This window comes from Macadamia integrifolia, unplaced genomic scaffold (assembly GCF_013358625.1).
Source record: "Macadamia integrifolia cultivar HAES 741 unplaced genomic scaffold, SCU_Mint_v3 scaffold1325, whole genome shotgun sequence".
In the NCBI taxonomy this organism is placed as follows: domain Eukaryota; kingdom Viridiplantae; phylum Streptophyta; class Magnoliopsida; order Proteales; family Proteaceae; genus Macadamia; species Macadamia integrifolia.
Window position 1 is genome coordinate 15,441 of NW_024868160.1, and position 72,089 is coordinate 87,529.

General features: G+C 37.1%; 3 protein-coding genes and 1 long non-coding RNA gene across 6 annotated transcripts in view; 1 reads left to right on the forward strand and 3 right to left on the reverse strand.

The window, feature by feature from the left end:
• Positions 1–6,463: 6,463 nt before the first annotated feature.
• LOC122063435 (probable RNA methyltransferase At5g51130) lies at positions 6,464–20,659 on the reverse strand. 3 transcript variants are annotated; one of them, XM_042627144.1, is made up of 9 exons: positions 20,340–20,659; positions 19,824–19,935; positions 16,998–17,045; positions 8,471–8,523; positions 8,250–8,341; positions 7,902–7,989; positions 7,720–7,785; positions 6,918–6,986; positions 6,464–6,809 (listed from the first exon to the last, which is right to left on the reverse strand). In XM_042627144.1, exons 1-9 carry the CDS (start codon positions 20,508–20,510, stop codon positions 6,720–6,722), a joined length of 789 nt encoding a protein of 262 aa, XP_042483078.1. In that variant the 5' UTR covers positions 20,511–20,659; the 3' UTR covers positions 6,464–6,719. The 3 variants fall into 3 exon arrangements, with proteins under 3 accessions (XP_042483078.1, XP_042483077.1, XP_042483076.1); XM_042627143.1 differs by having other exon boundaries at positions 8,426–8,523; XM_042627142.1 differs by having other exon boundaries at positions 8,250–8,523.
• Positions 20,660–34,396: 13,737 nt separating this feature from the next.
• Positions 34,397–36,654, forward strand: LOC122063441. Its single transcript, XR_006135333.1, has 3 exons — positions 34,397–34,644; positions 36,145–36,204; positions 36,317–36,654. It is a non-coding gene; the product is annotated as an uncharacterized LOC122063441 (long non-coding RNA).
• Positions 36,655–50,538: 13,884 nt separating this feature from the next.
• On the reverse strand, positions 50,539–54,369 carry LOC122063434 (uncharacterized protein At2g29880-like). Its single transcript, XM_042627141.1, has 3 exons — positions 54,174–54,369; positions 51,326–51,662; positions 50,539–51,236 (listed from the first exon to the last, which is right to left on the reverse strand). Exons 2-3 carry the CDS (start codon positions 51,656–51,658, stop codon positions 50,871–50,873), a joined length of 699 nt encoding a protein of 232 aa, XP_042483075.1. The 5' UTR covers positions 51,659–51,662; positions 54,174–54,369; the 3' UTR covers positions 50,539–50,870.
• Positions 54,370–65,870: 11,501 nt separating this feature from the next.
• The window catches only part of LOC122063440 (plant cysteine oxidase 3), a 19,695-nt gene continuing 13,476 nt past the window's right edge, over positions 65,871–72,089 (reverse strand). The window contains exons 4-5 of the mRNA XM_042627150.1: positions 66,248–66,448; positions 65,871–66,160 (exon numbers count right to left, since the gene is read on the reverse strand). Of these exons, the coding sequence (XP_042483084.1) occupies positions 66,033–66,160; positions 66,248–66,448 (329 nt within the window). The 3' untranslated portion in view covers positions 65,871–66,032. The remainder of the gene's footprint in view (positions 66,161–66,247; positions 66,449–72,089) is intronic.

Below are 72,089 nucleotides of genomic sequence, written 5' to 3' on the forward strand. Positions count from 1 at the left end.
CCATGTTGATCACCATAGATATCGATATTGATACAATACGATCGAGCTGGTAGAGCATAAATTCAGAATTGATAAATTTCTCCCAATTTGTTTCAGGCACTGTTAATACCAATACCATTATGTATCCGGCCAATTAATACGATACCGATACCTTGATCCATGCTACCTAGTAAGACTTGGGCAGAAATATATCATATCAATGGTAGGGTGAGTGTAATTTGAGGATATACTCTTAGTTTGATATTCTCTTTCTAGACTATTTGTTTCTTGGTTTCAAGGGAACTTAAAAGGTTAGCTGATTATCTTGTCTGCAACATACATGAAAGTTTAACTCATTTTCGATCCATGATCAATAGAATTTGGCAGCCATGATTGTTTCATGTCCCTTTGAATAACTTTATTTTTACAAAAATGGGTGAGCATAATAGAGTGTGAATTAGATTCTGATACAAGAATCATTCTTGTAAGGATTGATCCACACAGATGGAATCCACCACTTAGTTGATTGTTGGGTGGATTCCATCTATGTGGATCAACCCTATATGAGAATGATTCTAGTACGAGAACTTGGTCCGCTCTCAATGAAACATGTCATATTTTTATATATATTTTTATTTAAAAACCATTACTCAGATATGTGTGTGCGTGTGTGTGTGTGTGAGAGAGAGAGAGAGAGAGAGGAAATTGAAGAACAAGGTAGAAAAGAGAATATTCTACTAATGGAAAGGGGACAAATGTTTATGAAATTATTAGATAAACTACAGGAAGATAATAGCAGAATGGACCCTAAAGTAGTACTCCTGAACTGAACCCTTATAAAATAGACCCATAATCTATGATTTCCCAGCAATTCAATAGAAATTTCCATCTGTTGCACCACTAGTAGTGTCGCGCTCCAAGTCCTTCAAAACCCTAATTACTTCAGCCAAGACGACCTCTGGAGTGGCAAAGTGGTGGATCCCAACCATGGCAGCCAACACCTGAAGCTTCTTCTTCACCTCCTCATCATACAATATACTATCCACGTCGACGCAACCCTTATCATCATCAACTGAATCATAACAGTAGGAGTCACCGCCGCCCATAATGGTCATGGTATGGAGGAGAAGAGAGTTAGAGGTATCAGCCCTGCTGCCTTTCTCAATGGAATCAGCAACACCCAAGAGCTCTGGATTGTGGTGGAGATGGCTATTAAAAGCACAGAACGAATGATCGAAGACCACATAGCCGCCGTCTCCATCGATGAACAAGGGATCATTAGTAGTCGTGGGCTCCTTCACCACCACCACCACCTCCACCTGAACTTCCTCTTCACCCTTTGCGTCGTCCATTGGTTGTGTATGTATTGAACTGTGATGGAAACTGAAAGGCCCGGCTCTTTAAAGCTGGCCAAAGACACAGAATTAAGAACCTCACGACGACATAGTAAGGAAAGAGACAGAATTTATAGTATAGGGATAGAGAGAGAGAGAGGGTGCGGTAAGTAAGAGCTGTCAATTTTGTGTGGATGGATAATTACTTGGTCAATAACGTCTGTAATGATTAATTCACCCAAATTTACACAGGGTAATGAATTAGAGGTGAAAGTTTAGTCCTAATAACCCAAACCCACATTGATCTGCCCTGAGCTCAAATAGGGCTTGGATCAAGTTTTTTTTATCTTGAGGGTAGGTTAGTGTTGAAAAACCTCAACCCTGGATCGGGCTCCAATTGAGGCCTTAGCCCAATCCAACCTGACCAACACGACTCAAAATTTAATCCTAAATTTTTATATTAGAATTTAGGACTCTTATTGGTATTTTATTTTTTTTTATAATTTTTAATATATAAGATATGTGGTAAAAATAGGACAATAAGGTTAATCCAAATATTGTAGAATTCATGGTCAACTCAACTCAGACCAGCCCGACCCAACCTAGCCCTGATAGGGTCAATTAGGGCCAAGATGGGTTGGTATGAACTCAGTAAGATTAGGCCGAATATGAACCCAACATGATTGCATTGGGACTAAATTGAATTTTAAAGATAGAATATTCGGTTAGGGTTTTAAGAAACCCAACCCAACCCAACCCTCCCTTATTTCATCCCTAAATAATACTGGGGTTGGATGATAAGAAGAGAAATTACTACGGCTTGTACTATTTTATAGAAGGTAGTGGGGGTAGGATATGAACGGTTGAGCTATCAAAAAAGGAAATTACTACGGGTTCTGCCTTCTGAGTCCTGAATCCACGTACGGCGTCTATGGCCACGCGGTAAATAACTGAATGGGGGAAGAATGAATATTGGTAGAGAAAAGACGATTGAAGACGGTCCGACTCAGTCGTCCGCGTCGTCATAACTCATAAGGAAAGAGAGTGTTATCTGATGACCACTGATGACACCTTTTCACGTCAACAGTACTCTACTCACAGTCAGACGGTACCGAGAGACATAAACTCGAAGGGCAGGGCTGGCTCAGGCTGGGAATAACTTTTGCCGGCCATGTGTAGTTCGTGTTCTGGTGGGTGACAGCCCAATCTTCCCAATCCTGGGATTGGGACTGGATTGGAGGTATTAATGTTTTGTAAGGAGATCCATGCCTTAGCCTCATGTATGGTTATTATAGTATAGGGAGGGGCTTAGGTATGCCGTTGGCTATATTAAAGTTAGTGGGTCAACCAATGGAAAGATTGAGATGAAATAGGTGTATAAAGAATTTTTATAAGGGAGCTTTTTCCTTATAATATTATATATGAGAAGAAAAACACTACCTAATTGCGTGGTTCTAGAAGAAACATCTTGAAGTGCAAGATTGGAGTAATGATTCCACCTACATAGTCTATTGATTGCCAACTAAAACAATTAACTTATCCGTAATTGATATGAGATGATTTGTTTTACGTTACCATGTTGAGATAACCACAATTTGAGTCACGTGATAGGAGCTGGTTGCAATTTTGTACATTGCATAGGCATGTTCAGGCCTAAATTAGTGACGTATATATTAATTTCAAAACCTAATTCGTGAAATATCTTCTTATGTATTGACATGTATTTTTGTATATTTTTATCAGTTAGTCTATGGATATAATGTACTTGTTTTCTTGTTGTAATCCTTGAGTTTGGATCAAGTCCTCGAACAAAAATGGTTCTTGTAAGGGGTTTGATCCACAAGAGATGATTGTTTGTCATGGGTGCAACGAGCATCGGAAGGCCAAGATGACATCGGCACGTGCCTCGATGTTGTTCCGGCCATCAGATGTTCGTCGCACCACCGCACCCACAGCAGAAGATGTTTTTACCTGATCCACACTTAGAGAATCCATTCATTGTAAAAACTTGTTGAAAGAATAGATAGATTGAGTAGATTCCTTGTGTGGATCAAGTACCGTACTAAAATCATACAAGTATGGTTCTCATATAAAGACCTGATCTGGGTAATCCCTAGATATTCAAATTTAATGCCAGATTGTAATGTCATTTTGTCACCAACTGGATCCCAAGGTATCTTACTCGTATGTAAAGTTTCATTCCAATCAAAGTTGGTGTATGAGAACTAAGGTGTGTATGTCAATGATATAATATAGGAATGGATCAACATATAGTAGAACATATTTGAGTTTAAAATTTAACAGGCCATTTCTACGCTATCTAATGTTAATATTTGCCATATCACTCTTCCATATGGCAAAAATAGATGATTCACTTGATAAATCCCTCTAATTAAGTTGGGAGAGACAAAAGAGACTAATTAAGAGACTCAGTAGTCCATCTCCATCGAACACGCAGCACAAGGAGACTAAAGGGACACTAAGTAGGACAGAAACGAAAAGGAGCTGAAACTCTTTCCTTTCATCGATAAACTATACTTCTCCATCTCCATCGAACATGGAGCAGCACAGAGCTACTAAATTAAGACAGACATGAAAAGGCATTCATCTCCATCGAACAAATAACTATCTTTTGAGGTCTTCTTTCTCTTCTTCTTTTGTCTGATCAGTAAGAGCATGCATGAGAGGGACTCTCTCTCTGTCTCTCTCTCTGTCTCTCTCTCCTTGTTCCTTTGTACGAAGAAGCATCTTGTGTCTGTGTAAGTGATTGAATCATCCTGAGATGAGATGAGATGGGCCCAAATCTTAGCACTTGGCATCACATATTCAATTGCCCCCGATATTTCATCGCCCTCTCTGCTCCACCCACAACGTAAGATTCTTTTGGATTAACCATTTATCCACACATCATACCTCTCTTGTCAGGAGCTGTGTCAGCTACCCAGCCAGCCATAATGATCAAAATTAATGATTCTGAGAGGACCAAGGACCCCCACCCCTCTGCTCTGCTCTCTGTATACAAGAGTCTCTCGACCATGATCCTGAAAGTGGATTTAAGGGCACGAAGATATCACGGGAAGATGTATATATGTATGAATGTATGTGTACTAATCTCTTGGATCCAAATCCAAAGTCTTATTTTATTGAAACATAATTAATAGCTCCGACAAGAGAACACCTCTCCTGAGACCTGAGCCTGAGACTGGTGAGGAGTCCGAAAGATATCACAGAGGCTGAGAAAGACCCATGAAAGTGTGTAGGAAGAGAAAAAATACGATCGAGTTATATAAGCTTCCCTTCTTGAAAGCGCGCGTGCCTTAAAAAGTACGGATATAGTGAACCATCAGCAGATCGCACGCGTGAATCAAAGCAATTGTGCATGCACATGCCCCGAGGGAGGTGCACTGTGCACTGTGCACTGCACAGGAAGAACAATAACAACACTGGATTTACAGAACACCAGGAGTCAAAAGTGGATCAAGAGTATTCAGGAGAATCAGGACTAGGCTCTCTCTCTCTCTCTCTCTCTCTCTCTCTCTCTCTCTCTCTCTCTCTGTAGGAGGGGAGGAGGGGTTGTCGTTCAACTTTGAAGATTTTGAAGTCCAGTCTTCCTGATTTACCTGAGTCCACAGAGTCCAACTACTCCAGAGTCTACAGGGTTCCAGTCTCCAGTGGAGAGTGACTGACTGACCTGTGTTTTAATTATCGTATTGTAGGCGTGCATTGCGAGCTTCAATTCGGATTCACATCTGACCTGAGAGATGAGATGAGATGAGAGAGACTGAGAGAGAGAGAGAGTAGTATAGTAAATTAGTGATGAGTCAATTAGTACGACTTACTACTACTACTGCTGCTGCTGCTGCTCCTGCTGCTGCAACACAGATGCACAGGAATTCTGCATCATCTGTGATTGGATTCTGATGAGATATCCGGGGAAGGAGTGGGATTTAGGATGTTTTTCTTCCATTCATGATTAACAAATTCACCGAGGTCTCACATCAGTAGAAGTTTTCGTACTGATACGAATAAGATCGTTATTAAAACTGGTTCTGGAATCTGAATTCTGTGACAGAAAGATTCGTTCCCATTTCAACGTAAAACAAAGAAAAACAGTTTGTAGAGCAGGCGCGAGAGTGTGAAAAGTCTAACAATCCCATTTCAACGTAAAACCAAGAAAAATAGTTTGTAAAGCAGGCGCAAAAAGTGTGGAAAGTCTAAGAATCGACTCCTGTCACATGCATTCCCCCTTCCTCTTTTCTGTCATCCCCTCCGGTGTGCGTGAGTGAAATCCCCTTGGCCTGTTCCTCAGGATGTAAAAAAAAAATGACAATTTGTTGTCACCAACGGTGCTAAGGGCCCACCAACATCTCTCCCATCAATATTAAAACTGGGAAATTTTCAGTGTCTCCCCCTGTTCAGATGTTGGGAGATATATAGGCTTTAGGAGTTTAGGCCTTAAATTTTTCATAATACATTCTTGATCATCTCCACCTAATTATCTTGCGATTTTGTTTTAAACCACCAAATGATATTTCGTTAGCTACCTATCCCACTTTATTTAATATCAATTAGAATCATTAACTTATACTATCACTCTCAAGCAAAAAAAATCACAAATATTTTGACATATGATAGAATTACCATTGATATGTAAAAAAAGGAAAATATGTATGTATATTCTTAGGGGATTTTCTTATTGACACCTCTCCATGTGTCAATAATTTGTAACCCTGCTATCCCTATTATACAATTTTTTTCTAATGAGGGTAACTATAGTAATTTCACATATGCACTCAGAACTATGTATAAGATAATGACACATTTATATAAGCACATAATGATATGTCACTCTCAAATCATTTTTTTGAAACCCCTTCATACCCAAGGGGCAATTATTAAAAGGTGTCAAGATCTAAATACACCTATAATAGAATGTCCCCATTGAATAAAGGCTCTAAGTTACCATGTAACAAGTAAGCAAATTCTTTTACTTCCCGCAAGTTAATTACGAGGAAAAAAGAATGGAACAGGGATGTAAACCTCTCATTTAGCACAATATATAATTGTTATGTTACAGCAATGACAGATCTTGTTGCCTTTGTTCACTAGGCAGAACAGAATTCCAGGCTCAAACAGCCTTTCTTCATGCTCAAACAGCCTTTCTTCATGGTTATACAAAATTTCCAGAGGGGTGAAAGATCCACCGCATCGGTACTGCTTTCAGCATGATCATGCAACATCTGAAGTCCCATTCTCCATTAGGTTTCACACAACAGAAGCTTCACCGTAGGAATAGCAGCTGTAGCAACAATTAGCATCTACAGAGAATCGATCCAGCAATTCCTGCACCACTTCTGTTCTTAGGCCAGAAAGAGGTGCATCACCAGTGCCCCTCCAACAAATGAATCACTTGCAGAACACGAAAATGGGTCTGTTGAATCCTCCAGTACCACCTGGTAAACTGGCAGTTATGTTCTCCACTGTCCTAAATCCAATCTACAAGGACATCAAAGATCAGGCACTTGAACAAAATAAAAGTTTGAAGTGATAACTTTCTCCCAACAACTAATTTTGAATATAAACATCAGTAGTCAAAGAGATTACCTTGTCTAAAAGTATATCCTGAAAAACGGATGGAGGTAACAAAATGTTGTGAAAATTGAATGTCGCAATCTGCATATAGGCAAAGCCAAGGACTCAGGGCATCTATGTACAATAAAACCATAAATAATAGAAGGGAGATGGATAGGCACACCGCCTGTGTGCAGCAAGCTAGCAGGAAGCACCAATGGGGGAGCGGAACGGGCATCATAAACGGGAGGCAAGAGGTCATTTCAAAGGGGAGAGAGATAGAGCAGGTGCTAGCTTGCAGTACACAGGCAGTGTGCCCATCCTTTTCCCATAAGAAAATTTAAGAAACACATGTTTAAAACTGGAACCAGATAGGCAGATCTAAAGTAGTCTGAATCTCATAAAGAACCCTGACACAGCGTGTCTGTGACTCGCAATGGGATGCAGCATATGTGGCATGGCAGGGTGCTGTTCAGTGGAAGGAGGCACCAAAGAAGGTAGCTTCTTGCTAATGTGAGTCACCCCATTGGCCATTTTATGCTAACCTCTGTGAGCACACAACAACTAACATCCTTCACTGTGTTCTCAATTAATTGACATGGTACCAGCCAATAAACGAACTGATCATTGTTGCCGGGTACCATGGTATATACAAGAATCAACTCCAAACATCATTTCTTCCATAATTAATGTGAAAGATAACAAACAATTCCAATTCCAATTCCAATTCCAAGCACTCGTTATAATCTCAGCCCAAGTTTACAAGGACTTGCATAAATGTAAGACCGCAAAGATTAATGGCCAAGTAGAAAAAAGATTCATGAAAATTCAATACCTCAGATACCCGATAATTGCTTTTATATGATTTCCAATTCTGTGCTTCCAATAAAAGAATGCCACCCTACTCACAACAATGATAATGTATGAGCATGATGGTTCAGGAATATACCTTTTCCATAAACAAAATACAGCATGAAATCTATCTTCAATTCTTCATGGACGGTAAATAAAAGTTACCGGACGAAGAAGTCTCCAGATCTTTGCAAATAAAGTAATCAATCCATCATCGCCCCAGTTCAGATGAACCCATTTTGTCACACTTAAACTGCCGAATAGGGCCCAAATCCACTTTAACACACAACCAGTGACCAAAAAATAAACAAATAAAAAAATACAGTAAGGCAAAAACATTAAATGTCTTCAGTATTCAGACTGAAGGAAAAAATTACACTTAGGAGATGATCTAATTCTGCAAAAAGGTTTGAAATACCAATCTCCACAGTTAATTTTATTTAAACCATTTTAGTAGACAATTCAAATGCCATATTTTAAAGATGAAACAGGTGACTGTAAAAAGTAACTCACCAAAGAATTGTATCATATGCCTCTGAGCAGTTATGCCAGCTACTAACAAAATTTTCCTTCCGGAAAGAGACTACATCAAAAAGCTTTGGTTCCTGCGAAGGATTCAAGTATCTTACAAGATTCACTGTTTCCACATTTAAAGATTCAGTAATGCTATGCTCTAAACCATTCACTACCTCAGAAAGCTTGGATCTATTAGCTTTAGAAGATCCACAACTAACCTTGTCCATTTTGGCAATCCTTCTGAGGTTCCAATATGCACTCTCAACCAGATCTGGGAAAGCAAAAGGAGCATCTTATGACAGTTCAAACACAACCAGTCCACTAGAAACCATTTCAACTCAAAAAACTGTAAAACAACTTCAGTTCAAAAAGCACTCCATATGCATACTTACTGCTACAATCATAAATTTCAGGGAGTATTTGCACATCACAGATTAATAATGAGATCTGTAGCCATTTCATTTAGTCTCACAGTAAGATTGTAGAACACATACATAAAATAAACAAGTGCCATATAAATATAAAGCATTAGACGTCACATGAATAAAGAAATTACATACAGTAAACATTCATTTCATAACTAAGCAAAGGATTCCCCATAAACACTACACCAAGGACTGATGCTCCTGAGTTCAATGTCCAGAAACCATTTTTTTTTTTTTTTTTGGGGGGGTGGGGGTGGGGGAGATGCAATATCCACACACTATTAGAATCAACCTTACCAAACATCGCAAATTTGATGACTTCAATTCCAGAGAAAGACGAAGATAATAATGACAAATGCAGAAAACAACAGCAAGCATGAAATAAAGTTTTAAAACATGAATGTCGGCTAAATGTAATGCAAATAAACTACTCCATTCAGGACTTCTGATTCAAATTTAACTCTTAGACAAAATTGAAAAAACTCCTCTCGGATTTACAAAGAGATGCCGGCCTCCAAAACAAATCCACATGTTAAAGTGTATCATGAGTTATGCATGGTGTACTGTGCTACCAAGTGTGTGTTCCTTGGGTATGCTCACACTCAAAAAGGATTGGTGTTGTGATCCCGTTACACATTGGCATTTTGTTAGTGCAGATGTTACCTTTTTTGAAACTAAACCATATTTTTCTGTTGAGAATCATAAGTTGGATATTGATCTCCTTGATCCTCCGCCTATTCATGTACCCATTCCTCTTACTGAAAACACCACTACTACCAATGCTTCCCAACCTAAGCAATTGTAGGTATACAAGCATCGTTCACAGTAGACTTCAATAGTGCCAGCTGATCCTCCGTTACCGCCCTCTACTTCATCACACCCTTTGCATGGAGATCCTACTTCTATTGACCTGCCAGTCACTCTTCATAAAGGTATGAGAACTTGAACAGAAAAATAAAATATTGTCTATCCTATTCCTAAATTCGTTTCAATCTCTCACCTCCTACCTTTACTTTATTCATTTTCTCTATCTCTATCTACGCTTGTGCCTTCTATATACCAAGAAGCAGTGTTACATCTTGGATGAAAGAATGCTATGGATCTAGAGATGGATGCCTTGTTAGATCGTAAGGCATGGTCTCTTGTTGACTTGCCTCCAGGGAAAGAACTTGTGTAGTGTGATTTGGGTCTACACTATCAAGTATCTACCATACGGTTCTATTGAGCGACTGAAGGCTCACTTGGTAGCCAAACGATATCCTTAGACGTATGGAGTAGATTACTTTGAGACCACCTCTCCAGTAGCTCGTCGTATCAACTCTATTCGAGTCCGATAACCATAGTTGTCATGGGCCAAGGCGAACCAAAGCGTTGGAAGGCTGCCTAAGCGCTTAGACTCTCCAGCGCTGGTTCCTTCAGTTCAACGGAGACCAACGACTTGTGGTTTCCATCTCCAAGGAGACATCTTCCCCCTTTTTTGTCGGTGGCCCAAACCGCACCCACGAGCCTTTTTTTTCTCTCTTTAACTTTCTTCTAATTTTTCTGATTTGCCTACTTTGCCCTCTCTTTATATGTTATTCCCTTTATCCCTAGTTCTTCTTCTTTTTACACTTCACTTCCAAGTATACCCCTACACCCACACTGATATCCTTTGAGTAAAGTGAACTTTTAATATTTACAATTCTGCCACACTTGTAAAAAAAAAAAAAAGAGAGAGAGAGAGACCAATGGATCTAAATCTTTTATCGGATATCCGTCAACAAATGTAGTTGATAATAGAGAAGCTCGATGAGGCTCAATGACATTGCACGGAAATCAAATCCATAACACACTCTACCTTCAACTATGTGATCTCAGCCGTTGAACAACAGATAGATGAACCAGAAGATGAATCACCAGTGGTAAATGATGAAATGGCACCTTTGGAAGCTAATGATCAACTTGTGGAAAAATTTAAATTGGTTGATCTCCTCAGTGAAACGATCGATTTTATTTTCCCGAGTCACTACTTCACCAATGAACTTCACGTCATGGATTTCATAGCATTCGATCATGGTTTTGATGGTGACTTCATACACGCAAGGATGGATGTTGATCGATTGGTATTGATTCTCCCATTTTACAAAACTCGTGGACGAGTTTTTCTCAACATTGGGGGAGTTTATGTAGATGCACACCCATGGACCGAACCAAACCCATCTGGGTATCTAGACGGAGATGAGGCTGAGCCATATTTGGTAACTTGGTCTAGTAGGATTCATAGTTGTCACGGCGTCAAGGTGAACCAAGGCGTTGGAGGGTTGTCTAAGCGCTTAGGGGATAAGGTGTCCGCCTTAAGGCAAACAAAGCGACTAAGTGTTATTATTTATTTTCCATATTTTCTAACATTATTTAGTAAGTTATGTATACCTTGTATCATAAAAAATCAAGATTAAGCCACATCAAGTCATTAAAAATCAACATTTAGCCACATCAAACCATAAAAAATTAACATTAAGTCATATTAAGTTATAAAAAATCAACATTTAGAGAAATGCTCTTGTTCTATAATAAGTTTGATTGGTCAAATGATATTATTTTTACATGAGACATTTTGTATTAGTTATAATATAAAACTAGCTTTCCAACTAATCTACGATTATTTAAATCTGAGTTGTAATGACATAGTTATGCTCCGGTCAAACTTATTTTTAAGTGCGCGAATACTGTTAAAATCGCCTAAATGAAAATAATTTTATGGATATCAAAATAAATTATCGGACTTTTGGTTTTTAGCAATATTCTAACATAATAGAATTTATAAAATTTTCATAATTGAGAAAAACCCTAGCATTTAAAAGTTGAAAATTGCCCCTATAACCAAAATTCAGTTTTGGTTCTTGGACTGGGGGGTTGACTTTTTATCCTTTTGGAATTTGATTTTTAAACTATTTTTATTGGATTCAAATAGGGGGTATTTGCTTATTTATGAATAATATCTTAAGTAAATGAAATAACAAATATTAAAAACATTTACTTTGCCAAAACATAAGGCGGCATGTAGTGCAACAAGGCGACTGTCGCTTAGGCCCCAAGTAAACCGCCTGGATGCCTAGTCGTCGCTTATGACTAGGATTTTAGTAAATCTTATTTATTTGGGAATGTTATGTAATCTTTTATTTTAAGTAGGATAAGTAGGGAGATTTTAGTTTCTTAATTTATTTTAATTTATTAGATTGAGTTAGTTTCCAATTTAGAGTTGGTTTCCTAGTTTCATTTTGAACTAGTTTCCTTTTAGGATTTGTTTCCATGTTGGAGTCTTTTATTTTCCTATTTAATATGCTTGTAACTGATTGAGTAATGAGAGAAAAAAAGATGAATTGAGTTTTGAGTGCTAAGAGCCTGAGGGTTGTGATTCTTTCTCCCCCCCCTCCTTTGTGCGATTCCTACCCCTCCCCTGCAACTCTGAGCATTTCAGGGATTTTCCTCCCTACCCCTATCAAATCCCCATCAATTGGGGACTTATTTTATGGGCTCTGTAGATGTATCTAGTGAGTCTCAATATGCAGACATGTTATTTCAAATGCTTGATAGCAAAATTAAAGAAATTGGGGAGGATAATGTGGTACAAGTAGTTACAGACAATGCAATTAATTATGTTGCAGCTAGCAGAATGTTGATGCAATAACAGAGTAAGCTTTATTGACTCCTTCTGCAGCTCATTGTTTGGACCTCATGTTAGAGGATATTGACAAGTTGAAAACTTAAAAAAGAACAATAGAGTAGGCAAAAACAATGTCAAATTTTATTTACAGGCATTACAAACTTGTTGATGCTTTAAGGAAAAAAACAAATGAAATGGATCTGGTGAAGTTGGAATTACAAGATTTGCTACCTCATTCTTGACACTACAAAGTTTGTACAAGCACAGGGATGCCTTGAAGCAATTATTTATATATGATGATTGGAATAGTTCTAAGTTGTCCAAGACAGAGGCAAGCAAGAGATTACTTGATATAATACTTGCACAAACATTCTGGAACAGTTTACTAGATTGCCTAAGAGCATCCCAAACCAATTTTAGTTGTCTTGAAGTTAGTAGATGGTGATGAGAGCCCTGCATTGCATGAAGTTTATTTGGCAATGGAAATAGCAAAAAAAAAAAGGATAAAAGTAAATTTTGCCAACAAAGAACGGTCATGGAAGAAGGTGTTAGCAATTATTGATGATCGTTGGGAGGTCCAAATGGATCGACCTTTATATGATGTTGGCTTCTACCTAAATGCTAACAAATATTTTGGCTACATCAATGATGAGAGACTTCCGTTTGAAGAATCGTGTAAAATACAAGATGCATTCATGGCAGTGATTGAAAGAATTGGGCCCGACTTAGTTGTGCAAGACAAGATCACAATTGAGTCTCAAATATACACATACAGAAAATGTGAAGGTAGTTTTTCAAAGACTTTGGCTATTAAACAATGGACAGCCGCTGAAGGAGCATTGGATCCTAGTAAGTAATTTTCTTTTTTAAATTTTAATGAGTATTTAACAATAAGTGTATCTATTTTCTTATATATAGTCTCTTGGAAGAAAACATATGGATCTTTGGCCCCTACACTTCAACGATATGCAATACGCATATTAGGCCTTTGATGCTCCGCTTCCAGTTGTGAGCGCAATTGGAGCACATTTAATTTTGCAAGTATTTTTTTAATATTAGTTTCTAATTGTACTTTTTATATCTATTTCTTGAATTAAATAAAGGAGTATTTATGGATTCGGATTTATACTAAGAAGAGGAATAGACTAGAACATCAGCGCTTGAATGATCTGGTATATATCCAATATAATTGTCGGCTTCATTTAAGGTTCCAAGATAGAAGGGAAAATGGCAACAATTATGATCCACTAATTCTTGATGAAATGAATTGGAGTAATGAATGGATAACAGGGGAGCAAAAAAATGGAAATTTAGTCCATCCTGGAGACGATCTCACATGGAGAGATGTTGATAGAGCAATTGGTGCATCTACATTGGTTGGGGGCCGTAAACTACCTAGGAGGGCTCAAGGATCAACAAGTGCAGCCAATGTTTGCTACATACGTCGAGTTGAAGAAGAGGTCCATGAAGTTATGCATGCTAATGAAGATATTGATGAAGACTTTGTGATAGGCCAACTGATTCTATGGGGCAGCAACAACAGGAGGGAGAAGAAACAGATGTTGATTTGTTATCTTGATTATGGTTAAACAAAAACAAAGCTTAGCTTGATGGTCTATTTTGTTGTTTTAAAATTTAAACTTTAAACCTTACTAAAGTTTAGCATTTTGGTTTATTTTTATTTTTTTCAATTTTCATTAGGTGTTTTTAATTCTCCCCCAGGTAGGATTCGAACCCAAGACCTACCACCTATCATGATTCATGTATACTAAGGAACAACGGGATTGTTGTTTAGTGCCTTAGTGTCACTAACTGATACTATATGTATTCATGGTCTATGATGGACTTTGTGGAGCTCGTTTTGGGCATCAAATAGGTAAGTATATCTAACTACATACTTAAATAGTTAAATATTATATTCTTTACAATTTTGCATTAGGAATTATATGTTATTATGCCTTTTATTTTATTTATAGCTTTGTTCTTTTTTATAAATATTTTTTATTTTTTGTTGTGTATTCTCATGTTAGAAAATATATCACTTTGCAATTTGCATTGATATGAATTTCATGTTGAATGTTGATTCTTGTCTCTTGATGTTGCTTAAAGTGTGGATTTGTTTCCCATGATGTTGCTTAAAGTAGTGCTTCTTGTATTTTGATATAGCTTAAAGTGTTAATTTTTTATAAGCAATTTAAAATAATTATATCATTGTTATACTAGATATAATAGATATATTAAAAAAATATTAGCGTTTTTGGCGCCTTATTCGCCTTAAGGCGGGCTCCGTGTCACCTGAGCGCTTAGGCAGCCTTCCAACCCTTTGGTTCGCCGTGACAACTATGTTCACAAGACTATTTATGGTTCTAAACAGTCCCCTTGTGCTTGGTTTGACAATTTTAGCAAAGTCATTAGTAGTTATGGGTTCACACAGTGCTTCTCTAATCATTCTGTATTCGTTCATCGATGTGCATCTAAGGTGGTTATCTTGGTTGTGTATGTGGATGATACCATTATTTCTAGCGATGACTCCTCCAGAATTGAGGATGTCAAGGCAAATCTGCATCAACATTTTCAGAAAGATTTGGAGATGTTCAAATATTTCTTGGGTATTCAAGTACATAGTGGCTCGGTTGAGTGCAGAAGTTGAATAGAAAGTTATGTCACATATGACAACTGAAATGATGCTCATCAAGAGTTGGGGTTCTCAATTGCTAAACCTATAATATGTGTTGAGCTGATCAAGCTACGACTTATATTGGCAATAATCCGGTTTTCCATAAGAGGACTATAAGCATCTTGAGGTCAACTATCATAGGAATATGGTTCTATAGAAGCTAATTTCTACTCCAATTGCCAACTCATCCGATCAACTTGGAGATATGTTCACTAAGGGATTATTCAGGACTGTGTTTCTTAGTGGTTTTCCAAGCTGGGTATTGGGGATATATATACTCTAGCTTGAGGGGGAGTGTTAGTGTATTGTGAGTTATGTGTGGTGCACCATGGGACAATGTGTGTGGTGTACCACGGGATAGTGTTTGAGTTATAGCTATTTCAATTGTTTAGTTGTTATTTCCTTTTCTAGTTATCTCTATATTGTAATTAGACTTAGATCTTAGGAATCCTACTAAGAGTTGACTTCATATTATATAAGCCAGGGGCTAGACCAAGATAGGTTATTCTATTCCCATCATGTTCTAGCTCGCACTCTCTTTCTCTACACTCATAGGTTATTCTATTCCCATCATGTTCTAGCTCGCACTCTCTTTCCCTACACTCATGTTCTTCATCTTTTTCTTGTGGGTACTGGTTTGCAGGTTTTATATTGTCACACCTTATCATAGAAAAAAGAATAGTCTATCTTCTTACCTTTTTGGTTTTTCGGCACGGGGGGGGGGGGGGGGGGGGGGGCGGCGAGTGGTGGAAGGGGCCATGCTCACACCATTGCTTTGCTGACATATCAACTTCTTAGAGAAGTATTGCCTCCCCCCACCCACACCCCCCCCCCAAAAAAAAAAACCTAGTATTAACCAATACAAGTAAAAAAAAAATCCAAACTATTTTATGTAGTGCAAACGACCAATCCCTTTAATTTATTTTATGTAATGCAACTCTGTGTCAAAAAAAAAAAAAAAAAATCCCAAACACCTTATAAATAGACCCTTGTACACACACCTGTTGACTCATTGTTAGAGAAGATCCATATGGCCCTCATGTCTTTCTGATTTATTCAACCAAATGTAGCAAAACACACTACACAAGTCAAAACAGGCACTGAGGTGTATCAAATTTTTTTTATATATAAATTTGGACAAGATCTAAAAAAATGTCATAAAATGCTAAACAAACCCTAAAAATGATGCAAGGTCAGTTTGGACCTACACACCAAAGATCGATTGAAAAGAGGAACTCAGCACCACCCACCATGTAACTGTTGTTAATTGTCAATTAGGCAAATTTTAGGTTTGATGAATATTGGGAAAGAGACAAAATCCAATTTCATTTTTTCTGAGGGGAGGATGGGGGAAGAGAGAGAATGTGTAAAGCAGATATACCCATAGCCATATACATAGATTCACAGGTCAGCCCATCCAAATGGGAAGTTGAGTGGCTGAACCAGGGGGTTCAGACACCAAGCCAGGTCAACAACTGATCTGGGCTTAGTAACAATGGAAAATAACTTTCTAAATAAAAATAAAATTAAAATTACATTTCAAATTAAAAATACTATTAGTAATTTAAAATGTTATTCAAGAAAGGTGCAATTCAGGACAGCCAGCATACCATATCGTTGAACTCTAAATCATGCGTTTCTTCTAAGACGTTTAGCAGGAAGAAAAAAAATGCGTCTAGGAATATTATGCCAACCTAGTGTGGGTAAGCATAAATACAAAAAATACTTAAACATACCATTTCTGGCCATCAGGTGAGTCAACTATCTCCGTTACAAGATTCCTCTAGAGTAGAGTAAGTAACAAACACTAAATATTTATGTCCTTAACAATCTACCTCTTAAACATCCAAAAGCATCACTAGCACTCAAAAAACATGAAAATTCCATCTATGTGACTGCTCATCTTAACAACCAGAAGGACAGAACGAAATAAAACACTCACAAGGATACCACTTGTTTTCCTCAACATGACAAGGTATTATGAATCAGAAGAAACTTACGTGAATCAATGTCTATTCCACAGATGCTTTGGCAAAAAAACTTCTTGGCTGCAGATAGAGCAAGGAAAAGAAAAATATGTAAAGAATCAGGTCAAAGAGCATGGGAAGAAAGTGATAAACACAACAAAATTCACATAAGAACTCTAAATATGGAGCTCTGAAATTAGAGAGAAAATGAAGTTCAAACTTGTCATTTGTCAGCAAGAGATGAAACTAGCACGACAGAGACACTCCTTACAAATGGATACTAAAGGGAATAAAGGTTGCAAACTTTGAGAATATCTTGACTATACATTTCCAAGTACTAATATGACTGATTTAAGATACTTATTGAAATTGAGTTGTAGTAGTGGGAGCCTCGTGCATTGGGATACTCTTATTGAAATTGAGTTCTAGTAGGTAAATTTGAACAAATCAAGGAAAATCTTACAAGCACTGTCAATAGCAAAGAAATAATAAGGAAGTTGTCGTACTCGTGGCTACTCTCCCATATGCCAACACATTACACCTTGTGGAATTGTCTAGACCATGGTTCAAGATCTCGCCAAGATCTCGGAAATTTCATGATTTTTTTTTACCGAGACGAGATTTGCTACAAATTACAAAAAGGACATCATGTCGGTCGAAATTTCGGTATCTCGTCTGAAATTTCGGTACCGTTTCGGCAAGATACCAAAATGATACCAACCAAGGCTTTATAAATACAACATCTCGTGAGGGTCTCGGCGAAATTTCTGCTCCTTGCATTTGAACACTAAATCACCCCATTGTCCACTAATTAGCCACATCATCAAACTTGATCTCTTGCCTTGAAGAACACTCTAAGTTGAAGACCTACACATTTCAAGCTTTGGAAAGGTAAACCACTTTCCCCAAAACCTTTTTTTTTTTTTTTTTGAAATAGTAACATAAATACAAGTTAGATAGGATTAGATTTTTATATGTTAGACATTTGAGGCCGATCTATGACCTCACGGAGTCGAAATTTTTTCTTTTGTTCATAATTTTTTTCCTAGTTTAAAAAATACATTTTCCATCAACATAAATTGTATTTTTTTATGGTTAATATAGCTTTGATGGAACTCAATTATATATATGTTACTCCCCATTGGCTGATCTACGACTCTATCGGAGCGAGTTTTTTTCAGAGGAAAATGCATGTCGACTCCATCATACTGGGCGTGGAATCCAGCCAGGCCGTCATAGCTCTTTCCAATAGACAGTCATTATGATTAGTGTTGTATAACTAATATGTTTGGGACTTGGGAATTAGGGAGTTGCATAGTATATTACTCTAGTACTCTAAATATTAGTTAATTAATGTTGAGGTATGTTTTGATCACGGCTTAGATGCATTATTTAACTGTTTTCCTATCATATTATATCTTGTTCTAGTAATGAAGCAAGTAAAATCTCCAGAACAATTCAATGGTTGCTACCAAACAAGGATACAACTCTAAAACACTGTTGTGTTCTAATATTTTTGCAAATTTAAGTTCTAAGCATCTTTATTAAGCTTAAAACAAGCTACCCCATCAAGTTTCAAGTCATAATATGGCCGTTTGACCATCGAAATAGTCAACCGAATCAAAAAAATAAAATCATCCAACTCACTGAGATTTCAGTATTTCGGTGGTTTCAGAACCACCGAAACGAGACGAGATTTCGAACCTTGGTCTAGACAACCTAAGATACAGCTATTTATTGCTGAAGAATGATGTTTCTAATAGAATGAGAGGTAGGTGTATAAAACGGATGGTGATTCTAAGGTGTTGTGAGATTGACAAATCCCATATATTAACCTGAAAGGTAAATACTATAATAAGTCTATATTTTGGGCATGTGTGGGTGGGTGGGTGGATGGATGCAAGAGAGACAGAGAGAGAGAGAGAATGTCTCATGATTTGATGTTTTCATCATTGTAAAATCCATATTCAACTTGATAGAGGTTATGCAAAGGTGGATTTACATGAGTTTTTCTTTTGAGTTTTTAATCATTACGAGTTATCCATAACTATTTTGGTGGCATTTTGGAATATCAAACTAGTTTGTTTACTGTGATTTTGGAACCATTTGAACGCATATTCAGTTACCCATACAACTTGATCAAACCTCTCATGATTTCAGGCTCTTTTTGAAATGTTTCACCATTTTACTAGTGCCCTATAACAGGATTTTTATTCCAGCAAGTAGAAATTGATTAGGAAATTCAATTTAAATTCTTTTTTTTTTTTTTTTTTTTGGGTGGGGGGGGGTGCTCGAGTTAAGCACTGAAAACATGCGTAAATTGTAAAAGGGGTCCTAATAGTAGTCTAAACTTATTAAGGTATCAAACAAAGAGACAAGTGATAGTGGAAGAAGGAATTGTTGGTCATGTTCCTTCCCATTCTTCCAATTCAAAGCCCCTAAAGTGTCTATGGCTCCACATTTAAGTTATGCTGCCTAGGCATCTGATATTGCAATCTGATAACATTTTTTAATGAAATGCCCCAACACTTCCTCCAAACAAGTTCACAGATTGCAATGATACAATTCACCTGCAAATAGCTGAAGCCAGTTTCAATTTCAAATGTCATCCACAATCCATTTTGACCACAATGTTAACAACTGCAAAGACTATGAGAATGATAACGACGATTTTTTTTCCTTTTTTTTTTTTTTTTTTTTTTTTTTTTTTTTTTTTTTTTAATAGAGAGAAGGGTGTGGGAGATGGAATAGATAGGAGATCCATAAATATTTCAACCAACTTAATCAAAACTCAAAACTAGGCATAAAAATAATTGAAAGTTAAGATAACGAAGGAAAAAAAAAAAAAAAAAAAATTACCGATACTGATAGTTATCAGACCCTGATTGCAGCCAATGTCAAGGCAGTCCTTGCCTTCAAACCATTCCTTCTTTAGCAACATCAGTCTAGGATCTTCCTCCAAGTCCCTAGTCTGTGAAATCAATGATAGAACATTTCAAGCGAAGGGAAACAAATGACTAACTTAACAAATTATTTTCCCAACCAACACAAGAAGATTAAAACAAAATCCCAGACAACACAAAGCAGATTCTAAGATCATCAAGGAATACAAAACATACACAAGTGATAGAACATCGTCTAAAGAAGCTCAATCAAATGCTTGAGAAAAGTGCCAAAAAACCAGTGGCACTCCATTTTGTACTAAATATTCGAAAAAGGGAACTAAATTTTGAAATAAGAAAAAAAAAATTCCTAAAAGAGAAATTAACATAACATACACAATCTCATCCCAGTATCTAAAAGATATTAAAAGAAAATACAAAGAGAAGAGCAACTGAGGGAGTGTATAAATAAACAGAGATCAAAATAACATACGCGGTAGCCATAGTAGTTTCTGTAATTTCCGAAAATAGCGATCGCTTTACGTTTGCGCTTTTTCGTTTTGGTCTGTGTTTCATTAACCTTTTCATTGTTGTCCTCCTCCATCACCTCCTCCTCCTCCTCCGCCTCCATGTCGCCTGGATTTCTTTCCTCTTCGGCTTTCATAGAACGAAACAATAACAAAGGTTATTAGGGTTACTTTGATTGGGAAGGAGTAGAGCAAAGACTTCGAAAGCAAACTCTGAACTGAAGACGGACGGAGAGGGCAGGAAGGGTTTTTGCAGGGTCCTTTGAAAAAGCTGGAATGTGAACGAACGAACGAACGCCTACGTATTTTCGCGCCTCGAGGGTTGGGTTTATACCGTTTATTGGTTTCAATCGGTTCGGTTTCGGTTCAAGATTCAATACGTAAAAATCGAATCAAATCGAATTGGTCTAATTTTTATTCGATTTATTTTAGAAAACTTATATGATTACACAAAATCAGGTTTCCTCTTACAAAACTGCCCACTCATTGTTTCAGTTAATAAAAATACATTATTTTGGATTTGGGTTTACAAAAACTAACCAAAATAGTGTTCCTCCCTCGACTAAGAATTTTTTTCTTTTTTACAGCCTTACTCCCACTTCCTTTTCCGACCATAGTTCTTCCAACCAAACTATAAACCGCTTATGTTTTGTTTGTCTCTAATTCTTGACCCGCTATGGACAAAATTTGGTGGCTACCCGAATGAGATTTTTTTTCTAAGGTCTGTGAAGGTAGTAGAGGGCCTGGGCGGCACGGTTCGACCTAACTAATCATGACCCGATAGACCAACCCAACTTGGAGGAGTATATATTTATTGAGCAAGTGTCGTGAGATTTGAAGTTTTGTGCTTTAGGGTTTCTGGGCAAGAGGTTCTTGTCGCAATTTTGGGTGTTGTTGAGAGATCTCCATTGTAATCTTTCTTCCAACATAGTAAATCATCTTTTTCTTCGCTGGAAGATGTAGCACACCATACCGATGTGTGAACCTAGTGAAATCTCTGTGTATTGTGTGAATCTGTTTGTTTTTCTTCTTGTTCTTTTGGTGTTTGTTTTAATAGCTTACAAACAGAGAAGATAGAGTTTTCAATTATGTAGATTCTTGTATGACTATATATGTCACTAGGTTATAATCTTTCAAGTCAATTAATACAACGTAGTTCCATTACTTAACACAAGATAAATTCACTATCTCATCTTCTTCACTGGCGATTTCCTTTTCATTAGCCATCATCTACTGACCTTGTTCATGTTTGTGACCTACCGATCCATAATCCTTCATGGTGTCATCAATTCTTGTGCTTATAGCCCTTGTGGAGATGACAATGGTTGCTAGAACATTTGGAGCCTCGTCAATGCCTGTAGAGGAGAAGTGCCCGATGCTGTCAGGCTATACAACCAACCATGTATATGTTGTAACCCAGCAGTCACTGAGGGGGGGTGAATCAGTGAGTCCAATTTCGATCCCCAAAAACCTGTCTGATGTCTGACCAAGAAAAACCTGATATACCTGTCCCTGTTTGCACACAGTCGTATGCACACTCAGCCTCTCATAGGCACTTTCAAGTGTGCACACCCATTCCACATTCCACGCACTTCAATATAAAATGCAAACAACAAGCACCCACAACACAAGGTTTTTACGAGGTTCGGCAATTTGCCTACATCCCCGGAGTAGTGCCTGTAAAGGCTTCGTACCTACTCAATACACTACTTTTGACTGCACCCACAGTCGGGAGCACCCACACCCAATTTTCTCAAGCCGAAGCTGAGATGGCACTCGTAGTGCCGATACAATGTGTAGCACCCACTACACGGGAGCACCCACTCCCGGTGCTTAGCACCCACTAAGCACACAATAAAGAATACAATTAAATTGGGCTTATATCAATGCCCTACAGTCAAGCTCTGCCTAGCATATGCATCCACAACTAGCTAGCATGCTTACAGTTCATCCACAACTAACCTAGCATGTATACATTCATCCACAACTAACCCTAACATACATACATACATGTAATGTAAAATCACAGGTTAGAGAATCTCACAACCGATTGCCTGGGATGACTGGAAACTTGTACTGACAAGTTTGGTGCTCACACCTTCTCTCTCTTTGGCTTCTTGCTCTTCAAAGCAAACACATCCTTGCTTTCTTCTCTTCTTCCTTGGCTTTGAGTTAATATACCATTAACACACTTCAACCACCTCTTTTACCTCCTTTAATGGCCTAAGAACATTTATCATCAAGAATGTATGTTCATTCAAGGACCAACAAAGAGGGGGAAGCTTCTCCTACCAAAATCGTAACCTTCTTTCACTCAAAACTCATTGTTCTTGCTTTCATGGTGTAGGGCTTGAAAAAACGAAGAAGTTGCAACTTGGTTCACCCAAATCCGACTTAAAATGAGGGAGATATGACCTTTTGAAGTTGGAGCAATGAGATAGTCTGAAATAGAATCTTCGCAGGGGTGGCGTAGGCTACACCGGCGGTGCGCGCAACAGGGGCGAAATCTGACCGTAGATCTCATATAAAGATCTTATAATCCAAACCGTCTGATTAAACCAACAGACAACAGATCCAAACCGTTAGATTTGAATCTCGATGACGTCATTATGATGTAGGCGCTGACATCGTCAGAAGTGTTGTCGATCTATGATTGGCTGCTTTTCCGGATTTTAAGGGAGCTTGTCTCCCACTCACAAAAGTGAAAAGGATTATTGACCGTTGGATCCGAATCCTCCATGTTGGCTTTAATATGATTTCATGAGATCCTTAAGATTGGAATCTTCTTTATATCTTCTATACACGCGCGAAACACACTAACATAATTTGATAATGTGTAGCGCCAGTGCATCAAGAGTTATGCACCTAACCAATAAAATCCTAGGCGCAAGTATCTATCTCGTCCATATCACACCAAAATCTCAGCAACCTTTGGATGGGCATCAAGCCTACGTGGTCGAATCTTGACTATCCATTTTACTTCCCTTTATTCCTCTTTATTACAATCAAGCCCTTGCCTCCATATGTTTCAGTGCTTAAAGACCCCTTGCAACTCAGACCTTCAAAATATTTAAATTACACAAAAGCCCTTCGAATTTCAAAAATAAATTCCAAAAAATCCACCCAACACCGAGAGCAACTGATGGATTTTCGGTTTGGATTTTCGAACCGACTTTACGGAAACACTTATAACTTTTTCATACGATATCCGATCGAGATGAAACGAAGTGCGTTGGAATTGTAACTGGATGCTCTACGACTTTTCAGAAGACTCAATCATCTTAATTATCCATGTAAAAATACCAAAATGCCCCTACACCTTTCCAATGACATATCTTTCTCATACGGAATCGGAACGTGATGAAATCAAAACCGTTGGAAACATTTGATTCATCTTTAATGCCAAAACTGCCCTCGACTGCCACAAATGCCGTAACTTCTTCATACGGTATCGGAATGTGACGAAATCAAATGCACTGGACTAGGTAAATTACAATCTATCTTTTTCATGAAGAACCAATCTTCCAAAAATGTAATTTTCACTGCCGAAAATGCCCTCGATCATAAATAGGTCAATTTTGCCAGTTTTGACCCAGAAACCCGCACCACCTATTAATGATGTATTAAACCACTCCATGCATACCAAGATGCTCTGTTATCTCATCGGTGACACTGGACACTGCCATGTCATCATTTTTATCCACGTCACCCAAACTGGCCATGTCATCACCGCCACGTGGCCGAGTTGCCAACAAGGACAACCATAAAACAACAGTATACACATCTCCTCCATTTTTGAATCGCAGAGGATGGTGAATAGTCTAACAAGAAGATAAGAGAAAACAATGGAGGGAATAAAAAAATATTAACAAGTAGTGTGGTGCTTTGATGTGTGATGATGAGGGTTGCAACAATAAGCGATGCATGCATGGATGGTGATGAGGCAATTGCAAGGTTGGGACTTGCAATGTTGTGATTGCAGTGGCTAGGAAAATTTTACAGGACTACTGCTTCTGGTTTTGGAGTAAGGTAGCAAGGACGATTATAGGGGTAGGGTTGAAGGCGGCTCCAAATAGGATTGCAAATCCGGAACAATGACGATGATTAATGTAAAGAAATTGTGTAACAAAATATTAAGAGAACACACTTATCTTTGGTTGTTGAGCTTTCAAGAGACCTTCAAATCAAATATGTTAGTAAAATAGACGGACTGAGTTGTGTCACTTGACACTCTCGTTAAGACCGTAGACGTCCCCAATGGTGCAACCGGGTGAGTTACGTATCGGCCTACAAGATGAAACAGCCTAATGGCACCCCTAGTAGTTGTGCACTCAACTAGTAGACCCCTTCGAGTACTCCAACATTGTGCTCAAACTAAAAAAAAAAATAAACTCAAAACATACTTAAGTAGGGACACTCAAAATAAGAATAAAACAAAATCTCAATCTTCACAACACACCATAACTTGAGTGAACTTTGTAATTGGTCTTGGTGTGTACAATGCCTAGAGATCCCCTCTATTTATAGTGGAAAAGAGACGTCTAGAAAAGAAATGAAGAGACAAAGTCTCTCATTCAAGTCTCTCACAAGAAGAGGAAGAGATAAGGTCTCTCAAAATGAAGAGACAAAGGCTCTCACAAAGTGAAGTAAAAGAGTCCCAAAGATGAAGAGATAAAGTCTTAAAAATGAAGAGACCATATTAAATATTATTTGTAAATACAAGAAATGTTATGAGAATACATAGATATAAACATATAAGAGGTCATACAAGAAGATAGAAAGATGGTTAAATATGAAAAGACACAATAAACCACATAAGGTAATTTAAATCTTATAATAATTTAAATTAAATCACTATTTAAATTCCAACAATTCCCCACAAGATTCAAAATAACGGTAAAACAAAACAATAGCCTGAGCACATTAAAATGATAGAACACATCGTTGTAGATGTCTTCCGGACTTGAAGCTGCACTAGGTTTGATAAGCCATGCTACAGAGTATAGATGAAGTTAGACTTCTTAAACCTTTCCTCATTGGTGTAATCGACTGATTTACCATCCATATCTTACTATCCGACGTTGTAGTCATCCTTTTATGCTGTGGACATTTTTAGCCTTGTCCCCTTCTTGGACTCATGAATGTTTAGAGAATTCACCTATAATTCTAATCGGAAGCGGCCTCACCCCTACATTAACTTAGGTCAGCTCATAGTATGCACCACAGTTAACATAGCCTGCCTTGGCTAATTAAGAGTCTTATAATTCATCCTCCTATTCTTCGTGGTGAGTACTATCCTTCACATCTAATCTGGAATAAGCACAACATAATAATACTAGTTAAGTCATCTGGTGACTTTGTTTTTACCCATTGAACCTAATTCTAAGGATCTCCTATCACATAGCTTGGGTGTCCATTACCTTAACTCATGAATCATTGGCCTTAAGCCTATTCCTTTAGCTGTATCAAAAATAATCTTGGTGACTTGAGATTTTGTAAGCATATCTGCTACATTCCTCTCTGACTTTACAAAGTCAATAGCAATGGTACCATTATTTATATATTCTCTCACCAAGTTATGTTTAAGGTGAATATGCCTTTTTTTACCATTATAAACTCTGCTCTTGGCCTTTGCAATAGTAATCTGACTATCACAACGAAGATATATGGAAGGCACAGGTTTAGGCCATAATGGTAAATTTGTTACTAGATTCCTTAGCTATTCAGCTTTAGATCCGATTTTTTCTAAAGGCACAAACTCAGATTCTATGGTGGAACCTGTCTCATAGGTTTGTATAATCGATTTCCATGAAATCGCTCCACCACCTAAGGTGAATACGAATCCACTAGTAGCCAATGTTTCATTTGAATCAGAAATCCAGTTAGCATCGTAATATCCTTCAAGCATATTGGGGTTACCAGAATAATACAAACCATAATTCATGGTACCCTTTAAATACCTAATTAACAACCTTTCTAAGGCATCCTAATGTTCAATTCCTGGATTCCTAGTATGTTGGCTTAACTTTCCAACAACAAGAGCGATATCAGGTCTTGTGCAATTCATTAAATAAGAAACAAAACTAATTATTTGAGAATACTTCTTTTGTGAAACAGGTTCTCCTTCATTTCTCTGTATATGGCTTCCAACAGCTAAATGTGTTTTCATGGTCTTGGCATCAAAATAACCATATTTCTTAAGGAATTTTTTCTCATAATGGGCTTGTGACAAAACAATTTCATATTTCCTTCTAATAATCTTAATTCCTAAAATCACATTGGCTTCTCCCATGTCTTTAGTACCAAAATTAGACATTAGAAAAGCTTTAGTAGATTTTATCAAATCAAGATTAGAGCCCATAATTAGCATATCATCAACATACAAAACAATGAAAACACCTCCATTGTTATGGAACTTGCTATAAATACACCTATCATAATTATTGACATGAAAACCCTTAGAAATTAAAACATTATCAAATTTTTTATGCCATTGTTTGGGTGCTTGTTTCAAGCCATATAAAGAGCACACAAGTTTGCACACTTTATGCTCTTGCCTAGGAATGACACAACCTTCAGGTTGTTTGATATAAATTTTCTTCCTCTAAATCTCCATTTAAAAATGCTGTATTTACTTCCATTTGATTTATAACAAGTTTGAAAATTGATGCAATTGCAATCAATAGCCTTATTGTTGCAATTCTGGCTACAGGAGAGAAAGTGTCAAAGAAATATATATCTTTCTTTTTCTTGAATCCTTTGACTATTGATCAAGCCTTAGATTTATCAAGTGATCTATCAAACCTCAATTTTTTTCTAAAAATCCACTTGTATCAAGAACCTTAGTTCCTACTGGAAGATCAACTAATTCCCATGTGTAGTTAGCAACTATAGAGTCTAATTCACTCTTAATTGTTTTTTCCAAAAAACATAATCAGGAGATGTGATGGCCTACTGGTATGTAATCGGATCATTATCAACAAGATAGGTAAACATACCATCACCTAAATTAGCTTATCTCCTTTGTGTTTTACTTCTTCTTAGTTGATTTCCACCACTAGATTCAACAACACTTGCTCTTGTGAGATCATCACTTACCTTTTCAAGTGAAAGAGTATTATTGGTCAAATGTGTGTTGTTACTTAGTAAATCTTTCCTCATGGGAAATATATGCTCAAAGAAATCAGCATCTCTACATTCAAAGATAGTATGTGTTTAAAAAATGTAATCTAAGGATTTAATTACCCTGCACTATGATGAGCATATTCAATAAAGACATAGTCACAAGTTTTTGGTCACAATTTCCTTTTTTTTGGGTTCAGGCAACCCAACTTTAGCCAAACAACCCTAAACCTTTAGATACTTAAGGTTGGGTTTTCTACCATGCCACAATTCAAATGGTATAGAGCCACATTTCTTATGAGGTATCCTATGTAGAATGTGGCATGATGACAATATGGCTTCCCCCCACAAGTTCAAAGGTAAGCCTAAACTTATAAGTATGAAGTTCATCATCTCTTTTAGAGTTTTATTTTTCCTTTCTGCAACTCTATTAGATTGAGGTTGATAGGGGGCTATGGTCTCATGAATAATTTCATTTTCTTCATAAAATTGTGATAGAAATTGAGTATCATATTTTGCCCCTCTATCAATTCTAAGTCTTTTGATCTTCCTTCCTAACTGATTTTCAACCTCAGCCTTGTAGGTGAAGAAAGTCTATTCTGCTTCATCCTTGGTTTTAAGAAGGTATAACTTTGTATATTTAGAACAATCATCTATAAAGGTAATGAAGTATCTTTTGCCACCTCTTGACTCATGTGATTTAAAATCACTTAAGTCACTATGAACTAATTCCAATAACTCAGACTTTCTTTCAACAGAAATATGAGGTTTTTTAGTGAATTTAGTCTCAACACAAATGGAACATTTGACTAATGGGATTTTAAGGTTTCCATGTATCAAATGATTTCTTTATGGATGATGCACTGTAATGTCATAATCTACCATATCAAACATCATAAGAATCAACCAAATACACAGAATTACTAGGTTTTTCATTAATAATATTAGTAACATTCAAAACAAATAACCCACTAGAGTTATACCCTTTTCAAATAAATATATTGTTTTTTGTAACAATAGCATTATCTGCCTCAAATGATAGTTTAAAACCTGCCTTTATAAGAAGAGCACAAAAAATCATATTTCGCCGAATATTGGGCACATGCAATACATCCTTGAGAACAAGGGTTTTACCTTAAGTTAATTTCAGTTGAACTTGTCGCTTGCCAAAAACCTGAGATGATGGGGAATTTCCCATAAAAACTTTTGGGAGAGGGATAGGTATGCCAACGATATCAAGTATGCTAGCAGATAGCACCAATAAGATCACATGATGGAGTATCATTCAGGAAGGATATGAGGGTCATTTCACAAAAAGGGAAGAGAGAGATAGACACAATGGGTGCTAGCATACTTGATCTCGGTGGCATACCCAACCTTTTCCCAAAACTTTTTTACCTAGTTTAATCGTTGAATAGTTGAAAAAGGCATTTCAATCCCCACAGATGTACTTAGTAGCATTTGTGTCAATGATCCATTCTTTAGGTTTTTCAACCAAGTTTACCTCTGTCACTATGGCAATGAAAATATCAGCCTCAACTAAGTTAGCCTTAGTCCTGCTCTTCCTTTTCCGGTAATCGTTCTTGTAATGCCTAGGTTGCCATATACAAAACAGTTTCCTTTATTTTTCTTGAAAGAAGTTCCCTTTTTGGCTTTCAAGCCTTTCTTAAACTATTTGTATATTTCTGACTTGACCAAATTAGCCTTAGATTGAAAATCTTTAGCTTTTTCAGTCCTATCCTTTTCCTGATTCTTTTCCTCAATCTTAACCCAGATAATGATTTGGTCAAAACTCCAATATTTCTTCTTATGCTTCATATTCATTTTGAAGTTGATGAGCATAATAATGTGTGAAATCTTCGGGATATAAGTGTACATTTTTCCCCACTTTGGATAGTACTATTTCTGTTTTTCTTATTTTATTTTAATTTTTTTACAATTTCTAAGTCTACAAGAGAAAAGTGCTTAAAGTGAACCAAGAACTGGTCCAAGCTTGAACTAACTTGTCTAAAGGCAGCCCACTCATTAGTATCACATCCTCTCTCCTACAAAATTTTGAAGATTATTCTTTGTCCTTACCACCTCATAAGATCTTGAAGATGCTATGCAGAGATTCCTTTCTGATTTAGTTAAGATTGCAAGATATTGGTTAATATTGTAGGGAATGAATAGAATTTGTTAATTTTGGAAACAATTTCTCTTTTTCCTCACACAATATCTCAGAGAATGAGGATTTTTGTCAAGATTGAATTTTATTTTATTTTCTTTACTTTCTTAAAAAAGACTTGTAGAAGGAAGGAGGCAACACTAAAGCCCTATAAAAGTCCCTTTCTCCCCCTCCTAGGAGGATTATTCCCCTTAATTTATTTTCTAGTTTATGCTTAGTTCTCTTCTCTCTCTCCTTATGTTTCTTCAAGCTTTTATTTAAGTGATTAATGATAATGCAATTCAGTTTTTAATTGTTAGTTTGTTTAATTATTAGTTTACTTTGTTAATTTAGTTCATAGTTTAATTAATTTAATTAGTACAACCCATAGTTCTAGCTGTCAAACTTTTTAGTTCTAAGAAAGAATTGGTTCAAGTGACAAGAATCAAGAGTTTTCAAGTTCAAGAGAGCAAGATCTTCATCAATAATTCTGTTACAATACCATCACTCCAAATCAATCAAGTTTCAATTCAACTTACATATAATCAATGTATGACAAAGTTTATTAGTAGAATTAAGATTTTTATTTAAATACAAGTAGTGGAATTAGGATTTTTATGCTTTTCTTTTATTTCTTTTCCTTATGTTCTTATTTACATATGTGCTATAATTGAAGGTGATGCCTATAGTAGTGCCTCTCCCGAAAATTCGACCGATGTATTGAGAATTTTTCTTTACTTACTTGCTTTCTATTTCAGTTCTTTATTTGTTAGTTTAGCTTTATTATTTGCAGATTTTTTTATTTGTTATTTTTAGCATTTATTTTACTTCTCTAATTAAAGTAATCCGATGTCAGAACTATTTAATTTAGATGTTGAATGTGTAGGTCGTTTTCTTTCGTTTAGATGTATGTTCTAGGACCATCATTTAAAATCAACCATCCCTTGTTCACTCTGGCTGCACTTAAAATAGGTAAGATAGAGTGACTAATCTCCTTGTGATTGACCCATTGTCTACAATATACTGTACGCTAGCGGTAACATATTTTTAAACTCAAATAGAAGTCACCCTAGGATGTTGGTAACTTCTCTAAAGGAGAGCCAGTGATAAAATCATTAGGTAAAGATCATTCCTTCCTTAGCCAATTTTGACACAAGAATTTGAAACTCATTAATTTGGGCATAAATGCTCTTGCCATCCCTTATCATAAATTCATGAAAATTTGTAACAATATATTTTTTATTTCTTGCATCCTCCAAGGTATATTTTTATCCAATGCAGTCGGGATTGACTGAGCATTATCATAAGCTCCATAAACATGACAAAGCTCATTGGATAAAGAATTCAGAATACAGTTCTTGCACTGATAATCTACCTGGATCCACTATAGCCTTTCGGTTATGAGGGTAGGGTCATCACTTGTAGCAGGTAATGGTGTGGTCAAGGCAAATATGACGGATATTTGATTCAGAGCAAATAAAATTCTTTGTTTCCATCTCTTAAAATTTGAACCATCAAAGGGTTCAATTTTATCAAAATCATAAATAATTCTTAAATTTTCCATTGCTGAAGCAAGGTTGTTGGCCATATCAAAGAAACAGTATCTCAATAAATTGAAGTTCTATGGTCTTAAGAATTGTAGAGAAATTGTATAACAAAATATTGAGAGAACACACTTATCTTTGGTTGTTAAGCTTTCAAGAGACCTTCAAATCACAAACTCTTAGAAATCCTATAACAAAATATGTTAGCAAAATAGAGGGGCTGCGTTGTGTCACTTGACACTCTCCTTAAGACCGTAGACGCCCCCAATGGTGCAACTGGGTGAGTTACGTATTGGTCTCCAAGATGAAATAGCCCAATGGCACCCTTAGTAGTTGTGCACTCAACTGCTAGACCCCTTCGAGTACTTCAACGTTGTGCTCAAACTAAAAATAAAATAAACTTAAAATATACTTAAGTAGAGACACTCAAAATGAGAGTAAAACAAGATCTCAATCCTCACAACACACTATAGCTTGAGTGAACTTTGCAATTGGTCTTGGTGTGAACTTTGTAATTAGTCTTGGTGTGTACAATGCCTAGAGATCCCCTCTATTTATAGAGGAAAAGAGACGTCTAGAAAAAAAAAATGAAGAGACAAAGTCTCTCATTCAAGTCTCTCACAAGAAAATGAAGAGATAAGGTCCCTCATTCAAGTCTCTCACAAGAAGAAGAAGAGATAAGGTCCCTCAAAATGAAGAGACAAAGACTCTCATAAAGTGAAGTAAAGGAGTCCCAAAGATGAAGAGATAAAGTCTTAAAAATGAAGAGACCATATTAAGTATTATTTGTAAATACAGGAAATGTTATGAGAATACATAGATATAAGCATATGTGAGGTCATACAAGAAGATAGAAAGATGGTCAAATATGAAAAGACACAAGAAACCAAAAGGTAATATGAATCTTATAATAATTTAAATTCCAACAACCAATGATGAGATTGAAGACGAAAAGCAGCTAGAGTTGGGTTTGGAAGGGAAGGCACAGAAGCAAAGTCTCTCAACTCCGTAGGTGGAGTTCTAATTAGTGGAAGGGCCTTGACTGTGGCATATCCCTTGGTTTTTACATACTTTCTTGTGCCACCCACGATATTGAGTTGTGACACAGATATTGGTATCCACACAAAAACTCAAGCTATGAGATAGGTGGGGGTTGGATTGGATGATTGCAAGGGCAAGGGTGAAGATGGGTTTCAAGCTTTGGCTACGGGAATGTAGGGTGGGCCGGGATTATTGGACAAACATGGGAGGGGTACGGTGGGTGTGGGGAAGGGGAAGTTGAGTCTGGATCAGGTCCTAACATAAGGACCGCCCTAGTACGATCGTTGTGTGGCACGTATCCAAGGAGAGATGGAAACGACTGAGCCATCATTTTCCCTGATTGAGTTCATTTTAAAATCATAATTGTGGGCTCCACCTATGAAGTAGGTAGGGAGCTGCTTGCCCACCCCTCAAACCCCAAAACTCCTATGGAACACCCCTGTTCTCACTTGCCGCACCCCATCCTGTGCAACCACGTCCTCCTCCTTCTTTGTCCACATCTGCAGCAAACCAACAACAACGAAAAACTCTATCAGTGGCATCACCATCGTTTGGTTGCAATTGGGTATTTTCCGGTTAGTAATGTAGCCATCCCAACAAGGGTTGTCTATGAGTTTCTTGCTGCAATGGCTCATTTATAGTTCATGTAGTCCTGAGTCAAAATTTCAGTGGCAACTTGATCTTTGGTGAAATAATGATATGGGATATTAGGTGGCTTCTCTTCATCGACATATGGGTTGTCTAATGAGATTTGTGGTGTGCAGAGTGTTCTGTTAGGTTCCAATTACCTTAAAGTTGCTCAACATATGCTAGATGAAGTTATTAATATCAAGAATTAAAAAAAAAAAAAAAAAATCTCCAAAGGGGTTAAAGGGCAGAATGATATGAGTCTTCATAGTTTGATATCACATTTACTAAAGTTTAATACAAATTCTTTCAAAATTTGTATATAGAAACGATTTTCCTTATGAAGTTACTTGCCTTATTTGGAGAAAGATGAAGATGAGGAGGAGAGAAGAAGATTGGGTCCACAATTATGATTAAAAAAGGACTCAACCAGCAAAGATGGGAAAAATCGTTTGCAATTCCGATCTCGTACAATTCCGTGAAATACCACATTCAGGGGGTGACACGTGTATTGATACCAATGCAATGGTCCATATCTGATTTAAATGACTCTTCACTGATTTAAGGTTTTATTAGTTATACCAGATCTGGACCATTGCATTGGTATCAATACACGTGTCACCCCTGAAGGTGGTATTTCACGGAATTATACGAGATCGGAATTACAGACGATTTCAACCCACAAAGATGACAGCTCTGTCATCTTCGTCTATACATGTATACATGTCCTGCAACGATTGCACTAGGAAGGACTTAAACCGAACTTGGGGAAGTCTTAGGGTCTGGGGGCAAAAATGTCAAATAATATATGTAAAGGAGGGAAAGAAATTCACTAGTGGTTAGATTTGTAAACCCCATATTCAATGATATATACTTTTGTTGGTAAAACATACATTTGCTGGTTTTTCAGAAAAAAAAAAAAAAAAAAAAATCAAAACAACAGAAAAACGCATTTACCCTCACCCCTGCTCCCCATCGGGAACGAAAAATTCTCTAACTCTTGGTCTTGGAACCCTTGCGGCTGCCCTCTTCATGTTCTCCGTCTCTGTTCCCGTTTGAGCTCAGCGGCGTCCTGCAGGAACACTCTGTCTGAGGCGATTGAGTCCCCTTCTTCTCCGTCTCCATCTGTAAGTATCATTTCAGCCTTTTATGGTCTGATTTTTTCTCCATGTCTGCTTGTATTCATGGATTTTTTATTTTTTTTTCCGATTAAATTTTACCAAATATTTATTGAAAGGTTTTAATTTTATTTGAAAAAAATATCTTCTTCCACCTGTGCATTCTCCCGTGATGGAATCGAGTCAGCTCAAGGTTTTGTTCGTAAATTTATCACAGTCAAAAGTTTACAGAATTTCAGGATCCATGGTGTGTCTATTGCCTTTTTTTTTTTTTTTTTTTGTCCCAATTTATTTGTCCATTAGAATATTAAATGCTATGAAATTTTCTTGCTTTTCCATATTACCCTTAACATATAGTGGTTTAATTTAATGCAATACCAAGTTCGCCTTAAAAGGTGAAATTTGTCAAACTTGGCAATTGCTGTGGGACCGAGGGGGGTATAGCATTTTACATTTAAAAGGAATTCAAGACTCTGCCCTTTCATATACTGAACCCTAAAAATTCTGAGACAATACTTTTTATGGAACTTCAATCATGGTGGTTTATGGTTCAACTCTTTTATTCAGGACCTTCAAAAGCTTTGAAGAAATCGCTGCTGACTATGAAAAAGGAGAACTGCATCCAGCAGACCTCAAACCTTCTCTATCAAAGGCTTTAAATAAGATTTTGCAGGTGAGCTCATTTCATTCACTCCTTTCCAATTCTCAGAATGCTTACTCCTAGTTATGACTTATGAGTACTGGTGTAATGTTACAATGTACTCCTTAAACATTTTTGCAAAGAATGAGAAGTATGCTTACTGGCTATCCAGGGTTTTTATTTTTTATATGTCATTCTAAATGCACTTCTTCTCCCATTTCTTTTGTTCCCTTTTGTGCTTACTGGCGTTTATTTCTTTATCCCTAGGCCTTCTTTTTTTCAATGAAAAGTATCTTGGGAAGTCAATATATACTTGTAATACTTATTTTGTTTTCACTATCATTTGCCATTTCTGATTGTGCATGCCAAGGAAGCATTTTTGCGCTAGAGTGATTGACAAAAACAATAGTGGGCGAGCCTGGGGCGCAACGGTAAAGTTGTACTATTGCAACATATTGGTATCAGGTTTGAAACTTGGAAACAGCTTCTCTTGCGAAGCATGGGGTAAGGCTGCATATACTTGCCTCTCCCAGACCTTGCAGTTGTGGAGCCTTGTCCACTGGGTTGCTCAAAGTGATTGACAAAAACAATCCAACCATTTGGTTGGAGAGTAGTGTCCTCCATGATCCATGATTGACCAAGATCCCACCACTTTTTTTAACAGCATCCTGAAAATTAAATTGGAAGTTGCTTCCCAATTTTTGACATTCTATTTCAGTAGAATTATGTCTGTTTTTTCATTTGTATACAATTTTCTTTTAGTTTTAGGGCATTATTGGAAAATATTTTCTTTTGAAACAAACAATCTAGGAGAATGGCTTTAATTGTAGTGTTTTGAGTCATCCGAAGAAATAATATTTTGAGTTATCTGAAGATCAAGTTCTGGAAGGTGTAAATATGACCTAAAAATGGTATAGCTATCTATGCTTAAAAGTGCAAGTATAGACAGGTGATTGGGTCACTGGAACCTCTTTTGACATCTTCACTTTGCGCTTCTTGTACAAAAACATGAGCATGATTTGATGGTGTTGATCATCTGATCTCACTTTATTTTTAAAGTCTTAGAACAAGACGTGACTAGAAAGTTCATAACAAATCTAGATGTCTAAATGTTGGCCTTGGGCCTCATTTCTATATTGGATCCTTTCTCCCACTCTCGAGTGGAAGGTATATTAACAATAAAGTACAGATGCTGTGAGTTAGTTAGCACTCCTCTTTGTTTATTTAATGCTAAAACAATTGAGAACTTCATTCTGAAGCATTATCTGTAGTTGATTTTGTCATTGAAATAGAGACTTCTTTAGTTACTGGTATCGTTGAAAGCCTTTATCTAAATTTTGTTTTCACCACCCCCCCCCCCCCCCCCAAACGATGTCACCTTTAATCCTCACATCAAGTAAAAGGTGAAGATGCCAATGAGCTAATCTATGCATATACTGGACAATGAACTATCCTGTGATCAAGCAAAAAGTCTTGTTCTATTTATTATTACCAACTGCACTTTAAATTATATTCTCCTTTACCTTTTTGCAGCCTGTGAGAGATCATTTTGCAAATGATGCTACTGCCAGGGATCTTCTGAAAAAAGTTAAGGTAAGTGTTAAATTTTGTTTTCATTCCATCACTCCTGTTGCAAATACCTTGTTTTTTCAGTAGTTATGGATTTTTGTGGTGGAGAATTCACTGTTTTTCCTATGACTTGCAGTCTTACAGAGTTGGCAGGTGATGCAGTAGAGAGTCCAGATACTTGTTTGGGTGGTTGCTGCAAACTCAGAACTTATGGTTTAACCAGTCAGGCATTTGAATACCGAATGTCCATGGAACTGGGGTCTTTTTTTTTGAAAAACTTGAGTTATTGACCATAAATTTACAAGCCAGGTATATTCTTTTCTAGATAAATGAAAAGTGGGATTCGAAGTTCAGGTTTTATTTGGAGTGCGAGCCTAAATTCTTGGTTGTAACTTTGCTTGCTTTGTTCATACATTTTTGGCTTCCCTGAAAAAATGTAGTTGTTTGGGATGGAGGACAAAAGTTGAAAATTAATGCTGTGTTTGGTATGTATTCTCAGAATAGAATCTAGATCTAGAATGCATTCTGAAACCTGATTCTTCACTATTTTCTTGCTTCAGAATATGAAAATACATATGAAAACATCCTAACACTGCTTTTGCCATTAAAAAATGGCTAAGGTGTCGCATTTCTCCACGAGAACCTATGTATTCCTTTGGCGAAGCATTGCTCTTCTGGTGCTTGAGCATGGCCCAAACATGGATAGTTATCAACCTACAACAGGCGATCAAGCCTCCAAATTAGATTGCTTACCCGTTTAAATATAGACCAAACAGATTCGAGTGAGATGACTAATTTGAAGTGACAAGGTCACTAAAATGGGTTGAGAGGCAATTTTATTTTTTTGCTGAGAAAAGAGTAGTAGTATTAAATGTCTACAATGTTTACACTGTTTACACCGCATAGACGTTGTCTATCACCCCTACTAATGGTAGTAGTTTTACAAGTTAAATTATAAAAAATAAGCCCTTGGCTAGATGACTTCTCGCTTCTTTGTTGTCGATAGTTATGATACTTGATAACAACGTTGACAGGCAATTTAGGCCAGGGAGGGGTTTGGAATTGTCCACCCAATAAAGATGTGTATATTGCTTTAGGAGATGGTTCTTTGCATTGCCAAGATGGGGAGGAATATGTATGCTATATCAATGGCGGTACAAAGAACAATATCATCCACATGATGAGAGCAGTGTGAGATTGGCAAGCAACAAGAGAAAGGGGGAGGGTAGATTGGAATTTTAAATGATGAGTACCATACGTTTTTTTTTTCGTAGAACACTCAAAACAATTTGATGGGCTAGAAAATGAGTAAAGGAGAAAGATAGGCTTATACATACTCTCAATTTCAAACCATTACAAGTAGATTTCCAAATGGTTTACGAGTCGCGACAAACCTTTCCAATCATCAACGTGATTCTACTTGTGCGGACAGATCTTACACGGAGGGAGCAACAAGAACTCTTTGCAAAGAAAAAGAGAGAAGGAATGTCTCTAGCCTGGCAAGATTGAAGAGGTTGAAGGAATGTCTAGCTAGGCAAGATTGAACAGGTTAAAACAATCCCTCTCTCTCTCTCTCTACGATATAGAAATTGGGTGCGGAGGGTTGATTGGAGATCTGTAATAGATTTCGGGTATTGATGGACCCTACAAGGGACTCATCACATTTGAAAGCATGAAGATTTGAAAGCGTGAAGACGAACTCTTCTGGGGTTGCATGGAAGGAATGAGATCCTCCGCAGCATGGCTGGGTGCCCAACGCTAATCCACCAGCTAAGATCCCCTTGGAGAGTTGGAGTACGTAAACATGTGTTAGGGTGCATGCCTGAGTGCTCTGAGCTGTTGGATGTGGGCTAGACTCCTAGTCGCGATGGAGAGGATCCAGGCCTTGCATCGGTTGGGTTGAAGAATTATTGTCTATGTTGAGAAAGGAGGGTGATGGTGCTCTTCATCAGATGAATTTTTGGGTTTTGATGTGTATAGATTAAGCACTGAATTGATGGAGGTATCAGAAAGGTTGTTGGAAGAAGCTTTGATACAGGAAGTGAAGAATAGATCAAAAACCCTACTTAGAACCCCGGATCGCGAAGCGGGAGCTCACTAAGGCACCAGAAGACTTTCCAAACTTGAAATGTTGGCTGGGAGCTGTATGAGCGGTAACGTCCACGTACGCCGTGTAAAGGAATGCTAACTGCTTGAACGTACCTCTCCTTACCTCAACTTACGATGGTATAAAGAAACATCCCCGGTGTGTTACAGACTATCAAAAGTCTTGGTTCACTATTCCTTCATCCTATCCCATACCCATTCTAAGAGAGAACCCTTGTGGGCCGGGTTGAAATCGTCTGCAATTCCGATCTCGTACAATTCCGTGCAATACCACCTCACCCCTTGAAGGTGGTATTTCACGGAATCGTACGAGATTGGAATTGCAGACGATTTTTTTCCTTGTGGGCCTGTTTGTTGTTGATCACCAGATGATTTTGGTTGGATTTTTCATTTACCCTTTTTCTCTGTTTGTAAGAGAAACTTGACATTAACATTGCACTCTCTCTCTCTCTATCCCTCCTCTGTTAATTTTACAAATACAAGATGTTTGATAAAATCGATATTCTGATTTGGGCTGATTTATACCTGATTGTTGCCCTCTTTCTCTCTCCCTAGAACTCTTCATTTTTTTAATCTGGTTTCATAAAGGAAGCAAGATTTCGGTCTGGGTGAAAGTTCTTTCTTCAAAATGGTATTGAAGAGAATTTTCCAAGGTATGAAAGGGTTTTTGCCCCCTATTCGAGTGTCTTGAGCTCAAAGTATGTTACTTTTTTTTCTCCTCATTTCCCTTCATTTTGCATCACTTGCAATCATTCTTTTAGTTTCTTGATTTTCTTTACCTTGAAAAACCTTTAGATAAATATCACTCTATAGAAAGGGAAGGGGAAGAAGTCTTCAATCACCTCTAAGCATTCATCTCCTCACCATGGTTATTTATTGTCTGAAAAATATATTCAAAGTGGTTTAGTTAGGGTCATTAAACTGGATGATGCTCCCAATGGCTTGTTATATGACAATGGAGGTGTCCAAACACCTTCAAGGGCATTGGAGTTGTCTACTACTACATCCCCTGGTAAGAAGGTACAAGTGGCAGATGATCCGGGGACTGTTGAACCACCATTTACACAATCTCCTAGTAAAAAAAAAAACAAAGTCCAGTGTAACTCCCAGTAGGTGCTCTCCAGTAGGTGTTAGTGGACACTCTATTCCAACTTCCGCATGTCGAAGATGCTGATTATTTGGCCTCCAGTAATCAAGAACGCAAAGGTCATGCACGACACAGTAACTAGCTTCTTAGGAGCCATGGATGACTTGCTTAGCAAGCTTAAAAAGGTCTTGATTGAGTTGCATGACTCTATCTGAGTGAACTTCAAGGTACAACCATACAGATTATACATATATATATATATATATATATCATTTTTTAATATTTTTTTAACTCATTACATAGGTGGGTGATTAACATTCTCAATGGATATACGCAGATTGTTGATGGTGCTTGTGTGGGGTGATGCAGTTTTTGAGATGAACAAGACCCTTTTTTATGTGATGCTTGCACATCATGTTATACCATGAGTTGTAAAATCACCATGGTGGTTTTGAGTTAGTTGTGGTGAACAATTGGATGTGTTGTTTGAGTTATTATCGTGTTTAAAATTTGAATCAGTTATGATGGAACTTTAGATTGTTGTTTAAGTTATGAACATGGTTTACCTTCAACCTTTAGTTCCAATGTATGCGAACACTAAAAAACCTCTCTTCTTGGCATAATCATTATAGAAAGAGTATGCTGCTTTTAAGTCATCAAATTTCATTCCAAAATATGGCAAATACTCTATTTCATCGGTGCATCCACAAGTTGTTTGCATCATTATTAGCTTCATCCATGTTAGCTTGCTAGTCATTCTCTTCTCCACAATCATTGGCTTCCCCTATACCCTCGTCAACACCATTCAAATGCTCAGATGCTACAGGTTCTTCTGTCTCATCTTCCCAATCTTGGGGTTCATTCTCCAACTGCACTGCATTCGATTCAATAATTTTCTCCAAATCTGATTGTTCATTATTTCTATATACAAACTCTGTCAAAGCATCAAACACAATGGTATCCTATCACATAAAGATTTTGGTACAAATAAAAATGTCATTAATTATACCATTATTTTTTCAACCATATTTTCCTGTTTCCATATAAAATTAGGTACCTCAAACCATAGAATCATCCTCTATCTCTATCACACCCCACTTCTAGTAAACCCAACTTATCATGTAGGAATACCGATGGTGTGAGTAAGACACTTACCTGTCTTACGAATTTACCAGGATCTCTGATCATAGTACCTTAATGATTCACAATCTCACATCACAAACCAAATTTATATGTTTACAATCATCCATGATTTATAAATAACAAGTTCAAAAGTGTATCATCCACAAGTTTGTATCAAAATAACAAAAACACCCAACACCTCATGGTGCCGCATATGCACAGACATCACAGGCACAATTACCTGCATCATCATCTAAAAGGGGGCATATATGTGGGGTGAGCTGTCCAATTCACTCAGTGAGGGGTGGGGTTCATGCACAAATAAGCAAAGACAATCACATATATAATTCATGATGCATGAGTACAGAAATTAAACATATAGTCCATGATGCTCATGATGCAATTCATTTATTTTATTATCCACTTAGCAATACAAACTAAGTGTCACGCCCCGTTCACATAGAATCGGACCCTTTCGGGTAACCAAAAAACCACCAGAATCATCTAATACAGTAACCACAACACAACAAGCCACAAGTGATCAATGGAATGTAATAATATAATACAACGGAAGTCTTGTCGTCTTTACTAACCTGTAATTTCCACATACTATTGATATCCAAATTGTTATACATAAAATATTTACATGTGGGCCCATAGACATGATAATTACACAAGAAATAGAAATTTAAATATCGAGAGCACAAAAGGAGAATATATCAAAAGAATAAAAAAGTACGGTAAACCGAATCTATCACTGTTGCCCAGCAACATAACTCTCACACGGGCAACCTTCACCATGTTCAAATTCTTTGGGGACCCACCAATCCCCCACTAGGTTTTCGTCAGTGAGACCCGACATGGGCTCCTCTATTGAATAGCTCTCAGAATCATCTAAAAAGGTGTGTACACGAGGGGTGAGCTCACTAGCTCAGTAAATGGAAGGAAAAATACACACAACAAAATGCAATTCAAATGAATACTAATGCATGCAATTCATTTTAATACTAGTCCACCTAAACAATCATTTTAGGTCATAGGTAATGTGTTACTCACAACTACAGTGCGCTTATGCCTCAGGTCTGAGACACATTCTCTATCCTACGATATACCTATAGGGTTGTTGGAGAAGGCCCATCGTGAGCACTCTCGAAAAAGTAAATCGTGGTCGAACCACAGCAGAAAAGTAAATCATGGCCGAACCACAGCAGAAATTAAAAGAGTATGATTGACCCTTTGAATATATCACCAAGGTTTTCAACTGTCTTATTGATCAGTTAGACGTACTTCTAACCACCATGGCGGTCCACGACTGACGATTCCCCCCAGTGATAACCCAACATGTAAACCCCTGTTGGGAAGGGTCATAGCATGAGGGAATATGAAATCCTAACCACATGCTCCTACATGAGATAGTACAACTGCATAGTTCTTCCGTGTCCCATTCCACTGTGAACCAATGTATTTATTTCCAAGCCGACTACGGCATCCAATCTAGAAATTCCACACATGTTCTGCAAGCCGACATCGAAAACATCACATGATAAATCCATTTTCAAGTTGCAACATATAACAATGCATATAAAATTTAAAATATAACATATTCAGTTTTAAATGTATCATTTATTTATCAACCATATGCATGAGAACAACAATCGGAATGTCAATATAGTTCATGAGTGCAAAGGATGCCAAAAACATTCCAAAAATTAAGAATCAAAGTCTACTCCCCACTTACCTATTTTCTTAGGAGAATCGGCACTCGCGGTATGGGTAAGATCCAGAGTGAGAGGATGAGTTTCTTGAATCCTAGCACAGATAAAGGATTTAGAAACTCATATAAATCGGGACCATAAATGATGTAGGATATGGTCACTATAAGAATAATAGCGTAAGGAAGGTTATCGGAGAATTTTGATTCAATCGGAGCTCATTTGAGCTACTGGTAGGTCATACAGGTGGGTCAGGGAACCCACCAGTGAAATCTGCAAGACCGATGGGTCTGACCTGCTGGTAGAACCAGAAGTGCAAGAATAACTGGTAGGTCTTCACCGGTGGGTGTCGCCGGTCACACCCGTCTGTAGAACCTGAGGGCTCAGGTGTGACTGGTAGGTCTTCACCGGCAGGTCAGGCACCCACCGGTCTTACCCGTCGGTTCTCTCAGACTCTGTTGTTTTTCTTCCTTCTTCCATTCCAACACTTGGAACTCCAATGGGATGATTCCCACTTCATTTCCCACACATTTTAAGCTTCACCAACTTGATTATACCATGGATCTAAGACAACAACAAGATTTGGGAGAAGAAATCATACCTTTACTTGTAAAAACCCCAAATCTTGAAACCCTTTTCCCCAAACTCAAATGCCACTTCAAAAAGCTCCAATCTTTGTTCCTCTTCTCAAATACTTCAACAAAAATCACACACAATGGATTTGTTACCCTCTAGACCAAACATATACAAAGAGGGTTTCATCAAACCACAAGATTCTTGGTGTTACCTACCTCAAAATGAAGATCTCAAGTCATCGATCGTTATTCTGGCGACGGACAAGCATGATGCGGCTCTGGAATCAAAGGGGTGAGCCTCCTTCCACTTCCTTCTCTCCTTCTTCCTCTTTCTCCCTCTTCTTTACTCCTCTCACCCACTTTTGCTAAAAATCATAAATGAGGGAGAGAGAGAGAGTTATAAAGGCTATTTATACCTTGGCTCATAAATATATTGTACAACCTGTTTGGTTTTTATGGATCAAAACACATTAATCGTGTTTTTGGGTGATGTAGCCAACATCTTTGGGTATACAAGACCTCATTACGATGAGGAGGTCAAAATACATGTGCTCATCCAAGCCAGGCATGCTGTCCACAAAATGGGTCACACTGATGGGTTTTGCACCTACTAGTGACACCCACCAGTTGGCCAAACAATCCAACCTTGCTGTATTTTGGAGAAAAACGAATTCTTAACACGTACTTCATTGTCGCCACGTGTTGTGGATCAAGTTCCAATCATTTAAATACGATAACTTACCTTTTCTATTTATACATGGCCTTATGATATGTATAAGGGCACGACTTAGGCGTGCAGATCATCTTGGGTACTGGATCTATCTCATCCGGCCACTGAGTATTTGACCTCACCCTTGCCATCATGTACTACAAAGCACTGGCATCAACTCGTTTTGGTTTAGACCCTACAAGACCAAATTGAACCAACCGATCAATAAATCGGGGTTTAAAGAGCAGGGCTCCACATCTACCCCCCTCTTTAAAAATTTCATCATTAAAATTGAAGTTACCTGATAGTACGAAAAGATGTGGATATTTATCCTGGATATCAGCTTCTTTCTCCTAGGATGCTTTCTCAAGTGAACGATTGGCCCATCGTACCTTTACAAAAGTAATGGATCAGTTGTGAAGAGTCTTAATCTTTTGGTCTAGGATTTCAACAGGTTACTCCTCATAAGTCATATCAGCCTCTAAGTACTCCGGTTCCATTGTTAGCATGTATGATGGTTCGTGTACATACCGTTTCAACATTGAAACATGAAACACATTGTGCACATTACTGAAAGACGGTGGAAGGGCCAGCATATATGCTACTGGGCCAATCCGTTTTAAGATCTCGAACGGACCAACATATCTTGGACTCACCTTGCCCTTCTTGAGAAACTTGTGTAAGCCTTTGGTGGGAGAGATTTTCAGAAATACTTTTTCCCCTTCTTGGAATTTAATGTCTTTTCTGCGATTGTCTGCATAGCTCTTTTGATGGGATTGGGCAGCTTTGATCTTCTTACGAATCACATCAACTTTATCGTAGGTCATCTATATCATTTCTGGCCCAAGTATTCATCGCTCTCCTACATCATCCCAATATAAAGGACTTCTGCACCTTCTACCATACAATGCCTCATATGGAGCCATTCCGATCGTTGATTGATAGTTGTTGTTATAAGAAAACTCCATAAGAGGTATGTTTTCTTTCCAACTGCCACTCATTTCCATTGCACAGGATCTAAGCATATCTTCTAGTATTTGTATGGTTGGTTCAGATTGCCCATCAGTTTGTGGATGAAAGGCAGTGCTTAGGTTCATCTGTGTTCCCATATCATACTGGAGGCTCTTCTAGAACTTAGATATGAACCTTGGGTCTCTATCTGATACTATACTGATCGATACTCCATGTAAGCGAACAATATTCTCCATGTAAAGTTGTGCTAGCTTAACCATGGAGTAGGTAGTCTTGATTGAAATGAAATAGGCAGTTTTAGTAAGTTTGTCAACTATCACCCAAATTACATCCATTCCCTCTGGTGAACGGGGTAGCCCAGTGACAAAGTCCATAGTAATCATATCCCATTTCCATTCCGGTACTGGGAGTGGTTGAAGAGTACCATATGGCCGATGTCGCTCTGCCTTGACCTTCTGACACGTAAGGCACTGTGCAACATATAGGGCTACTATAATCTTCATCCCTGGCCACCAATAACTTTACTTAAGATCTTTGTACATCTTAGTGCTTCCAGGGTGAAGCGTGTACTCAGAACTATGTGCTTCCTTAATTATCTTGTCTTGGATTCCCATGTCATTAGGTACACACAATCTACCTCGAAATAATAGTGCTCCGTCCTCGGCTATTGTGAAGTCAGGATCATCCATCCTATGCTCTTGGAGTTTAACTCTGATTTTCGATAAGTCAGGATCCATGGGTTGTTTCATGATTATTTCGTACCTGATGGATGGTTGCACTTGTAAGGCTGCCAGAGATAAGGTTAACTACTTAATATCCTCCGGCTACTGATCAAGCTCTAAGGTAGATCCCTCATTCAAAATGATCTCATCCATTAACATGGCTTCTTGCTTAAGTCGTGGGCTGGTGGCCAAATAAGCAAGTGATACAGTTTAAGCCTTTCGGCTCAGTGCATCAGCCACTATATTAGCCTTACCTGGATGGTACTATATATCACAGTCATAATCTTTCATGAGTTCTACCCATCTTCTCTATCTCATGTTCAGATCCCTCTGGGTGATGAAGTACTTGAGACTTTTGTGATCATTGAATATCGTGCACTGGCATAAGATCTTCAAGGCAAAGATAACTGCCACCAACTCTAGATCATGAGTGGGATAATTATTCTCATATTCTTTCAACTGTCTAGATGCATTGGCCACTACCTTGCCGTGTTGCAAAAGAATGCAACCTAACCCAATTCTGGAGGCATCTGTGTAGACTGTCATCCCACCAGTACCTTTGGTATTGTCAGTACTGGGGCTGACACCAATCATTTCTTCAATTCTTGAAAACTATCCTCACACTCCTTTGACCATTCAAATTTCACTCCCTTCCTGGTCAACTTGGTCATTGGGGTGGTAATTAGGGAAAAGTTCTCAATAAATCGCCAGTAGTAACCCACTAATCCTAAGACACTTCTGATTTCGATGGCATTCTTGGGAGTTTCCCATTCTATGACTGCTCTTACCTTCCCCGGGTCAACTTTGATCCCATTCTCAGACACAATGTTCCCTAGGAATCCAACTTACTTCAACCAAAACTCATATTTTCTGAATTTTGCATATAACTATTGTTCTTTCAATCTTTGAAGTACCATTCGCAAGTGTTGTGCATTCTCTTCTTCCGTTTTCAAGTATATCAAGATGTCATCGATAAAAGCGATGACCCATCTATTAAGAACATCATAAAATACTCAATTCTTCAGATCCTTAAAGGCTACAGGTGCATTGGTCAACCCAAAAGATAGGACTAGGAATTCATAATGACCATATCAGGTCCTAAAAGCCGTCTTGGGTATATCACTGTTCTTTATCTTAAGCTGGTAATAACCGGATCTGAGGTCGATCTTGGAAAACACTTCAGCACCTTGCAACTGGTAAAAAATATCATCTATGCATGGCAATGGATACCGGTTCTTAATGGTTAATTTGTTCAATTCCCGATAATCGATGCACATATGCAAACTCTCATCTTTCTTCTTGAGAAAAGAAACTAGGGCACCCCAAGGAGATACACTTGGGCATATAAACCATTTCTCTAATAGGTCCTGCAATTGAGTTTGTAGCTCCTTTAATTCGGGTGGTGCCATTCTGTATGGAGCTTTAGACACTGGTGCCACTCTGGGAATCAAATCAATGGCAAACTTTAACTCCCTGTAGGGCATTAGCTAGGTTAGGTCATCTGGGAAGAAGTCAGGAAATTCCCTGACTATATTCAATTCTTCTAATGGTGTGACCTTTGCTTCTACATCCTGTACTGAAGCTAGGTAGCCCAGACATCCATCTTCCAATAACTTTACCGCCTGTAATGCAGAGATAAGAATCTTTCTAGGTCGTCTTATCTTATTCGTTTGATACACATGCTCTTTGCCATCATCACTCACCACTTTAATTTGCTTTTCAGTACACATGACATTTTCCTGATGAGTAGATAACCAGTCCATGCCCAATATGACATCAAAAAATTTCATGTTAAATTTGATAAGTTGGGCATCCAGCTTTTTCCCATCTATTTCAATGGAACATAGCCTGTACACTTCATTTAATTATGTTACGTTACCCGTAGGTGTGCTAATAATCAATTTGCTTTCCAAAGCCCTGGGTGTCACATCAATCTTACTAGTAAATCTTTTAGATATAAGAGAATGTGATGTACTAGAATTAAATAATATATAAGCTGATATTCCCGAGATAGATAGGGTACCTACTACAACATCGGGGCTTACCTCAAATTCTTCAGCTGATAATGCATACATTCTCCCTTGAGGTGGACCACCTTGAATCAAGGCGGGTCTAGGAATAGAAGACTGATTTTGCACTACAGACGGCTTGTATGGTAAATCCTTTGCAAAATGCCTAAGTGAGTAAAAAACATAACACCTGTATTGAGAGGCTAGCACCGGTACCGGTGCCCTATGTATCTGGCCCTATGTAGTAGGAGGACAAGGCAGTCGTGGAGCCATAGGCACCGTGCTAGTGTTTGGGCGAAAAGAGGTAGTATCCAGTCTACTGCCTGGTCAGGGCATGTACCCCAATGATCTATAGGGCTTCTGATATGATGGGCCATAGTTATATGGCCCGCAGTAGCTCTTGTTCCAATTGCTTGAATCTACATAGGGATTGAATCTCTTCCAGAGTCCAGGTGTAGTGGAGGACTCTCCCCTCTGCTTGTCTTCTATAGTCTTGGTCTTCTAGACAATTTGAGCGAAATTAGTCAAATCTACGGCCCGCAAGAGAGTGCCAATGGATACCTTTAGCCCTTTCAGAAATTTCTTTACCTTTTCTTCGATTATTTTCATGTGTGGAGGGGCAAAGTAAAACAGTTCCTCAAACTGCTGTTGGTACTCAAGGACCAACTTGTTTCCCTGAGTCAAAGAAGAGAATTCAGTCGCCTTCCGATCTCTGAAGCTTGAGGGATAATAATTTGATAGGAACATTTCCTTGAACTATTCCCATGTTGGTTCCAGATGGGTTGCTAGCAAGATAGGCTTAGTAGCCTTCCACCCTAAATCAACTTCATTTCTTAACTGTAACCCAACACAGATGAGTTTCTGAGGTTCTATGCATTCTACTACCTTAAATATCTTCTTCATAATAATGGTACGGGGGAGGCACCATATATGGGGGAGTGCCATGAGGAGGAAACCATGGAGTAATGCCAAGTGGAATAACCTTCTGCTGTTTCTGTTTCAAGAAGAGAAACAGAAATTGTTTTTGGAAACAAAACAGATGTTATAAGAAATTTTAATGAAAATAATTCCACTTTTGTTACTTTCTTCAGAAACTCATGACCCTTCATTTTAATCATATCTATAACTACCAATTTCCTTATCTCGAACTTACATCATAATTTTACGAAACAAGAAATGTCAACAAATAATAGTAGATTAAAATGCAAATATTCCCATGTTTATGCCATATGTCTTACAAGTTCCCAATAGTTGGTCATTACCCTCTAACTACCACCTTTATTTATGTCTATGTTATTAATGGCCTCTAGGATATCGGTATATATCCTTCACTTTTCCTCAGACACATCCATTTCGTTTTTCAATACTCTAGACTTCTCCTCTTCACCTTTGATTGCTCTTTCCAAGTAACCTTTCACAAAATCAGAGGAAGGTGCTGATGGAGAAGACTGAGCTCCAACCATTGAATTGCTTGTTCCACAATCGGAAGACTGTGCACTTGTCAAATTGCTGTCTCCATAAATCCATCGAAAAAATTTGCAACCTGATCAAGGGGCTGCATTACTCATCAATTTAGTTTTGAAATTATTAGATAATATAGGTCGAATAGTAAAATAAAATAAATAATTATCCCCATTGGATTTAGGACAACACCAGAAACGAAGATTAAAGTTCGTTGTTGTCTTCGCAACGCATACCTTGCACTATCCCTCGCCACAATCACATATGCCTTGGGCATTTGAAGAAATCATTTAGGAAAAGTTCAGGATCGATTTAACGAAATTGTAGACATTCTCCTTGAAATTGCCAATTGGTTGGCTATATTAAGACGCACTATAGACATTTGTCTCGCAGATAGTCTCTGGGAGCATCAGATGCGGAAGCATGGTACGCAGGAGTATCAGGATTCATTGGGTCATCAATTTGTTGTTCACTTCCAAGCTCATTGAACAACTGATCTTGAATAGCTTGTTCCTTAATGTAATTGTGGATCCCACAACAAGCGACCACGATTATTGACTAATCTTCAATATCGTACGCCTTCATACTTTTTAATATGTGGAATCTATTTTTCAATACACCGAATGTTCTCTCAATAACATGACTGGCGTATCCCGAGTCAACAATATAATATTTTCCTTCAAATATTATGAAAACATTTATAGGATTAGATCTATATTCCCTGTCTACTATATGCGGAAAGACAACACAAAAGTTCATAATACATTTTTACCTGATGGGGGATGAGGAAACCCTAAGTTTTCATTGGTTCTTGCTGCATCTAATACCCTTGCATCATGTGCACTACCCTCCCAACCCGCATACACAATGTGAATCGCATGTCGAATGAACATGTACACATAACATTCTGTGTGATCATACCCTTTCGATTACGATAACGTGTCTCTTCTGACCTACGTACGATGGCACTTATATGGGTGCCATCAATAGCACCAATGCAATCCTATTTTCCATCGAACATAAGTCAGTCCATATAATTGTGTAAATTGCATTGATATTTCATTGGAAACATCGAAATAAATAATCACCATCAGAAGTCTCAGTTACCTTGAAATATGGATAGTACTTTGGATTGTTGGTTATCTCTGGAGGTATCACAACAAAATTTGGTGGCCTGATCGTCTCTAGTGATAAATTTAGCATTGCTTGCAACACCGTGTGGAAGACAGCACTAATCGTCTGTCTTGAACGATTGAATTGATGTTGCATTTGTCTATTACTCAAACCTTGACCTACTATCATGAGGAACATCGCTAGCTGCTCATCTACTCGAATGAAACGGCTGTCCGCTAGCCAACCTCTATGTACCATTCGGTCTCGCAGGTTGAGAAATACATGTCTCTTAAGTCTAAACTCTTGGTAACACACGTCAGCATGACTGCAAGAACCTCAGCTACCCTAACAGGTCCTGTGTAACTACTATCATTCAGAGGTTCTCTCATCCTATACATACTGAGAATGTTTTGGAATTGGTGTACTATAACCATGTCATCATCGTCTGACGATGACCCTGTGATGTCAGTTGGAAATTGATTTGACATCCCTGTATGAATAGACACATTCAATATATAAAGGAATAGAGTCCATAAATGTACTATCTAATAGCATTCTAATCTACTAACAAACAACAATCCATCCTGAAATTGTCATGATTGACAACTACTTACTTTCCTGTTAATATAGTGAAATTAATATGATCTTATATCCCAAAGCTATAAAGAAACACACAATAAGATAAAAAGCATAATATTTCACAATCATAAACAGTCATCTCCACTACTGTAAATCTGAAGTACATGCAATCAAAATAAAACAAAACAACATGAGTCAAACATCAACATCATCCATAGTATGATAAAAGACATAAGTGTGTCAGTCAATATGAGGCATATAAAATCCAAACAAAAGATTTCTGTTCATTCATGCTCCCTTCAAACCATTCATTCAGAAACTGTTACTTTCACTCCTTCAGACCATATAGCATCCATAACCTCCTGTCAAGTCTCACTTCAATAAAAGACATGCGCCATCCAGGGTCACTGTGTATCTTACGCTGCGTTAACACATACAAATCCGTCGGGATATCCTCCAAACTGTCCAGTAGCTTCTGATAGCTCATCATGCTATATGGTCCATCAACAATAGGGTCAGGTGGTCAGGTAACTGCTGAGGTGGCAGAGGTTGATCCCTTTTCCATCCTCCATCGGACAAAGGTTCTAAAGTCCTCAGCGGAGTTCGTGAGTGTCCGTGTGTGGCTCTTCCTCCTACGATCCGTAGGAGTCCTATCAAGTCGCCGCTTCGGAGGAGCTGACCCCTTGGGTGTCCCAGTACAAGCATCACTGTCATCATTATCAGTGTCATGTAAATCATCATCAATTTCAAGGTTAGTTGACGTTGGAGTTACAATTGTTGCCTGTGATAGACCTCTATCCCCACGGGCACTAGAGTCGGAGAAGATCTCTAACAACTCTGGCCACATGGGGAGACCATTTCTTCTATACTTTGCCCAATCCTTGTTTCCCTGTTATTCAAAATATTTTCAATTAATCATCACATTTTTTTCAAAAATTGACAAAAATCCGTTCTATAAACCAAAGATCCTATTCATACCTGAATAGCAGATTCCCATACTGAATCATCAGCTATGGCAGTCCGAGCATTCGCATCCCATCCGAAACCAGTTGTTTCTAACAAAGCCCTGAAGCTGTTGTACTCCTTGCGTAACTTATTCATCTTGTTACGCAGTTGTACTTTCGCAAAGGGCCTTTTGAATTCGGCTTCAAGCCCTTTTGTAATGTTGTCCCAACCAACCTTTGTGAATGTTGAGTTTGTCTTCAATCCGTTTTGGACATTATCAACCATGAGATTGATGAATGATCTTAGCTCTGCTTCATTCCAGATTATAGTAGTACTTTTGGGGGTTGGGGATCTTGGGGATCTCATATCTCTGAACAATCATTAGAGGGAAGGTAACATATTCAAACACAGACAAGAACATGGAAAAAAAATTCAAAGAAATAGGAATAAAAATATTTAGCAAAAGAGGAAGAAAAAAAAGGTAGGTTACACTCAATGGATTGTGCTTGGATTCTATGATCCATTAACATTTACTGGTTGTTACTTCACACAATTTAAACTAAGAACATTAGATTTTGATTAATTTTTAAAGCGGGTTAGACCATAATTAAGATGATGTCTATAATGTTCAAAGAATGGGATAATTTGTTTTTGCAACTTGCAATTTGCTAGATTTTTAATGAAAGCAAGTGCATAAAAAGCAGGGGCAGCCTACCCATGATTGCTAGTACTTTTAAAAGTCCCAGTCAATGGGTACCCAAACACTCTTCTATGTAGGTTTCTATGGTATAAAGCAGAGTTCTATGAAGCTCAAGGACTCTTGGATTTCTCAGCCTAACTCCCTTCATGATGTCATTTGACACAATCATGGGTAAGTGTTGGGGAATAAAATGGTTGGTTCATCATAGAATAACATTAAGCCAAAAGCCACCAAATTCAGATCAACCCAGGTATCCAAGTAATCCCATAGGCACCGGAGGTAGCCGAAGCACTTAGGCAACAAGACGTACACCTATTTTTTTTTAAATAAATCTATTATATCTATTGTGGCAATGATATAATTATGCTTAATAATTTATCAAGAATCTACACTTTAAGGAAAAGACATGAATCAACACTTTAAGCAGCATCAATTGTATGTTTGTATAAGCTACATAAACACATAAATTTTCCAATTAGTACAAACAAAACACAAATATGATCAGAAATTGTACTAAATTCATAAGCAAGCTCATAGTTGGACTTAAAAACTAAAAGTAATCCTAGGGCAACCAGTTCTATATGTGGACACATTGACAGAACTAGAAGTGATCCAAATAATATTAGCTAACAAAACTTTTAGCTTGAGCATGTAATAAGAACATGAATTTCTCACAACCAATAACCATACTTAAAAGTTAACAGAGAAGAAGACAGGAAAAGGAGAAAAAAAAGAAGAGAAGAAGATTGAAAGACAGAGCTTTCAATCTTCTTGACAACCAAACTAAGCCATAATGTATGCACAAGTCATCCCAAAATATGCTTCCTACTGCAGTTCAGATTATTGTCATCTTTGAACTTACCATAATACAGTTTCTGTATGCGCATTTGGTTCTGGCTGTGAATTACTCTGTGTACCCGTATGTATGTGTGCTATATATCTACATAAATGGGTGGCATAATTTATTTATTTATTTTTGGATGTGAGAATCCTTGAAAGACCACTGTAGTGTTGCTGGCTGTCATTGTTGTAAGTTGTTTACTGCCGGTGATTACCTGTGGCTACTAACGGTTGGTAGTTTTTCAGATCCCATCTGGCTCTGAAAGTTATGTTTCTGGGAAAAACAAATACCCTGTCCCTTGAGTATTGAACTGAACAATCTAATATAGACTCTATGGACTATAGGTTTGGCTGTGAACCTAATCTTGTTTGAGAATCAGTATTATTTTCAGATGAAGTGGTTGATGGTTTAGATGGGGTAATGAAGAGTGTTTATGCCGTAAACTCGAAGATAAACCATTTATTAAATAGGTAAATGCATCTATCTTAAGGTCCTAACAAACTCAAAATCTGAAGCAGTTTCATGCCTTTGAAGCTAATAAGGGTTGCATTTGGCAGTTGTGAACTTCAGTATCTTTTTAGGAAGTTCAACTGTGAAAGCCATAGATGAACCTTATGTAATAAGAACATGAATTTCTCACAACCAATAACCATACTTAAAATTTAACAGAGAAGAAGATAGGAAAAGGAGAAAAAAAAGAAGAGAAGAATATTGAAAGACAGAGCTTCATGCCTATATACCAAAGGGAAAACCAGAGAAGAAGAAGAGGACGAGGGGGAAAGATGGGGAGGGTGTTACTCCTTTATAGATATAACATAAAATCTGCTGAGAAAGAAAAAAAAATTACTTCAAGAGTAGCACTTCTTATACGGCCCAATCAAATCTGTTGCTATTAAACTGATTTCTAATATCAACATATCAAAGTCAGATCTTCTTCAAACCATGGTCGAAGATCTCTCTTGGGAGGCCTTGAATGCCCAAAGTGTTGCTCTAATCAAATGTGTAGAATCAACTCATATAGATTGTGAAATCAGGCTGGAAATTAGAACAAAAACAGGGTAGCTGCAGGTTAAGAATTCAGGGATTCTCAGATGAAATTCAATACCAATATAAATCGAGAATTAGAAGAAAAAAAAGCCCTAAATTGAACAAAAGCGGTGGCTCAGGAAGGCAAGAAGATCACCTAATTCAGATGCTTCAGATGTTAAATAACAAGAGGAACCTGGCCTTCAAAGAAAGTACTGACTGATAACCATTCAGACCACTCAATAATCTCGAACATGTTCATCAAAATACAGAGCAGAAATAATAATAAGAAAAATATGAAAAAAATCACTTACCGAGCTCTCCTATGAGTGAACGGTTGTGGAAGGAGTAGCCGAACCTTCAAACAGAGTCCTCGGAATGGTATACTCTTCAGATTTGAGGGGAAAACCTCGCTTTTATCTTTGGAGGTGAGACATCTCTGAAACCATACGAATCTCTGCACGAATGAAGCGAATCTGCTGTATGGGTTCACGAGATGAGAAGTAGATCGACCAGTCTAGGGTTCACGAGATGAAGATGGGGAAGGAATCATACGGTTTCAGAGACAGAGGAGGTTCAATTTCTGCCGTAGTTTGCGTTCTTCGTAGGCAAATCTTGACTTCTTCTCCTTGCACTATGAAGAGGGTGACGATCGTTGAAGGGAGGCATACTGTTGAAGAGGGTGACGATGGTGGTTGGTGCTCCACCAACGAGATGAAGCTCCCCGTCGTCGGTTACGCAGGAGGGGCAGAGCTCCCCGTTGTCGGGTATGCAAGAGAAGCAGCTCCTCTTCAACGGTTGAAGAGGAAGGGGGGTGTCGATCTTCGAATGAAGCTCCCCTTTTTTCATAGATTTTTAAGTAAAAGTGTCGGTCGATCGTGGAATTGTGCCCCTTTTTTGTTTCGAGAAACAAGTGAAACAAGTAAAACTTGTTTCACCATTCATGTTTCTTGAAGCATAAATTGTTATAAATTTCAATTTATGTTTCAAGAAACAAGTGGAACACAACACTTTAATAAAATGGTATTTATGCCGTTTCTGTGTTTCTGAGAACAAGAAAACACAGAAACACGTTTCTGGTTACGTTATCAAACGGGCCCTAAGTTTCTCACAAATTTTGGTTTCCTTAATTTTTTTCATATATTACTAAACTTATAATTCCCTACAATGATAAATGTTCATATTTGCTACAAAGAGAGAAGAGGTAAGATTCTATTGGATATCTTATCTCATCCAAATATATTACAATATCTAAGAAAAAGGCTGGGCATACTGCTAGGGTGCCTAACATGTGTTATTCTCTCTCCTTGTCCTTTTGTGTTTAATCTTGTGATTGGTGCATGTCGTCAGCTTTCGCATGCCCAATCCTCTTCCAAATATCTCTTAATCTAATTAAAAAATATATTATAGGTAAGAAAGGAAAATTAATAGCTCGCTCAAACTTGAGATCTAGTGAGCATGGGCATTACACACCATAACTGCACCAATTGCGCTAAGCAATTGTTGTTACTAATTAAAGATATCATTAAAATATACAATAGATAAATTAATATCATTAACTCCCAAAATAGTAAATATTTATTATTTAATACAATTATTTATAAATTAATCTCATTACTAAACAATGTCATACAATGGACAATTAAGCATGTAAATTTATTACTGTCAAATCCAATACATGAATATGCTTGTATAGAGATTTTGTATGTGATTAGACTACAAAATTTTAAAAAATATTTAATAAAACAACACTAACATGATTAATAAATAATATTAGTTTTTAAAAATAATTTATAAAAACATTACAAAACTGTTACTAAATCTGGATTTTTATTTAATCATACATAAAATTATCTTTTCTTGATATTCTCTAGTAAGATAATATATTCTATGTTGAATATCTCTTTTATTCACAATCAAACATCGTGAATTCAGTATACTGATATATAATCAGGAAAATATCAACCATTGGTGTGATAAAATTCGTAGTGTGTACCTGTAATGATAAGGACCTCTTATGTCAATGGATTAATTGAATTCTATTAGCGAAAATCTAGTTCCTCATCAATTGGAACTAACACCTGTAAACTCTTGTGTAATTAATCCAGTTCAATAAACACACTATATGTACACTTATACTTATGTATTGTAATAATCATTCCTAATAATACAAAGTGTTACAACCTTATGAATAAGATGTCCAATCACATCCCTAGTTAAGAACGATTCAGGTGAATAGCTAAGGACAACCATATCCTATCAATAATCACTGACAATGAATAAATTTTAATATTAAATGAAAAAAGAAATTCATATTTAATGGACACACTTTCAATAATAAGTACTATTCACACTCTCAGGTTAAGAAATTTCTTTATTATTCTCATCATCTCACTTCTTAGTAAAGTTTAAGATAACCCTTTACTACTGCAATCTCATTGAATCACCACTGGAAGGCTTTTACTTTGTGTATCTTTCTTCTACTAAATTTACATCTTTTAAGCTTTTACCAACTCTAACATTAGAAGAGGGAATGGATTAAGAGAGTTTTTCATCATAACAGTCTCACCTCCGACAACATCTACAAAATCTTTTAATTTGCAGAGTGTAAATAAGATTGGTTCAAAACTATGGTCCCCATACTCAACTGGAGTAGAGTAGTATCCAGTGGCACAAAAATAATAGAGCAATTTACATCCCCCTCCCCTGTATTTTACTTTTATTCCAACCCCCTCCCTTGTGTTTTCAAATATTTCGTAGACCTCCTTTGTCAGTTAACACTGTTAGTAGACTGTTAGTTGTGGATGTTAAAATACGATTCTACCATTTGTCTTTAATAACTTATTATTTTTTTTCATTTTACCCTTATCCCTACACTCATAACCCCCAATTTAAAACCCTTACTTTTAACTCACATCCATCACCACGACAGAGAGGAGTTTGAACCAAGCAGGCATGATCGACAGCGACGGAAAGATCAACGGTGACAGAGAGATGGAGAGGGTGAACCGAATGATAACATCTTTGCAAACAAAACCAAACTTATTCAACAGACCCTTCGTAGTCTCCAATAGTCGTTTGTCACTGCGATGCTTATCGCAGAACTACCATCGATCGTAAGTTCCAGTTCATCGCTTGTCAAGCTACCGCAGACCTCCCCTGTTGATCGTAAGTTCTAGTTTGTCCGTCACTTGCCATGCTAGTTGATGCTCATCGTCGTCGATTGCTTGTCGTAGTTCACTGTTCGTCAGGCTATTACCTTAGTCTACTTACAAGTGAGAGACGAAAGTGAAGATGAGTTCTTCACTCATCTTCGAATGGGTATAATAGGCCATTAACATTCAACAGGAGTGATTTGGGTATTAAAAAAATATTTTAAAATTTTAACAAACAAAATATGACGGAGTCACATTTTTTGTCAAATTTGTCAAAAGACAAGGGAGGTCTGCAAAATATTTGAAAACACAGGGGAGGGATTGGAATAAAAGCAAAATACAAATGAGAGGACATAAATTACTCTATTTATTCAAATCTCTATGTTAATTTTGTCTACCATAGGAGCCTGGTCAGCTGACTTACTACTCGGTCAACAGTTTCTAACACATTGATCTTAAAAATAGTTGCCTTGACATAATCAGCACCATCTATTTCTTGTGAAAGTACACCACCAAAAGACTTAATTGAGGTTTTGTTTGATTGCAAAAGCAATGCAAATTTTGTATGCAAATTTTGTATTAATTTTATATGGGAAATAAATTACACATGTACAATAATCCTGCATATTTATTTTTTAACAAAAAATGCAAGTAAAATCAGAACCCTCGACTTCGCGGTCGTTGCTTCTCTTGATTGAAATATTAAAATCTTTGAAGTTGAGAACTGTAGATCTGGCATCTTTGGTACTGATTCTCTCTCTTTCAGAAGCTTAAAAGTAAATATTGGTTCTCTCTAAGAAACTCTGAATCTTTGATCTCTCTGAACATGTTGATTTTTTTCTCTCTCTCTCTCCCTTCTCTGAGAAGCTTGGTAGCTCCGAGCAAGAGTTGCTTTTTTACCTGAGAAGTTTGAAAGTTTTGATTTGATCAAAAGTTGAGAAACTCTGCTTTGATTGGATATTAGATCTTTTGTATTTTGATGTTTTGAATTTAAATAGCATGAATTGAATTCAACAAGTGAAAAAATCCTAAATTTTTTGTTTTATAGTTTTTTATCTGTATTTTTCATTCTTCACTTCCTACTTTCCTTCTTTGTTTTATAAAGCATAGTTGGAATCGAAACATGAGAATTAGTTTTCATTGCCCATCTATATATACTATTATGTTTTTTTCATATTCTGCATTGTATCATTTTGTTGGATGAGGAAGAGACTTAGATGTTTGAGGAAGCTTCTTTGGGTTAATTTTTCTTTATAAATAACTCCTCATCCATTCCCTTCCATGATGCCACTCACTACTTTATAATAGAACATTGCCTATTTACCTCTAGCTTCTTCAAAGTTCAAACTACTCTTTTCGAATCTATTCCATCCCAATTACTAACATGCTTCATAGATCATAACTAAAAAATTTTAATAGTTGTTGATGAGTTTTAATCATAGACTTATTGTTGAAGCTACCTTAATTTTATTTCACTACAATTTTTGTCTATGGGTCTTCTTATTGATTGTTTTTCTACTATTGTCCCAAACACTATATATGCTTCAATGGAGCTACTTCTATTAATGGAATTGAAAACTTTCAAAACTAGTTTATTCAGGTCAAAAGGCGCTAGAACAAACTATAATTTTTGAACATTTAGTACTACTATTCTAATGTGATTGTGTGCTTTAATACAAATATAGCTTATATGGATAATATTTTAACAAGTCCATTTTAAGTCAAGTATAAACTATTGTCTAGTTGAGTTATTATAAAACTTTTGAGTTGATTGATTGAAACCTATAATTCTTTAGTATTGATTTATTATATTATTACTAATGTTTGAATTTTGAGTATATCCAAATTTCACTAGTCCTATATCTATATTTAAAAAAATCTTGTTATTCCATAATATGTATAATAGTTAATACCATAATCTGTCAAATCGGATTATATGTTGGCTAAGGTTGTTGGATTAATTTTTGTGCTTTCTTCTAAAATTAGATTATATTACCTTTTTATGTTCCTTTAAAAATTTTGGGCATTAATGTGATTATATAACTTGCTAATATTGCATACTAGACTCTTTTAGAGAAATTATAAATTGATAAAGTATGATATAAAGATTCTGGTTTTTTTATGGTAAACAGGACAGAGTATCCAAATCATTTAGAATTCTACCAAAGAAGACTTATTTTTATTTTTACAGTGAAAAATGTAGATGATAAGTTTATAGATCAAAAAGTAATTACAATTGTTAAAAGATGTTTTGGTGAAATATTATATTAACCATATCTATATCTAGTTAGGATATCAAATCATGTTTATGTTGTTCTAGACTAAGTTAGATAAGCTTCATTGATAATTATTTCTCTTAGATAAATTATTTAAATTTGGATTATTGTTTTTCTATCTTATCACAATATTATAATTTTACTTTTATTTTTTTACCATGGTAACATTAGGTTGAATGATTTTTATGGAGGATCAAATGTAGAGGAAGATAAAGATTCTAAGAAGAAACTTATTATTAAAATTACATTCTCAATAGCATTGGCAGTAGCTGTGGACAAGTCAATCTATAGGAATATTTATTATAATCATCGTGATTTAAAATGTGTTTATTAAAGTTAGACGAGGATTACAAACATGTAATTTGGATGAATATAGATTGCATTCAACGATTTGTTAATATTTTTGAGAACTAGATTGTCTTCACGACAAAGTTGATTATACTATTGAAGAATCAATAGTAAACATCCTACACACAATCTTTCTCAATTAAAAGAACCGCGGCATAAGTTTCTATACGAAAAGATTTGAAAATACCATAACTCATTACTTCCACATGGTTATAGATGCTAATGCTATAATAGACATGCAAAAAGTGTTCATTAAGGATCTTATTGTTGAAACCCCTTAAAAATTCAGAATAATCCTAGATAGATTTGAGGCATAAAACTTGAATACAATAAATATTTATGAATATTAAACTTATGATAATTTAATATTTGGTAATAAAAGCAACATATTTATTTTAAAATTAAATAGGTACCGTAAATGACACATATATCCCAATGAGTGTAAGACCTACGTATGAAGTTATGTTTCAAGGTCGTAAGCAATATACCACCTAAAATGACATGTGATTTTGATTTCAAATTAATATACGTCTTAGCTGGATATGAGATTCAATGTTTGAATCCAGGATACTGACATATACTATTCATAAAGAGAACTCAATTGCGCGAGGTCATAATTCACATATTCAGCATCTGTTAGAGTAGCATTTATCTCAATAATATTTCTTTTTTTATGAAAATACTATCTTGTTAATGTTGGGTTCTCACTCTTATATGATAATATTATCTTGTTTCGAGGTGTACGCTACCATATTAATGAAGTTCAAGGTAGGACACCTCAAGCTGAGATCGAATTATTTAATCATAGGTATTCATCCCTAGAGAATCATATTGAACATGCATTTGAAGTTTTGAAGAAGCGATTTAATATCATAACTATTGAGCCTAAATTCCTGTTCTAGATCCAGGTTGATATAGTTATGGCATATTATGTCTATAATCACATAAGAACGGTAATAACAGATGATTATCTTTTATAAGCTGTTGATAAAAACCAACTAAATCAACTAAAAATCTCGAACATGAGTCTAATGTCTATATAGTGCAACACCATAGTAGGATGACAAAAGCAAGAGGAGCTAGATTAGGACTGTAATTATGAGACAAATATGGGTTGATTATAGCAGAAGGTGGCGTAATCTCCATTAAAGCATCGATTGTAATTTTTTTATGTGCTATACGTGTAATAAGATCAAAGTTGGATTATGTTCTTGATTGTGATTTAGAATAAAATTATAAGATCTTGACGACAAAGCACCAAAGTTGTGTTTTCTATTTTTTTTCCACTATATTACTTGCATGCTTTGTGTACATTAATCTATGTTAATTTTCATTCATAAAACATGCTTTCTTATATTTATATCGTTTCTAGGAATATCGAGTTTAGGTGATCTCATTCTTTTTTGTTATTCAGTTTTATTTTAGAAATTTTGGAATGAAAATAAAGACTTTAGCTAATAGGAGTACTATTATTGTATTTGCTAGTGGCATGGCCCATGTAAAACTCACATGCTCAAATGAAATTTTGATGAAATATTTGATACCTGAAGCTATTTTATTAGGTATTACAATATAGAAGGATGAATTAAGCAACAATAAATAGAAAAAAAGAATGTCACTTGGACTGACCAAATGGATGAAACAATGATTCGGTGTCTCCAAGTCCAAGTAAGGGAGGGAAAAAAAAAATCTGTAAAAGGTCAGCTTATATTGTTGTTGCTAAATAGGTAGAATTTAAATCATCCACAACACTATGAGAAAGCAACAAAAGAAAATGTGATTAATCGCTTTGAAACAAATAAGCAAACCTTTAGAAATCTACTTCTTTTTTAGAGCAAAGTGGGTTTAGTTTGGACTACACAGAGAAGCAGTTGAAGGTAGAAGACCAAATATTGTATCCATTTGCTACTAAGGTATGTATTTTAATGATTAAAAGCATAAGTATTTATTTGATTTTATGATTTATTTATATTATCATCATATATTAATATAATATTTTCTTTTGATTTAGAAATGAAAAGAATTCATAAATTTGAGAAACATGACTTGGTCTCTATTTCAAGAACTTAAAAAAGTTGTGGGTGAAGATCATACCACAAGAGAAATTTTCAGTCAATCAAATATTCTGTGTCGAAAAAAATATAAGAGAATTACTGATGAAGAACCTACCCATACATCCATCTAATGAACCATATGGAGATTGGTGAGACCGATGGGAGTAAAGGTTTAAACCCCAAATCCCAATGTCCACATCACATTCTGGAGAGGGGAGTGGTGCTGGTGCATCACATGATGTGCCTCGAGAGAAAAGAAAGCGAAGGTAACATCGGGTGACCAAATATTTATTATTGCTACATCTATAGATCGTTTGGTGACTGTGGTCTAAAAGAGACATTTTTTTTCTCTAAACCCACTTTATTTAACTGTAGCTTGGCACTGGGCAAATTGTCTTGTTGGTTTTTGTATATCTTGTGCATCTCTGAATTTGTATGATTTATGTAGTTGATGTGATTCTATTGAAAGTTATGTGTCATAATTGAATAATATCCCTTTTTTCTATAGATTTTGATGAGGTTAGTCAATTTTGGTTCAAATAGCAATATATGAGTTTATGTTAAGAAATGATTTAAAATGACAAGTGTTATCAACATTTGAATTGATTACTAAATTCCATCACACTATCTAGGGCAGCTGATGAGTTTTCAAATCTAAGATATTTTATTCATTAATAGTCTACACAATCTGGACGAGGAGTTAATAAATTACAAAATGAATCCAAATCTATGGTAGTTATTAGGCCTAACCGGTTGATTGATGTTCATACCAGACCAAACCAAATTAAACATATATGTTTGTTTTGGGTTGAGTTTTGTGACATCGGTAAAAACCAAAACCAAATCAGATTGATTGAATTCATTGATAAAAATGAAAAAGACTTAACACTAAAAAAAATAAGACAGATCGATAGTAATTTGACAAGAAATCGAAAATCTACAAGAATAAAAAAATTTCCATTGATTTCCATATGTTAGACTCGATAGTAGTTAATTACAAACCAATAACAAACAGTAATAAAAATTAGACCAAAATGGACTGATACTTATTTAATATAAAACGTTAATAAGTGTGGGTCAATACAATGGGGATGTGTTGTCGTTGGTTAGAAGTTAGCTATGCGGTTTTGTCTAAACCAATTATAACTGATATGGGATCATAACATACTGTTAGGTAACATTTTTTTAATAACTTCACTCCGACACCAGGTTTGCTTTTTTACCTTGGGAGAATTCAACATATAAGCTGGATTACAAGTTAAAAGAACCGATAACCATATCAAAATGCATCAAATTCATTTTTTAACCAATGTGGGATCAAACCCCCTCATATGACTGATATGAGATTAATATAAATAAATTATAAAAGGATACAATCCAATATAAGGAAGGAGGAGCATGTGCCTCCAGCCTTAGGGCTGGAGTTTGAGTCATTTGAAGATTCTTGTGAATTTTATAATGATTTTATTGATAAAGTGATATTTGGCATTCTGAAGAATTCCAGGCAGATCTTTCTTTAATACATTCAAAACGCATGTTAAAACAGTAAGTTATTATGAAAAACAAGTCTCAATGTATACACAAATTATAACGCCCTGACCCTATTAACCTTGGGACAATAATATCCTCTTTAGCCTATGGACGTCAAAGCTTTAAAATGTGTTGTACTATGTTAAAGAGGCTAGAGGTTATCGATTAGCCTAGCAAGCTCCCCCTAAGCGATGTGAGATTAAAATTTGCACACCCTCATTGATCTCCTAAACCCCCTGGTACTTGCCATATTCTTGGTGGGGACACCTCACCAATCTCCTAGCAGGTTCGCTACACTAATCGTATTCTTGGTGTCACATTCTCCCCCCTTTGGGCACATCCTTGTTCTGGCCCCATATGCTGTCGGAGTCCGTTGTGGTCCCATAAACAAGGCGGGTATATGCATTGGACACGATTTGAAAATTGTGAATGTTATGTGATAGGTGAACATACTTAGGGAATGTATACTCTATGGAAGAGGGATTAGAGATCTCGTAATCCTATACAAGAAATTAAGATGACCTAATTCATAGGCTTTACATGATTGATATGCCTCTTACACTATTATGTCAATTGATAAAACAATTCTTTCATGCTAATATGTTGTGAATGTTATTATGGTGTTTTGAAGATTATCATATGTTATCTCATGTTTTACTATTAATGATATGCCATATATGTATCATATGTCCAGATTTATATGAATATGATGTTATGCCATAACAGTATATGATAGAATTTCATTAGGGATATAAAGAAAAGAATTGGACATATGTTTTTCATATTCTTAGCTTCAGAACTAGAACCTAGATTATACTCATTTCCAGCAAGGGATTAGGTTTTGGATGAGGACACTAAAATAGAACTGAGGATAAGATTTCTCACAAGGGGAGTACACTATCCTCTAGAATAGAATTAGAATGAGGGTAAGGATGAGAATTTCCTTACTCCTCGAGAACTAGATCAAGAACTTCCACAAGGGGAGCTCATATGATTCCAGACCCTGTCTGGTCAGCCGGAGTTAAAGAAAAAATGACTCATGATGGTGTTCAACCTGGTAATGCAAGAAATGACAACTGTCAAATCAAGTTGTGTTTCTTACCCATACAAGGCGTACACATGTAGTAGAACAAGAGAAACTTGCATCAAGTTAGTTAATTTAAGTCATATTGCATATAATGTTCCTATGTGTAAAATGTGTTTATTAATGCATATATGGTCCTATGCTTTGACTCTCTGAACTGTTGAACTCACATTTTTATAATTACTTCCAGACACAGATGATGGAGCATGTGAATGTGTAGACTGCACTAGAGGCTAGAAACAATAGGATGATAAAAATGATGATAGTTATTTTCCATTTTAATGATATGGAGGGCATTAGATTTTTTTAAAGGTTTTGGATGATACATGTTGATTTGATTTTATTTATTTCCCTTAGACTATGTTTCTGAAACATATAATAAATAATTGACATTGCGACCAGGCATTGAAGTACTTAAATACTTGACTTGGTATTTTGATGTATAATAGATTTTCACGTAATTAGAAAAGAAGACCTCTTAGATGTAAAAAAAAAATAAAAATAAAAAAAAAAAAAACCAACTTATAATCACATGAAAATTAGAAAAATCCAATTGCGAGATCACTGCCAGCGAGGGTGGGACGCTTGCCTTTAATCTGGGTTTGGGTCATCATACAAGTAGTATATTTTTAAGATGGTTAAAAAAGAGAGTGGAGGAGAAGCTTTCATGTTTTAACTTTTAACACAACATATGGACATGTTGATGGAAAACAGTTCAAATGATGTTGATGATGGTAACCCGGTCTCATGGTATGATCAATTGTACAAGCGTGCCATACAAGTTGTGGGGGGAGGAGTGATATCTAAAGAACATTTTTTAGGTTGCTTTGCAGGCACCATAATAGTCATTAAGGTTTATGATATAGGATCTTCTGGGAGGAAAAAAAGACAAAAAAAAAAACACCCACAGTAGCCCAACCAAATCCAACAAGAAATGCTACTGCAGAAGAACCTTCTTCACAAGTGCATCGACGGGGTCGGCCAAAGCAAAATGGAAGTCAAGAAGCACATAAACAGGGTAGAGGGAGAATGATTTGAAACCATAACAATGGAGCTAAAGAGATACTCAGAAGTCTCAAATAGAAGAGGTGAAGAGTTTCCTGAAAGTATTTCAAGAAGAACGGTAATGTATTGGGGCATAATGCTGGTGTGAGATAAGAGGGAAGATCAAATTTACTCAAGAGGAGTGGGAAAAGCTAATTCCAGGTGGAAATAAGATTTCTACTTCGTAGAGTGGAGGCCAATTGCCGCAGCATTACATTTGTGATGGTCATGAAATTTGACTTTGTTCTCTCATTCAAATAGGAAAATGAAACAATCAATATTTGGAAGACGCACAGAATCGGTTGCATAGCTAAACCTGGAACTTGAGCTGTTGTAGACCCTAGTCTTCCAGATCCTTTTGGTAGGCTCTGCAAGACTTCAGTCTTTTCCTGCAAGTCATTTGAGTTCTGATCTTCCTATTATTCAATTATGACCCATCCATGGCTGGTCCAGGGTTGCCACATAAGACGACTATAATTTTTTCATCCATTCAATCACCTTGCACTGCTGCAAATGGGAGTGGAGAAAAGAAAGGGAGACTATATATTAACAACAGACTATATACGGCAGTCAAATTTCATGGCTATAAACCATAACAAACATCACCAACTTTCACCATTTTCAGGATTGTCAAAATTCCAAATCGGAAGCTACTTCAATCACTGTTAGCAATGATAAAGAGCTAAACTTGAATAGCTGGGCCCTTATATTCACCCGTGATCATATAGAGATCATCTGGTGTGTCTATCTCCTCAAGCCATGCATAGTCTTCTTCCTTTCCATCAATTATGTCAACTCCATTTTCTATTGCTGCAGTAACAGTCAATTTAGTCCACTACTCTCTCGTAACATAGAACTATGGAATCTCTTCAAGAGTTTTAGTCACAAACTACTTACAGAAGCTGGAATAAGGGTAGTCATGGTAGTAGGTACATTTCCTGCCAGCAGCTTCTCGATAAGGAGGAGCAAGAATGTCAAGCACTGCACAAGTGGATACTGCAGTGAAACAATGGATGTTACCTCCACTTTTGGGGTACAATACAGAGGTTCCACATGATGCTGTTAGAACTTTGTCCACTGTCAACTTTGCCAATCTAACTGCCAAAGAGAGAGGAAGTTTTAGAATTTCCTGATCAGCCAAGTAATAGTTTGAAAAACAAGTCATATGAGCAGATTGGATATTGTGTAAATGTCACAGCAATGAATATCCATTCTCCAGATCACAAGATAAGGACCTTTGAAGATGTTATTTACCAATGGTACAAACCACTGATGCAATAATCAATTCGAACCATTTCTTATATGTGCCACATAGGTTAGAGTCCCATCAAACACAGTTACACTGCTCCAGAGCATCTTTCTTTTGGGCTGTCCAAAGGGTAAGTGAAGAATATTCTATAAAAGTTAGTCTGCTAGTAAGTGCAAATGGTATGTATGGCCAGTGGAAGTTCCTGACTATAACAGGTACATTAGTCAGTGCCTAAAGAGAGTCCACATTGCTATGGTATGGTGCCTGATCTACAATATATTTCATGGAAGATAATATCAGATGCTACATGGTGGCCTCTAAACAGTGAGGAAGAGTTGAACCTTTAAGAACAATGTGTGCCAGCACTTTTTTGGGATGGTGGGAAAAAAGCGAGAGAGTAGTTCTTATGGCACCCAAGTGACTCAGTAAAACTATAAGGAAAATTTTGGATCTTGAGCACTCAAAACTCACATGATTTTAGGGCATGCACCAAGCAGATTAAGAAAAGGTCTAAGCCATAAAAAATTCCCACCTTTCTGGAGTTGAAGCTCCACAAATATAGGTGGACGTTTCAACTTTTATGGCTGTGGAAATCAGATCTGAGAGATAGAAACATGTGGAAACATGTGATTCCCATGATACCAATCATTTTCAACTGACTCAATGAAAATTAGGACATAGACCTGATGAATTGGATCCAAACCAATCTAAGTTGAACTAAGATGGCTACAGACAGGACCAGGTTTTTTTTTTTGTGGTGGGGGGTGGGGGTGTTGAATCAGTGATGTCAAAACTTGAAGCCAGATCGTTCATTTGCTGAACTCACTTGTTGGCATCATTGGCAGTCAACCACATAGGCACATACATACATACACATACACATATGGCTATCACCAGCCACACATCAGATAACCAACCTCACAAAACATCCTGCATAGCACACATCCACAATATCCACAAAACAATGCAAACCACAACATAAGGGGATACGTGGTTCGACAACATGCCTACATCCACAGTGCAATTGATCATTTGGGCTACAACCCAAATTTGGCCTTGGTACAATGCACAATACATTGATTTTGTGGCACCCACCAGAAAAGAGCTACAGACCCTAACTTATGTAGCTACAGTTACAAGGGAGAACCCCCCCAATTTAGGTAGCACCCACTACCAAGGAGCACCAATCTCTCTATCAAGCACCCATTAGATAGCTTCAATACTTAACAACAAATGGACAATAGCAAGTCCTAATTTAAAGCTCAACTAGTCTAAGCATTTCATCATACACTTGCCTAAAACTAGTACATACATGGGAATACAAACAATAAAGGTTAACTCCAACCATTGTTGTCTTCCCCTTTGTGCGGCTCACATTCACTGATGCTTCTTCGCTATCGGAGCTTCAATCGATTCATCATTTGGAGCTTCTTGAAGCTCCACACAAACCCTATGTGTGTTCTCTTTCCTCCTCTTCTTCTTCTCATCTCCTCTTCACAAGCCCTTGATGATGTCTTGATGAACTTGAAGAATCCTTCCCAATGATGCAAGATCAATGAATAGCTTGAAGGCAATCCTTCAAAGGCTTTCTCCTTTCTTGAGTGAGGTTCTTCTATTCTTTCTCAGACCACTTCCTACCCTTCTATTTGGCTCAAAAACCCTCTCTCATCATGTTTTTCATAGAGCCAAGGACCACATATAAGACCCCCGATGTGGTTCTTCTTTTCTTCCTCAAACCACTTCCTACCCTTCTATTTGGCTAAAAAACCCTCTCTCATCCTGTTTTTCATAGAGCCAATGACCACATATAAGACCCCCAACGTTTTTGGCACTTAAAATCCCGCAAAAGACATGTTTCAGTTTACAACCGGCTGGAACATTTCAGAATTGAGTAAAGACAAAAATACCCCAGACAATTCTACCCTTATACCCAATTTACAACAAGAAATAACTCTATCCAGAGCTCTGAGTTGCTTGATTCTTATTCCACATGAAAGCTAACTCAAAGGGCTATAACTTCCATGTTTAAAAGTTTTTATTCCTCCATAGAACTGCAATGTTCGCCTTCTAGAAGGCCTCCAGCTGTCTCTTAATCTTTGTTTCACTGCTGTAAGAGAGTACTATTGAAGGTGGTTTGAAGCCCAGAAGATCGTAGCAGCTGTGAGGATATCCCTTTTCATCCCTAAAACTGCCCTAATTCTGTTGGGGTCATAACTCCTCAACCACCCACTGAAGGGACTGATCTTTTGGGGTTTTATTGGAACCTACAAGGGAGCAGCTCGATCAGGAGAACTTGTCCATCAGACGTATGTAAGAACAATTTCTGAAACCTTCCTATTTAACCTAATCTGGTGACCTGCAGCTAGGGTATTTGCTGTACTGTTGGGAGGTGTTAATATCATCAATTAGAGATTATTGGAGCATTGTTTGAGGATCCTAACTGGGGTTGGATAGTTCCTACCTAGCTTTAAATCATATGTAAGCCACACTGCACTCGCCTACCTCAAAACACGAACACCATAGATCATATGAAATTTATAGTGTGCATATGGCTAATGGCCTAGTTGAAAGTAAGCAGAAATCAAGGTAAGAAAGGAGAAGCATGAGAGAAGAGAGAAGAGAGAAGAGAGGAGAGGATGAGAGAATGAGAGGAAGGAGAGAGGAGAAAAAGAGAAAGATAAGTGCAATGTCTTGGGGGAAGAGAAATCGATTCTCTCCCCCCCCCCTCTATACTGATTTTCTAACTAGTTATTTATGAGAAATTACATACTTACCCCCCATACTAACATAACATAGCCAAGCGGGCAAGGGCTTTTTCCAGCCGTTCAATGGCCCCTTCACGTAGTTCTTCTGAATTTCGAATAGTGGAGGAAGACCTCCGAGGGATAAGAGAAATAGGGCTGAAGAGAGAGCCAAAAAAGGATCATTCGCATATAATCCTGCATAATCTCGAATATTATCAGTTCCGGTATGTAGACCAAATGAGGGAGCACCCACCACCAATTTAGGTAGCACCCACTACCAAGGAGCACCAACCCCTCTATCAATCACCCACTTGATAGCTTCAATGCTTACAGTCTTACACTGAATGGACAATAACAATCCCAATTTAAAGCTCAACTAGTCTAGCCATTTTTGCCATAAACTTGCCTACAAAATAGTACATACATGGGAATACAAACAACAAAAGTTACCTGCAACCAATGTTGTCTTCCCCTTTGTGTGGCTCACATTCATCGATGCTTCTTCACCACCGGAGCTTCAACAAAGTTGTCACTTGGAGTTTTTTAAAGCTTCACACAAACCCTGAGTTTGTTTTCTTTCTTCTTTTCTTCTCTTTCTCTTATTCTCATCTTCTCTTCATAAGCCCTTGATGATGTCTTGATGAACTTGAAGAATCTTTCCCAATGATGCAAGATCAATAAATGCTTGAAGGCAATCTTCTAGTGCTTTTCTTCTTTCATGAGTGAGGTTCTTCTATTCTTGCTCAAACCACATCCTATACTTCTATTTGGCTCCATAACCCTCCTCATCATGTTTTTCATGGAGCCAAGAACCATATATAAGAACCCCAATGTGTTTGGCACTTAAAATCCAGCAAAAGACATGTTTCAGTCTGCAATTGCCTAGCCAGTTTGAGCTTAAGTGCTCTTGGCCAGAATTGCACCCATCACTCTCTCTCTCTAGAGCTTTGATTAATTTGATTCTTTTTCCACATGAAAGCAAGGTTTAAAGTATCGGTACATATCGTACCGTATTGGCCGATACGTATCCCTATCAGCCCCTACCGATGTGATACATGAAATTTTTTAAATCCTTTTGTATCGATATGTATCCTATGATACATACCGATACGCACCGATACACCACCGATACTCTTTGGAAAATTAAAAATTACGGTAAAATGTACGTTTCAGTATGTATCGATATTTATCAGTGCGTATCAGTATGTATTGACGGTACGATATGTACCGATATGGTGCACTACGGTGATATAATGGCCAAGATGGGTCATTTTTCAGAAAAACACGATTTTTTGAGGGGTTTCTTTTTTCGAAGTCGCTGCCAACCATTTTTGCTCTCTAACTAAAGTGGAAATCAAGGTTGGGAATAAGGATTTTACATTTATGGGACAACTACAGACACTGGGTTCTTAGTGCGATACTCTCAATTTAGTATTTAAGTATTTATGCATAATACATATTATATATAGCTTTTTAAACTATTTTTTTATGCAAAAGTGTATATAAAAGTGTTTCCTATCCATTTATGCGCGTATCTTTAGCGTATCTCCGATACGATACAATACCCTCTGATACATATCTTAATTTTGACTGACCGATACAGTGATTGATACCGACGCTTTAATCCTTGCATGAAAGCGAATTCAAAGGACTACAACTTCCATGTTTGCACCTTCAACTCAGATTCAGTGCACGGGTTCCAAAACTGAGCTTCAATCTGATGCATGAGAAGAAACAGCTCCCTGAAGTACACGCTCCATGCCTAAAGATTAAGTCATAACTTCCAACTCCATCATCGGATTGATCTAATTCTTGAATGGTTAGAATGCTAACTCATAGATCTACATTTCTTATGTTCTGAGCTTCTACAAATTCCAAATGGAGGAGAGCCCCGAACACAACTGAAGTCACTGCGTCAACACAAAACTTGCAATCCTCGGCTCTTCTCATTTCCCTGCAACTTGTGCTCTTCTTCACATTCACCTCTCTTCTATTGCACATCAGTTTTGCATCCTTCTCATATGAGTTTGTTGAAGTTGGAAGTTGAGATGAGTAAGATTTGAGACCAAGGAGAAAGGAAGAAGCGAGGTAGAGAGGAGAGGGAGGGACGATGAGAGGAGAAAGAGAAAAATGAGAGCTTAACGTGTGTGGGCTCTCTTGCTCACCTCACATATATTAGTTTCTAATAATGATTTAGGGAATTACATATTCCTCCCTAGGGAGGTGAAAGGAAAATAAAAGGAAATACAAAATATGACAACATAACATAAACACAGTTCCTAAAGTACCCCTATTACATACGTTCCAACACTCCCCCTCAAGCTAGAGAATAAATATCATACATTCCCAGCTTGCACAAGAGGGAACTGAACTGATGAGGAATGAGACATTTGGTGAAGATGTCTGCCAACTGATCACCTGTCTTCACAAAGGGCATGCAAATGTTGCCAGTGTCAATTTTTTCTTTGATGAAGTGTCAGTCCACTTCCCACTTCAATGTGCTTGGTTCTATCCTGCTATACTGGATTATGGGCAATGCTTATGGCGGCTTTATTAGCACAATAAAGACACATAGGTCTGTCAGTATCATATCCCAATTCAAGAACTAGTCGTCTCAACCAAATGAGTTCACAAACTCCATGAGCCATTGCTCTGTACTCTGCCTCTGCACTAGATCTAGCTACAACATGCTGTTTCTTGCTCCGCTATGTAACCAAATTACCACCTACAAATGTGCAATAGCCAT

Excerpts from the sequence above, each read along its gene's own strand:
- LOC122063435 (XM_042627142.1), bottom strand. The coding sequence starts at position 20,510 with ATGAAAGCCGAAGAGGAAAGAAATCCAGGCGACATGGAGGCGGAGGAG. Across the intron at positions 7,990-8,249 it reads GCATATGATACAATTCTTTG|TTTAAGTGTGACAAAATGGG; the intron begins GTGAGTTACTTT and ends CCTATTCGGCAG. Across the intron at positions 7,786-7,901 it reads TCTGGAGACTTCTTCGTCCG|GGTGGCATTCTTTTATTGGA; the intron begins GTAACTTTTATT and ends TGTTGTGAGTAG.
- LOC122063434 (XM_042627141.1), bottom strand. The coding sequence starts at position 51,658 with ATGAGATCCCCAAGATCCCCAACCCCCAAAAGTACTACTATAATCTGG. Across the intron at positions 51,237-51,325 it reads TATGGGAATCTGCTATTCAG|GGAAACAAGGATTGGGCAAA; the intron begins GTATGAATAGGA and ends TTTGAATAACAG.